General features: G+C 37.4%; 3 protein-coding genes across 3 annotated transcripts; 2 read left to right on the top strand and 1 right to left on the bottom strand.

Moving 5' to 3' along the window:
• The first annotated feature begins 1470 nt into the window (after positions 1-1470).
• On the top strand, positions 1471-1860 carry LOC143567474 (uncharacterized). The gene has a single exon (XM_077053887.1). The coding sequence runs from the start codon at positions 1471-1473 to the stop codon at positions 1858-1860; it is 390 nt and encodes a 129-aa protein (XP_076910002.1).
• Positions 1861-44639: 42779 nt separating this feature from the next.
• LOC143567470 (MACPF domain-containing protein At4g24290-like) lies at positions 44640-50607 on the bottom strand. The gene is made up of 7 exons (XM_077053885.1): positions 49919-50607; positions 48332-48570; positions 48050-48251; positions 47133-47201; positions 46539-46725; positions 46251-46417; positions 44640-45703 (listed from the first exon to the last, which is right to left on the bottom strand). Exons 1-7 carry the CDS (start codon positions 50168-50170, stop codon positions 45008-45010), a joined length of 1812 nt encoding a protein of 603 aa, XP_076910000.1. The 5' UTR covers positions 50171-50607; the 3' UTR covers positions 44640-45007.
• Positions 50608-53703: 3096 nt separating this feature from the next.
• LOC143567473 (uncharacterized) lies at positions 53704-55706 on the top strand. The gene is made up of 4 exons (XM_077053886.1): positions 53704-53883; positions 54382-54834; positions 54931-55175; positions 55595-55706. Exons 1-4 carry the CDS (start codon positions 53704-53706, stop codon positions 55704-55706), a joined length of 990 nt encoding a protein of 329 aa, XP_076910001.1.
• The last annotated feature ends 16383 nt before the right edge of the window (positions 55707-72089 follow it).

The following is a 72089-nucleotide window of genomic DNA, read 5'->3' as shown; positions in this document are numbered from 1 at the left end:
TATATATTCACAATATTAAAAACGACAAATGTGAAGAAATTCCCGTAATACGGGGGATACAAACTAGTAATTATATATATTACAATTGTGAGATTTGTTTTCTCTCTATTCTTCACTATTCACTTGTTTCTTGCATCCTTTTATCTTATATCTATACACCATTGAGTTTCAAAAAAGAGGACTTCCGCACTGTCATTTGCTTCTGTGGGTAACTGAACCATATAGGATAAAAGATGCTTGTGAGGTTGACAATTACATATTTGCTGAGATACTAGATCTTGTTACTGATCCTCATTTGTATAAGATTGTTACCGATCTTATGATGCATGGACCATGTGGCTTATTAAGGCCAACATCACCGTGTATGTCCATAGGCAGTTGTTCAAAGAAATTTCCCAAACATTACCAACAGGAAACACCATTTGACAACAATGGATATGTTCATTATAAACGACGTTCAAATGGTTTCACTGTCGTTAAGAATGATGTCAAACTAGACAATGGTTATGTAGTGCCATACAATCGCTCTATCTGTTTGCGTTACATAGCCCACTTCAACGTTGAGTATTATGGTTGGAGCATGCTTATTAAGTACCTATTCAAGTACATATAAAAAGGTGCTATCGTATCCTCTATACGATCACCAAAACACCTGCTCCTACAAACCCTACCTAACACGATGACATATCACGGCTCAATGAAATCCAAAAATTCGTTGATGGTTGTTTCATTTGCCCACATGAGGCATCATGGAGGATCTTTAATTTTCTTATACATGATAGGCATCCCGTTGTTCAAACTTTGGCCGTTCATTTGGAAAATAGGCAAAATATCACTTTTAGAGATAACGACCTTCTTGATAATGTTGTTGGGAATTCATTCAATAGACGAACGACGTTAACTGAGTGGGTCCACAACAATAAATTTGACGACTGTGGCCGTCATCTTCGTTATATCGACTATCTTACGGGGTATACATAGAAAGCATCATCAAAGAGTCGGGTCAGGAGATCACTAAACACAACTCATGCGATAGGGATACTTATATATGTGCACCCAGGTTGTGGGGAAACCTTTTATCTGCGTGTGCTATTGGGTTACCAAAAAGGTTTTCAATCGTACATCTGCATACGGAAAATTAACGGCCAAGTTTACCCAACATTTCGTGCAGCATGTGAGAAATTGGGATTACTCGGTGATGATAAAGAGTGATCATGCATGATTGAAGAGGCATCAAACTGGGAAACAGCTTCAGAATTACGTACGTTATTTAGTCAAATGCTTTTGTATTGTAAAATCTCAAACCCTCTTCAACTGTGGAATCAACATCAGAGAAAAATGACAGATGACGTTCAACAAACTTATGGTGTTGCAAATGAAGACGACCTCCGAGAGTATGTCCTATATGAGTTGGAATTGTTACTTCATTAGAGTCCATCTGCCAAATCTTTAGCAAAATACGGTTTGCCTATGCCTAATGCCAACATGCTACAACGGCTTCAGAACAAGTTGCTAATGGATGAAAGAAATTACAATCGACAATTACTGGCCTCCGAGCATCTTTCCTCTTTAGGACGTCTAAACCCACAACAACTGTTGATATATGAACATGTCATGTCTGCCACTTCAGTGAATCAGCAAGTGCTAGCCTTTGTATATGGTCATGGTGGAACAGACAAAACATTCTTATGGACAACAATCATTGCTGCGTTACGCTCGGTCGGTAATTTCTTATTAGCTGTGGCGGCTTCTAGAATCGCGTCATTGTTACTGCCATCAGGGAGAACAGCTCACTCACGATTCAAAATTCCCTTGGATATGACTGATGACTCGACTTGCGATATAAAAAAGAACACATAGCTAGCTCATTTACTCAACGAAACATCTATCATTATATGGAATGAAGCCCCAACGAAAGATAGAAAATGTTACGAATCACTTGATAGGTCACTAAAGGACTTATTCAACAACTCTGGTCAACCATTTGGCGGTAAGTCTGTGATACTAGGACGTGACTTTAGGCAGACTTCCTATAATATCTAGGTCTTTAAAGACAACAATTTTGGCGGCCTCATTACCTAGATCCTACTTTTGGAGACATTTCAAGGTATTCAAATTGACAGAAAATATGCGGCTTCAAAGACCAAATCTCATTGCAGAGGCACGACATGTGATCTCTACATTCTCATCATGGTTAGTTGCTGTTGGAGACAGAGTTGTAGGAACAATAGACATTAACGAACCACAAAACACAAAAAAATAAAAATCCCATCACAATACCTGATACCGTACAGGGAAAATGCACTAACAGAACTAAGCAAATTTATATACGACGAACAAACTTTGGAAAACCCGACAGCTGTAACACTGTCAACCAAGGCTATTGTTTGTCCAACAAATGAACATGTTCATGAAATCAATTAAACTGTAACATTACGAAAATTTCGAGTCAATAATGTCAAGTTTTCCAAAGACAAGGGACCATTTCTGCCAATTTCCAAACCCACGGGTTAAAATGAAAATTCTGATTCTTTGGCCTATCGCGATACGCGACGGCCTTAGAATCAAGGTTTTCGTGTATCGCGATGACCCTTCAGACAAAATGTGACACGTGTGCCACGTGGAAACCGGTGGCACTATGTGTTGCCACGTGACGCAACGCCTGCCACGTGTCGCCATGTGGTGACTGGCCATGGCTACGTCGCGATACGCGACGGGCTTAGCCAAAGGGCCATCGCGTATCGTGATGGGCCCCTGAAGTTGCCTATATATAGTGAGCTCCGGGTTTGATCCATCCCCACCTCAGAACACACATACAAACCTCTCTCTAAAACATATTAATCATACCATCGATCCACCTTGATAAACGTGCCCAAAATCTTCAAAGGCGTACCCGAATCCTCGTTTTCTATGCCATTTCTTCGATATCCGTGCCACCACCCGACGACCTTCATATCAAGAAAGTAGTACCATCCCGACGATTCCTTTCAAGAAGTGTTGGTGCCTCGTAAAGCGTGCCAAGGTGTGGAGAAGTATCGTCAAAGAGAAGGTGACAAAGGAAAGAGTGTTAATCAAAGGAAATCAAGTTGCGACGAAGTGCTGCTCAAAGTGTGTAGGGTTTGTGAAGCCGACAAAGGTAGGCATAATGCCCGAATAAAATAATAATAAAATATTATAAAAGGCTTAATACCCTAAGTCGAGGTTATACTCGATACCTCGATAAAATAAAAGAAATATATAACAAAGAAAAAAAAGAAATATAAAGGTATATATATATATATATATATGTTTGTGTGTGTGTGAATATATATAATTCTTTGTTATAGATATTATTGAAGTAATAATGAGTTTTCTTAAATAATAAAGAAAAGATATAAATACGTTTCTTATAGAAAAAGAAATGTAGGGTTTTATATAAATAAACTAAAGGTTTTAAAGTAAAAGAGATTTTGAACTAAAGGTTCATCGAGGTAAAGATTATAAAATAAGACTAAAGGTCTTAAGCCGGATTGTATATCCGACTAACAAATGGTTATACTCGTACTATATGTGCGAGATAGTAACGGGAAAGGCCCTCGGATGGTGTTTGAAGCTGATCCAAATTGAAAAGGTGAATACGCCCCAACTTTTACAAACTTGTTTTCAAACGAGTCAATATGTTATATGAAAAACGTTACGTGAGACTACGTGTCTCTAAAACATTTATAAACAACAGTAAAAACACTAGCCTGCAGGCTATAGTATACGTTTGTCTGGATCCTTACATATGTGGTAAAATGTGGTGGGCACATCGCACCACGCTTGGTTATAGTACGCTCGCCTGCGGGGAGTAATGACCATGTGTATATCTATGGTACCTAAGTAACGTCGAACGTTTTGGTGTTTGCTGAGGTGCTATGAGTAGAGACTTGAGTTTATAAACTGTATTGTTTTATAACTTGATTATTCCTAAGCCACGATGGGCCGGACCTAAGTTATGACTCGAGGGGTAATCAAGTAAAAGAAAATATTTTAGCGTCATATTTCCCAAAGACAATATGAGCAAGGACTAGTATGAAGCATTCTTCAATCCCGACATAGAGCATGATCTAACCAAACCATTTTAGTATCTCGGTACAGAACAAAGTCCAATTAGCCTTCCCGATGACACTACAAATCAAGTATATCAAGCATGAAGACACTCAAGCTACCACCCGTCAAGCTAACCCATGTACCAACCATCCGAAGTTCCAATGCATCATCCTTCCAAGATTCTCACATATCAACCATCTGAGGTCCCACCGTATTACCCATCTGGTGTTCCGACATACCTGCCACCGAATCCTCACCCTTCATACGCTTTCCTTTCCAATCGACCAATCAAGGAAGAATCAAGATCTCCCTCATCAGATTGGATGCAATGCCACTCAGATTAGCTAAGATGGCATACCGGAACCTCTACCATGGATTTTGTCGACTCCCGTCCCAACAAAGGAGGACCATCCAGAAAGCCCAAAATGAGAGTCATGAGTTCGTATGAGAACTTCCGCATGCCCGCAATATCAAAACAGACTGCCCAACTCATGGATGAAGATGACCCAAAAGAAGAAGATCCAGAAGAAGAAATAGAAGAAGATCCGGAAGAGGAATACCCCGACAATCCTAATGAAGTGACAACACTGATGGAAGAACCATTTCCCCATAAGAACCCAAGTTATGGATCCGTTGACCCTTACATGCAATTTCTCCAAGAACTCAAAGGCAAAGCATCATCAAGCTTCCCACCATATCAAGGCAAGATCCCATCAATTGAAGATCAAGCAAATGAAATTCGGGACCAGAACGAGGCTGCCGAAGCTTTCTTCAACTATCAGTCTGATGTGACCGCATCTCCATATCCAGATCCAGAAACCATTATGACATAGTGATGATGGGTTACCGCGACCCACCTCCAAAATACGGATACCCCAATGAGATTCCACAGTCATAGGAAGAACATATGGACCGAGCCTTGCATGAGACGGATAACCTTAGGAAGAAAATTTCGGTGGATGAGAAGAAAAAGAAGAAGATAGGAGACAAGCTTATTTGAAAATGCAACAAGCTGACCAAGGTGGTGAGAAAGTTCATGAGAGATTGAAGAGATGATGGTGAAGAATATGGAGAAGTTGTGTGTGTGTAATGTAATCTTTGTTATGTGTAATAAGGATAAGTATATATATATATATGTATATATCAAGTGAATGATATATATATATGAATAAATATTGTACGAATAAAAAAAAATATATATATATATCATGTTATGATATATATATATATATATTGTGAAATAAATAAATATGTGTATTTTAAGAAAAAAATTTGTTAAATTTTAGATATAAAGAAAAATATCGAAAAGAAAGGATATTGTCGCAATCAAGTAATAATCATGAAGCTTCTAAAAAAGAAGCCGACAAAAGAAAAGATAAGGAAAAAGAACATGAAAAAGAACAAAACGAGAAAATCCCAGATAAATATATGAATCAAATACAGAAAATGATAAAAGATGCGGTTAGGGAAGAATCCGATGCTAGATCTCAATCTAGGAAATCTAGAAAATCACAATCTGTTGAACCCTCTCGAAAATCTGTTTCTAAACCTCATCCTAGACCTTATCATATGGAAGAAAGTGTTCATGAATCGAATGCTGATGGCGGAATTAGGCAAGAACTTAAGAAATTAAAGATAAGTGGGTGTTCGTTCAAAGATTTCAAGTATTATGGACTGAAGGAATTTCATGGTGACAAAGGAGCCATTACAACCGTAAGGTGGCTTGAAGAAATGGAGTCGATTGTAATAATAAGCAAGTGTTCTGACCAAGAAAAAATTCAATATTATGCCCTTATGTTCAAAGGTGAAGCGTTGGAGTGGTGGAACACACTGATTCTAAGTAGAGGAAGAGAAGTGATGTACAATCTATCATGGGATGAGTTTAAGGAAATGTTGATGGCGAAATTTTGTTTGATGCACGAGACTGACCAGATCCAAACCAAATTTTTGAATCACAAAGTCATTGAAACGAATCTTCGTGAGTACAACACCAAATTCCACGAATATTGTCGCCTGGTTCCCCAGCTGGTTAACCCTGAGTCCAGCAAAGTCACAAGATATATTTGGGGATTACCGTGAGAAATTCGTGATATGGTGAGGTCTCACTTACCACAAACCGCCAATTCCGCGATGGAATTGGCTGGTTACTTAATGGGCGGAATGATCCGCAACAAAGAGGAAGATAAAAAAGTCGTAACAACGCACGACCCAAGGAAATAAGGAAACACCCGTTTCAAGGGTAAGGGTATTGACCAACGAAAGTCCATCTTCAACCCCAACATTCCACAATGCAAAATCTGTAGAAAATACCATAGGGGTCGATGCCACTTCACTCCGTCTTCTACAGCAAATGTTTGTGAATCGTGTCATAAACATGGCCACACTACGGCTGATTGCTTGAAGAAGAAAATGACCTGTTACAATTGCAAGGAAATGGGTCATCTAAGCTTTGAATGCCCTAAAAATAAAACTGTGACTGGTGGCATGGGTGGAAGTGGTCAAAAGAATGAGCCCAAGAAGGGCAATGCAAGAGTCTTCGTCCTCGATATCAAGAAAGCGGCTGACATGCCGGAAACCATTACAGGTATGTTTCTAGTTAACGACACTTATGCTAGAGTTTTGTTTGATTCGGGTACCAACTTAAGTTTTATAGATTATAACTTTTGTAGTCTATTAAACGAACCTTTAACAAAACTTAACAAAACTCTAAACATCGAGACCGCTAGTGGCGAAATCATTAAAATCTCCGAAGCTCTAGAAAACGGAAAAATATTATTAGCTGGTTATGTTTTGCCTATTCAATTGTTTCCTATGACTCTTGCTGGTTTTGATATTGTACTGGGTATGGATTGGTTATCCGACAACCATGCTCGTATCCTTTGCAATAGCAAGATCGTTGAACTTCGATCCCCTGATAAACGAACCATTCGAATTGAAGGGGACAAAGACGCTGGCCAAGTTAGCCTAATCTCCATGATAAGGTCTAACAAATGTTTAAATCAAGGATGCTTAGCATTCATGGCCTACGTCACCGAAGAATCTAAACCTAAAGAAATCAAAGACGTTCCTATCATTTCTGAATTTGCTGATGTATTTCCCGATGAACTTCCTGGAATCCCTCCCGATCGTGAAGTAAAGTTTAGGATCGATCTTATCCTGAAACTGCTCCGATCGCAAAGGCACAATATCGTTTAGCGCCAACCGAGATGAAGGAACTAAAGAAACAACTCGACGAACTTCTTGAAAAAGGCTTTATACGACCAAGTTCATCACCATGAGGAGCGCCAATTCTTTTCGTCAAGAAGAAAGATGGATCAATGCGCATGTGTATCGATTACCGAGCTCTTAATAAAGTCACAATCAAGAACCGTTATCCACTCCCTCGAATCGATGATCTTTTAGACCAACTTCAAGGCGCAAGCTTCTTTTCTAAAATCGATCTTCATTCCGATTATCATCAACTCAAAGTTAAATCCGAAGATATTTCGAAAACTGCGTTCCAAACAAGGTATGGGCATTATGAGTTCACGGTTATGCCATTTGGACTTATTAATGCTCCAGCTGCGTTCATGGATATGATGAATCGAATCTGCAAGCCATACTTAGATAAATTTGTTATCGTATTCATCGACGACATACTTATTCATTCTAAGTCTAAGGTTGAACATGAAATTCACCTTCGAACCTTACTTGAAATACTTAGAGCCGAGAAATTGTACACCAAGTTCTCAAAATGCGAGTTCTGTTTGCACGAAGTGCAATTTCTTGGGCATATCATAAATGTGAATGGTATTCAAGTTGATCCCGCTAAAATCGAAGCCATATCGAAGTGGGAAATTCCAAAGTCGCCAACCGAGATCCGAAGTTTCTTGGGTTTGGCCGACTATTAACGAAGGTTCATTGAAAATTTCTCTCGTATTGCCGTTCCCCAAACTTCTCTAACTCGCAAGAATATCAAATATGAATGGGGAACAAAATAACAATAGGCATTCGATATACTCAAACAAAAGCTTACCCAAGCACCTATACTGGCCATGCCAGAAGGTACCGAAGATTTCGTTGTCTTTAGTGACGCATATCATTTCAACATAGGATGTTTACTAATGCAACGAAAGAAAGTAATCTCTTATGCCTCTCGTCAACTCAAGGTACATGAGAAGAACTATGCAACTCACGATCTAGAGTTAGGCGCCATAATCTTTGCACTTAAGATATGGAGGCACTATCTCTATGGAGTAAAATTTATCATGTATACCGATCATAAAATCTTAAAGCACATCTTTGATAAAAAAGAGCTTAACATGCGACAACGGCGATGGATGGAAACTCTCAACGATTACGACTGCGAGATCATCTATCATGAAGGCAAAGCCAACATTGTGGCCGATGCCTTAAGTCGAAAAGAACATGAAAAGCCAAAAAGAGTCCGAGCGTTAAGACTAAAACTCCAAATAGATCTCATCGAACAAATCAAATCCGTTCAACTTCAAGCGATCAACGAAAACAAGATCTCCGACGAAAAACGTAACGGCACCATTAACTTGCTAGTCAAGGGTGACGATGGTATCCTTCGAATGGGAAACCGAATTTGGGTACCAATCGTTGGGGACTTGCGTGAAAAGATAATGAATGAAGCTCACAAGTCCAAATACATGATGCACCCCGATAGTGATAAAATGTATCAAATTCTCAAGCCTAACTACTGGTGGAATGGAATGAAAAGAGATATCGCTTCGCATGTGGCGAAATGTTTAACATGTTTCAAAGTCAAGGCTGAACACCAAAAGCCTTCAGGATTGCTTCAGCAACCCGAACTTCCTGTATGGAAGTGGGAGTTAATAACCATGGATTTTATCACCAAACTCCCGAAAACGACTCGATAACATAATGTCATATGGATTATTGTGGATCGATTAACAAAGTCCGCACACTTTATACGAATCTATGTGAAAAACATCATTGCTTTGCATGGAGTACCGTTATCTATAATCTCCGATCGAGACAGCCGTTTTATGTCTCACTTTTGGAAAATTTTCCAAGAAGCGTTAAGTACAAAGCTAAACCTTGGCACCGCCTATCATCCACAAACTGATGGGCAAAGTGACAGGACAATTCAAACGTTGGAAGATATGCTCCGTGCTTGTGTGATAGACTTAGGTGGAAGTTGGGATGACCACTTACCCCTAATGGAATTCTCGTATAACAATAGCTATCACACGAGTATTCAAGCCGCACCATTCGAGGCATTATATGGTCGAAAGTGTAGAACGCCCGTGTGCTGATCTAAAACCGGAGATAATCAATTATCTGGACCCGAGATAGTCCAAGAAACACCGACAAAGTTCTTCAAATTCGATAACGACTTAAGACGGCACGTAATCTCCAAAAGAGTTACGCCGATATCCGTCGTAAGCAGTTAGTGTTCAATGTTGGTGACAAAGTTCTATAGAAAGTCTCGCCATGGAAAGGCGTAGTTCGTTTCGGCAAGAAAGGAAAGCTAAGTCCTCGATTCGTTGGACCCTTCGAGGTACTTGAACGAATTGGTACTGTTGCATACTGCTTGCAACTACCCGAGGAAATGCAAGGGATACACGATGTATTCCATCTCTCAAATCTGCGAAAATGTTTAGCCAACGAATCTCTATCAATGCCACTAAAAGATGTAGAAATAAATGAGAATCTAAAATTCATCGAGAAACCAATTCAAATAGAAGATTCGAAAACAAAGAGATTAAAAAGACGAACGTTGAAAATAGTGAAAGTAAAATGGGACTCACGAAGAGGCCCCGAATATACATGGGAACTCGAATCTGAGATGAAGAACAAATACCCCCATTTGTTTAAGAAGCAATCTCGAGGACGAGATTTATTTCAAGGTGGGGAGGATGTAACATTACGAAAATTTCGAGTCAATAATGTCAAGTTTTCCAAAGACAAGGGACCATTTCTGCCAATTTCCAAACCCCAAGGGTTAAAATGAAAATTCTGATTCTTTGGCCTATCGGCCTTAGAATCAAGGTCATCGCGTATCGCGATGACCCTTCTGACAAAATGTGACACGTGTGCCATGTGGCAACAGGTGGCACTATGTGTTGCCACGTGTCACCACGTGGCAGACGGATTGACACTTGTCGCCACGTGGCAGTCTACGTGGTGACTGGCCATGGCTACGTCGCGATACGCGAGGGGCTTAGCCAAAGAGCCATAGTGTATTGCGATGGGCCCCTGAAGTTGCCTATTAATAGTGAGCTCCGGGTTTGATCCGTCCACACCTCAAAACACACATACAAACCTCTCTCTAAAATATATTAATCATACCATCGATCCACCTTGATAGACGTGCCCAAAATCCTCGAAAGGCGTACCAGATTCCTCGTTTTCCATGCCATTTCTTCGATATCCGTGCCACCACTCGACGACCTTCATATCAAGAAAGTAGTACCATCCAGACGATTTCTTTCAAGAAGTGTTGGTGCCTCGTAAAGCGTGCCAAGGTGTGGAGAAGTATCGTCAAAGAGAAGGTGACGAAGGAAAGAGTGTTAATCAAAGGAAACCAAGTGGCGACGAAGTGCTGCTCAAAGTGTGTAGGGTTTGTTAAGCCGACAAAGGTAGGCATAATGCCCGAATAAAACAATAATAAAATATTATAAAAGGCTTAATACCCTAAGTCGAGGTTATACTCGATACCTCGATAAAATAAAAGAAATATATAACAAAGAAAAGAAAAGAAAGAAATATAAAGGTATATATATATATGTGTGTGTGTGTGTGTGTGTATATATATAATTCTTTGTTATAGATATTATTTAAGTAATAATGAGTATTCTTAAATAATAAAGAAAAGAAAGAAATACTTTTCTTATAGAACAAGAAACGTTGGGTTTTATATAAATAAACTAAAGGTTTATAATATTACTTTTTAACTAAAGGTTTTTGAGTAAAAGAGATTTTGAACTAAAGGTTAATCGAGGTAAAGATTATAAAATAAGACTAAAGGTCTTAAGCCAGATTGTATATCCGACTAACAAATGGTTATACTCGTACTATAGGTGCGAGATAGCAACGGGAAAGGCCATCGGACGGTGTTTGAAGCCGATCCAAATTGAAAAGGAGAATACGCCCCAACTTTTACGAACTTGTTTTCAAACGAGTCAACGTGTTATATGAAAAACTTTACATGAGACTACGTGTCTCTAAATCATTTATAAACAACAGTAAAAACACTAGCCTTCAGGCTATAGTATACGTTTGTCTGGATCCTTACATATGTGGTAAAATTCGGTGGGCACATCGCACCACGCTTGGTTATAGTACGCTCGCCTGCGGGGAGTAATGACCATGTGTATATCAATGGTACCTAAGTAATGTCGAACGCTGCGGTGTTTGCTGAGGTGCTATGAGTAGAGACTTGAGTTTATAAATTGTAATGTTTTATAACTTGATTATTCCTAAGCCACGATGGGCCGGACCTAAGTTATATCTCGAGGGGTAATCAAGTAAAAGAAAATATTTTAACATCAGCATATTCACCAGCATTCGTTGCTGACGTATTTTCTAACATTTTTGCAGGTAACCAAGATTAGAGATTGTGGAGACGAAGTGCTCAAGAGTCCGATGGATTGAATATTTTGTTAAACTTAAATATTAATGAATGGTGGTTTTGTAAAACTATAAATAAGTAAACTTAAATGAGACATTCGTCTCATCTTTTGTTATGTAAATATTTATAACTTTAATCCAACATGTTTTATAAAAAGTCTTCCGCATTAACCCGCAACTCTGATTTATTTACAATTATGGTACCAACTGTCGGCCACAATCCTAGGCCCAAGATGGGGGTGTGACATCAACAATCCTTAATATGACACCTGGAACGGCAAAAAACATATATCAGCATAGATTCCATCGTTAGTCAACCAGGTGATCAAAATGACAATGAGTCTCTATACCCGGTGGAGTATCTAAATCTGTTGAACATTAATAGTCTACCACCACACGTCCTTGAGCTTAAGGTCATTGCACCCATTATACTATTAGGAAATCTAAATCCAATTGACGGCCTTTGTAATGGCACAAGACTTATCATTGCACAATTGTTACCACCAATAATCTAGGCACGAATAATGACAGGGAAATTTATCGGCCGGCGTGTCTACATACCAAAAATAACTCTCACTCATAAAGACAAAGAATTGTCATTTGAATTCAAGATAAAACAATTCCCTATAAAGCTTTGTTATGCAATGACAATAAATAAAAGTCAGGGGAAATCATTAGACAAAATATGCGTTTACCTGCAACATCTTGTATTTGCACATGGACAATTGTATGTTGCCTTGTCAAAGGCTACTACACCCGAGTCTCTAAAAATTTTAATAGTTCCAGAAAACGATGACGAGCAAGACGTCACCTAAAATATCGTATATTCTGACTTTCTAAATGAGATCAACAATACATGCTCATGACAACAAAAAGATACATTAATCTTTGCATACACATACAAACAATGCTTGTAAAGTCATTTGCAGCACATGAACCCCTTTTATAGGATAATGACACAACAACGATTAATATAAAACACACAGAGATGCTTATCCACATAGTCACCAACAATTATTTTTTTGTATTATTTTCATACAATCACATTCATTTTAATAGTCTTTATTGTAAGTGATGTGTGCTGCGCGTGCTAATAAAATGATAACTAGTTGGGGTTTTAGCTTTCGCACTAAATCGTGTTTTAAATTTATAAAAGTGATTTCTACTAAGACTAAACGCACACAAAATAGGCAAGTGTGCATATCCTATATGTAGAATAGTATTGGTAAGAACCAAGTATCGATTCGTGGACACAAATGTTTCTAATAATAAATCTTCGTCTTACTGTAATCGGAAGGTTTAATCATTTTGAGGTTAATTTTTAAACTTTTTATAAAATAGAAATACTTATATATAATATATAGGTAACATGAAGAGAAATTATAAGTGAGTAATTCAATTATATGAAGTTTACCATCTAAGATCAAGAATCCACTCCATTATTCCTTAATGAATATTAAATAAACATGTGATAAACTTGTCCTAATAATATATGATAGAATAGTCCCTCATTTCTAAGTGAACGTATTCTATGGCATATAAGAAAGTAACATGCGCATTTTAAAGTCCATCCTTTCCTAATGTCATGCTACCACGAGAATGTCAATTTAAGTAGACAAGCAGTTTGATATAGTAGAATGATTAGGATTGACTTCGATTTCTCATATACCATCCTAACAACTTCTAGTGGTTGTAGTTAACTCACACAACCTCCCCTTGGTTGATTTAATTATGTTATAATTACACATTCCATTAACATATGATTTCTTTAACTAGCATGATAACCTAAGAAATCATGTTAACAATGTTATTTTAGAGTTATCAAAGCTAGAGAAATATATCACAACTTATATCTCATCATTTCTAAGTACAACATTAGGATCCATGTTTTATCTTGAATAAGTTATCAAATTATTCTTTTTACCATTTCTTGTTTCCAAGAACATGAGTTAACATGAATGATTATTAATCATCAACCTTGATGTATTGAGTTAAAGTGATAAAAGATTTCTTTATCAAAGGATAATTGCAAAATAACCATGTAACCAAACTAAACCACATGTTTCACATAATCATTAAGTAAAACAAAGCTTCTTCATAGCTTATACATGGTAAATGGAGTTTAGCTCATAATGAGCATTATTATGAACATTAAAAGGGATGATGATAACAAACACATGATTAAACTAGAACAATCAAACCAAATGTGGATAAATCTTCCTTCTTAATGATGATGAGGTATGATAATGATGATGGTAATGATGGAGGATGATGGTAACCTCCAAGCCTTCAAACTCCTCACAAGATCTTCAATATGAATGTAATATGGTTGTTTTTATAAGAGAAACCCATTTAGAGATTTTTTCAAGCACACCTAATGAGTGCAACATGAGCCTCTATTTATAGGCAGTCTGGAATGAGAGGCACGACCCTGTGTCAATGTGTCCAGTCGCATTAAATGCTGTCAGATCGTACATGATAACTCACCACGGGGGGCGTGCTTCCTGAGCACGGCCCCTAGCTTTTTAATGACATGTGCTAAATCTTTTTGTCTTATCTGAAAGGTGACCATGGCCCCGTGGTTGATTGAGCATGGTCATGTGCTTTTGTGTCCAGTTTTTGTCTTTTCTTGTGTTCAGAAGTATGGGGGCGTGGTTCTTGGAGCACGGGGGCATGGTTGATGTTTTTCCTTGGGCTTTCTTTCGTTTTTCTTCGTCTTTTCACTTGTTTCTTCGTTTAAGGGTTGAGTTTACCTGAAATTGCATTTTAATGTGATAAGTAGCCTTCTAAGCTATATTATTTGATATAAGTTGCAGTTTTTAGAGATTATTTGATGCTAAAAAGATGTATAATTTTATGTACATCAATAAGCTAACACAATAAACACTTGTCATATAGATTACAGTACTAATCTTACACTACCAAATCAATACCACCAACTACCGAATCAAAATGTCCAGCAAACCTCTCTCTGAAATAAAAGCACAACAGATCCCACAGTTGATAACAATTCGCGTGTTGAAGAAGTGGATATCAAGAGGCAAGCGAGCAGAACTACGTTACCTATTTGTTGACTGCAAACTAAGTAAAAAAAATTATTGCATTTATATGAACTAATCATCGATCTATTCTAACAAACAACAACCTGAACATCATACAGGCCGATGCAATCTAGGTAATAGCGGACCTAAAAGACGAGCAACACTTTAACTCCATCATCAAGATTCAATCATGCTACAATATCAACAACTACATATCAATTGCATCAAGAAAGTACATGGAAATAACCCCACACGAGGCTTTAATCATAATAGGCAAGAAGACAAGGATTGTGCCGACCTCAAATGATAACATACCAACTACCTACTTCAACTTTGCACGTTATGAAGAGCTTCAAGGCTGTCTCAGGTCTTGGCATTTACTCACAGGTAACAATCATCTGCATCAACCTTCGTTTAAAGATAGCTAGAGTTACTCTAACACATTATTCAACAACCACAGATTACATCAGACGTGTTGTCAGCATCAAACATTTAAACACAAAAACAAACATAACAATCAGAATGATCCACATAACATACATCAGGTTAAAACATAAAAAAAATGATGCATAATACTGCCAAATTCATGTCACTAACCCCTTTGATTTGTAACAATGGCAATCCAATAGGCATAACGTTATGGCCTGAAAAAATCAATTTGATTGACGACACAACAGTAGCTGGTGATATATTGGCAATCACAGCAACTAGAGTAACAGAATATGATGGTAACTATGCTATCAAAATTGATTTTGTAATACCTGTATTATACAATGACATCTACATATTAATACTTGCATAGATAATAACATTTAATTAAGTGGATCTCAACCTCATCTAAACACTTATTTTTTTATATAGCAAATAATTTTCTTTTAAATGTTTTAGTTAGAATCATAACATGCTTACTTGAAAGCTTCGATGAAAGTATGCTAGATGATCATAATTTGTAAATGATAAGATTAAATGTTTTTGACAGGTTTCAAACAGTTGGAATCCACTTACTTAACAACAATAACTGTCAACCCAACAACTCCAAACACTAAGCTATACATTGACAGTGTAACGATTCCGACGAAACCCGGTATACCCTAACCGGTAGATAATAGTTACGTCATATTTAATGTCGGATACATGAATTACCATAGTAATTATACGAGAATACATGGTTCATTGTATTGATTGTACGTGAATATATAATTCATCGTATTAAATATGCGATCAATCGATCGATAGTTATTGAAACCCGAACGAATCGATGGTTCAATTATAGACGATATCTATAATATTTAGTGATTTTACGAAGCATTAATGCTTCGGGATAAGTAAAGTACGGCACATAAAAAGAATTTCGATTTAATGTACGTCGGTACGTTAAACGAAACCTTTAATACCAAACCGAGCAAGAGATGATCGATCAAGCCGAAAAAGATGCGCGATAACTAATGATATGATGTTTTAAGTTAATAAATGTCATGGTTTAAGTTTTTAAAGTTTTTAAATCGGTTTTATATAAATTTCATTTTTAAGCTGAAAAACGACCGTATTAGCCTCGTTTTAAGCCGAATTAAACATTTAACCGAAAAACGAACTGAACCAGATTATCCAAAACATTATCCGGATTGCGGAAATCCAAATATGTGGCTAAAAATGGAGAAGTGGGTCCCACCCCACCCCTCCACTTATCCCGATCGGACCAAACCCTCACCCATTCATTGTTATTTCTTTTTTTTACAAACAATTCCACAAGATCATCCATTCTCTCAAGATCATGAACTAAAAACCGAGAGTTCTAGCAAGAAAAACAAGGTAATGATCGAGTTATTCACGTTTTCACCTTCGTTTCTTGAGTTTGTTTGCAAGAAAACGAGGTTTCAATGATGAAAACCGATTCTTGCATGATCAAGTGATGTATACGGGTTATACAAGGGATCTTGGTCCAAGAAATGAGTTAAACGAATCAAAAACGAATTTTTACGGTTAGGATCTTGGTCTAAGAAATGAGTTAAACGAATCAAAAACGAATTTTTACGGTTAAATCTTTGTTTTTGGAATCATAACCGAAACCATGAAAGAAATGGCTTGATCGTGAGTGTAACTTGCTTGGTATTGTGGTATGTTGTTTGTAGGCTCTGTATTTAGTGGTAGATAAGGCGGAAAGACGAGTTTGTAGCTTGTAGTGGCGGAAAACGAAAGGTATATTCGGTTATGTTCGGTTTTGGGAAATTTGGACAGATTGTTGATGCTTTAGAGTTAGGTCATGAAATTTTACAGAGGTTTTAAACACATGAAAATATGAGTTCTATGAAGTTTTGGTAATCTTTGGATAAAGGATGAATATTTGGTGAATTTAATGCTCGGTTTTGGCCAAAAATGGTGAAAAATAGTTAAATATCATGAAAAATTCTGGAAAATTGCAGATAAGCTTTTTATATCATGTATAAGTCACACACAAAATTTGAGGTCAGTTGGAGAAGTTTAAGTAGGCTTTTCGGTTAAACGAGTTCTAGGGTGTTCTAGCTCGGTTTTAGTAAAAATGGCATGTAAAAGAAGATTTTGGTTCTGGAAAAATTACAGGGGACTATGTGGATGGTAAGGGACATCCAGGAAAAATTTGGGATTTTTCTAAGATCGTTTGGTATTTACGACATATTTAGTGTTTAAATGGTGTTTAAAAAGAGATAAATATATTTTAAATATAAGAATTAATTCTGGAAATATTTTTATAAAATTCCCCACTGTTAAAAAGTGATTTGTACAAAATTTCAAGATCCGAGAGTAAACGGATAATTATTTGTGCTAATTATCAAACTTTTAAAGTTAAAACGCGTAAACCGGTGAAGTTCGCTTAAGCGAGCTGACTGGTGTATAAAAACCCTAAAAATGAACTATTTTCATATAAATGAGTTAAACAAGTAAAAATAAATCATCCGAAAATAATTCGGATGATTTGAGTAATTTTAACCTATTTTAACAGTTTCCGGTACGCCAAAGACGGAAACGGGTCCCGCGGCCAATCGGGACGTCTAAACCGAGCTATAATTTCACATCTTTAATTAAATTATCAGTCAACCACTATTTTCGGGTCGTGTGTGACCAAACTCATTTTTGAAACATAAAAACGGATAACCGTGCTAGGCACGCAAAACGAGAAAAACGACTAATAGTAGTTGTGACCATGGAACTCTAAACGACATCACAATCTGAGTCCGGAGAAGTGTTTCTGGGTTAACCTTGCCCCCAGAACGGGTACAGTGCTGGGTTAACAGTGTCCCCAGATGTACCGGTTAACTTGGTTAAAGTTATATTAATAATGAGTGTATAGTAACGATCGTAGGGATCATATTACAGATTGGACGTGTTAACTGATAATGATTGTTGTTACCTGCTTGCATGTGCTAAGGTGAGTTTCACGAGCCCCTTTTTCTGAACTAATTTCGAATATTTTCTCGGGGCGGAAGCATGTTTTTACTGAAATGTTTAAATACATACTGAACGCATGGACTTGCGTGGATTTATATATATTTTATTGTACGGGAATCGTACGAAAATGTACTAAGATGGTAATTGTCTGAGTTGCTAACATTCTAAGGCCCCGGAACACGAGTGATTAACTGAAAGCCGGTAGAGTGTGGATAGTACTATTGGTTTGACAAACCCAACTGGTCCAGCATGGATTTGCTGATGTTTCCCAGCCAGTTGCACATGTCTATTTTGTTGTTATTTATTTTGCTATGTAATGTTAGACATAGCGGTTTGGGGCAGTTCCGTGGGCGGGGGATATGCCACGGGCCCGTGGGCGGGGGATATGCCACGGGGGTTGTGTGTGATAGTCAGAGGTTTCACTTGTGGGCTCAGCATAATTACATCGTAATTCTGGGTTAACATTGCCCCCGGAATGAGTACAGTACTGGGTTAACAGTGTCCCCATATAATATTATATTTTGATATGGATTTATCATGGTTTACTCAAATTGTGAAACTCACCAACTATTCGTAGTTGACCCGTTTTCTCACATGTTTTTCAGGTACAATTAAGATGAAGTGATTGCTTACGTACTAAGTGCTTGATGTGTGTTAGATTTGCGTGCAGGATATTAGGATACATTATAACAGACAGAATTGTGTATCGTATTGTATGATGTGTGTATCACCTAGACGGTAATGAAATACAAGATAATGTAATTTGAAGTATATTAATGTATTCAGTTTTCTTTATAAACAATGTGGTTGATATCAGACGAGTCTGTCGCACCCCGTTTACGTTTCCGCTGCGGTTGCGGGGTGTTACAGAACTTGGTATCAGAGCCATTGGTTATAAGGAATTAGGATGTCTTTAAAAGATACCTAAAATATAACCAGTAGCTCAAGTATTATAGGATCTGAATATCAACTAATAATTTATAGTGACGAGAGCTGGATGAACTTGGATGGACAAGTGAGTTATTATGGCCCGGAACATAATAACAGACTTGTCCGTACGAGGGAATTCAGGGGAAGTCACGGGGTACATTAATAGGTAAAAATGGCAACATATGTGTAAAGTATATAGTATTATTTATACGTGCTAATGTGTATATATATATATGTACATATCTTGTGGGTACATGTATTGAGAAATGGGACCAGGATAAGGAACCGGGGAAGGAAATAATAAAAAGTACCGAGGATGCTGAAATTTCTAGAGAATCGGTTGATGATAAGTCTGACTTATCGGGTCATAGTTATGATAGTACCAAATTAGATCTCCCGTTTGACATTAACCAGAAATATCTAGTAACCGTCACTCCCAACCAAAATTGATAAATCCCTTACCCTACCAATACCGGTACCGTATATCCTAATAACCCCCAATGTTCACCCGAGCCGCCGACCCTTACGTACGGATGGATCCGTACCTGAACCCATTCTTGTTTCTTTAAAATAATAATAATAATAATAATAATAATAATAATAATAAATAAATAAATAAATAAAATAATAATAATAAAATGGATAATAAATGAGTAGATAAAAATAATATATAGAAATATATATATGTATTGCTCACTCTCAAACATATGAGACATACCACCTCCAGATCGAGAATTACTGATTTTAGCAAACCTAGAACGCCTGAGGACATTGACTGAGCAAGTGATAGAGTTTCCATAATAGTAATTGATAATATTTGAAGGCAACCCATGTTGCGCGATTACCTTGAACCTTGCAATTCCCTATGCTATCCTTACATCCGTTAGATGCCCATACCCATGTATACTCGAATAGAATGATTACCCATACACAAAGAGGTGTTGGAATCATTATAGCCTAGTTGGTTGTTCGTTCGTAGGTGGTATACCGTGTATGCTGGATATACAAATAGACACGGATATTATAACTCCGTGGTACGTAATCGTTTGGTGCTCACGGTGAGCATGTATCGGTTATGCTGACATGCAGAAGGATATTGAAATCATGAATATTAAACATTGATCTTTGTTGAGAAAGATCTATATGTCAGATGGTGACAAGGGTTATGAATCATATTTAGACGTTAACCGACGTCAGGTTAAGTCCATATGTTATTATATTTGTGGGACATATATACTAGATGCCGGTATGTGTAATATATATGATAATATTTGGTGTGTATGTGTACCTGTTGTTATGATTGAGCTGGTAACGAGTTATATGGTGAGATTAGTATTGATTACTGCGTACGGGATGAGTACGGCAGAATGACATAAAAAGAGTAACTCCAATGATGGAGATTGATATGATTCAGTTGATTGCTCAAAGATAGCAGATGATGATACCGAATGTCGTATCACAGATCATTGCTAGTGTTGATGCAAATGTGATCGCATAATTATAGATCGAGCAATCACGTGATTATGAATATTTCAACTCTTAATGTTATTACTAAGAGTGATAATGTTCCACCGAATACTATTATGACTACAAGTATTAGTTATAAACTAAACATGAATGGTAGTCGTAATGAATTAGATCCGGTATGAGGGATATGTCTGTTGGTTGTGTTAAGGAAATTATTAATAGTACTGATGGTAAAGGGAGGAATAGATTAACGAGTGGATAGAAAAGATCGAAATGGTTAAGGATATTGGTAAGAGTCTAGAACATTGTGTAGTGAAATATGCTACAGATATGTTGGTAGATTATGTTGTATCGTGCTGGAACACGATGGTACAAAATTATAGTTAGAAAATTATTGCTCAGATGATATGGTCAGGATTTAAAATTCTTGTACTAGAGCACTTTTATTCGAGTAATTAAGTTCAGAGATTGGGAACTGAGCTATGAAAGATAGAAATGTTGTGTGCTGATCACTTAGAACACGCTAATAGTTTGAAGGAATTGTCATGTCTGGTAACATGGCTAATTACTTCTAAAACTAAGCGAAGTGAGCGCTATATTGGGGACTAACTCCATCGATAAGGAGTATAGTCAACCCTGTAAAATATACAACCTTTGGAAGGGTTGTGTCACAAGCCAGCATTGATATATTTAACTCTATGGGAAGCGGACTGGAAGGACGTTAGGTGAGACGTCGAGTGTTAAAGAAGAGAAATGATAAAGGTATAGTGCAAGATAGACTTTTGAATAAGTAGGTATGTCCTACAACCCAGAATCATACTAAAGATTAGTTCTGGTGTGAAACATGAACCGCATGAAGGGTCCTTCCCTAAATGTGGAAAATATGGTTATCAGCAGGAAGAAGAATGTCGAGTGATAGTAGGCCACAGGTGTGGTAAAGATGGACGTAATGCCCCAATTGTAGAACCAATTGAAGCCATGTGAACCGGCAACCCCAACCCATTCGTGTACAACCACTCCGAACCCAACAACCTCAATAACAATCCATCCAAAGAAATCAAATTATGCCAAACAGTTGTACTTGCTATGAATGTGGCAGTACAGAACGTTTCAAGAGAAATTGCCCAAAGTTGAACCAAGGTGTCGTTGGAAGACGAACCTCAAGACAAGCATCAACCTCGGATCAAGCAAGGAGCCGTGCTTTTGTAAGTAATTCGAATAAAGCACGTCATGATCCAAAGGTGGTATTAAGTACGTTGTAGTTTTAAATCAATAGGCACCAGTGATATTTTTACGGTCGTCGATAGTAGTTAATTCCTGTTAATCTCCTACCATTTGGAAAGATCCATATTAGTGAAACTATAGAACCCTATACTGTAGAATCGCTAACGGTAAATCCCTAATGGTTAACTAAATTGTACGGAATTGTCCTATTATTCTGAACGATTAACCTTTCCTTATTGACCTACGACCAGTAAAGCAAAGAAGTTTTGACGTAATAGTTAGCATGGATTGGCTAACTCAACATGAAGCTGAAATCAAATATGAAAAGAAGATGATTAGAAGATCTCCTTCGGACGATGAAGCGATTTGATACAGAGAAAAGTGTACAGTATTATGTTACCACTCTAATCTCATCTTGAGATGTTATAATATTTACGACAAGAAGACGTGGTGTATTTAACAAACGCGATTGCCAAAGTATTTAAAAGAAAACATATAGAAGATATCCCGATGGTACGCGAATTTCCACAAGTTTTCCCAGAAGAACTTCCTGGATTACCGCCAACCCGACAGGTCGAATTTAGAATCGATTTAATACCTCAAGCTGGCCCTGTTGCTAAGGCACCCTACCGACTTACACCGTCCGAGATTCAAGAATTATCCAATCAGTTGCAAGAATTATTGGATAAGGTTTTATACGACCTAGTTAGTCACCATGGGGTGCCCCAGTGTTATTTGGGAAATGAAGGACTGAAGTGTTAGGATATGTATTGGTTAGAGAGAATTGCATAAAGTGACGATCAAGAATAGGTATTCACTTCTTCGAAGTGAATGATCTGTTTAACCAACTGCAAGGGGCGATTTATTTTAGAAAAATTGTTCTTAGATATAGTTATCACCAAATGAAAAATCCAAGAGGAGGACGTTGCAACAACAGCGTTCGGACTCGTTACGGCCATTATGAATTCTTAGTTATGCCTCTCGGGCTAACAAATGCGCCGGCAGTGGTCATGGACCTCATGAACCGAGTCTATAAACTTTATTTTGACAAATTTGTCATAACATTCATTGATGATATTTTGATATATTTGCAACGTAAGGAAGAGCACGAACGACGTTTAAGGAAAATGGTGGAAGTGTTAAATCAAGAGGGGTTATCCGCGAAGTTTTCGAAATGTGACTTTGAATACAGAAAGCATAACCCCTTGGTCATGTTGTAAAGCAACAAGGATTTCACATAGATCCAAATAAGATAGAAATCATTAAAATTGTGCCAAGCGCCGATTTTAAGTCTCCCCGATGGAGACGATGGTTTTGTCGCATATTGTGACGCATCGCGTAACGGGTTAGGATGCGTGTTGACGCAGTATAATAAGGTTATAGCCTATGCTTCCTGACAGTTAAAAGTACACGAGAAAAATTACACTACTCACGACTTAGAACTGGGAGCGGTTATCTTCGCACTTAAAATGTGGAGACATTATCTCTACGATATGAAGTGCACCATCTTCACCGATCATAAAAGTTGCAGCACATATTCGATCAGAAAGAACTGAATATGAGGCAACGAAGATGGGACGAGTTGTTAAGCGATTATGACTGTGACATCCGTTATCACCCCGGCAAGGCTAACGTCGTAGCCGATGCCTTGAGTAGGAGAGATCGGGTTAAGCCATTGCGAGTACGAGCGCTAGGGATGATAGTCCAGTCGAACTTTTCGGACCTGATTCGAGTCGCTCAACGTGAGGCGTTGAAAGAGGAACAGTGAAAAGGAGGAACTTTAAGGCAATGAGAAGAATTTTGAACAGCGCGTGGACGAAATTCTCTACTTCAAAAATCGGGTTTGGATCCCGACCCTCCATGACCTTCGTGAATTAATCATGGACGAAGCGCATAGATTGAAATATTCCAAACATCCGGGATCGGATTAGACTATTGATGATACGAATATCTGAAAGGATTTTATTAATGGCCGAGTTTGGAGAAAGATATGGTTACGTATGTTGGTGAATATTTAAGTTATGCAAGAGATAAGGCTGCACGCCGAAAACCCTAGGGAACGCTACAATGACAGGAAAATTCGCCAATGATAGTGGGAATAAATTACAATGGATTTCGGGACGCAAATGCCCATGATATATCAAAGGCATGATGTAAATTGGGTAATCGCGGATCGATTAACCAATCCTCACATTTCATTCCAGTCCATGACGATTACCACAATGAATTCTCGTCCAAATTCCTAATGGCGAAATGGTATCTCGTCGTGGAGTACCATTTTCAATGATCTCAGATCGAAATAGTCATCCTACTTCCATTATTGAAAGGCGGGGAAGGAAGCATCGAGAGCTTGAAGCTTTCTATGGGTGAAGTAGTTATCACCAATTTGTTAAATTGAAAATGGGCATCGATCAAGCCATAAGATTTGAATTGATTCGAGAAACAACCAATCGGATTTATAATGTTTATGAGAAGTTGAAAGCAGCGCGAGATTGGCAAAGGATTTATGCCAACATTCAAAGGAAACCATTGTCACCGGAAAGAGGTGACATGGCACTTTTAAGGCATCACCTTAGAGAAGTGATATGAGGTTTGGCAAAACCGAAAATAGCTCCTTAATATATTGGACCTCATGAGACTATCTCCATGATTGGTCATTTAGTTTATCGACTAAAGTACTCCAGGGGCTAAGTACTATACATGATGTTTTGCCATGTATACGGATTGAAAAGTACCTAAGCGATGAGGCAACGAAAGTACTAGTAATGGAGGTACGCGTAGAAGTCATACTTGGTATCATAAATAATTCCGTAGAGATAGTAGACGGGAAAACTAAACAGTTTGGACACACCAAGCTTTATTGATTAAGATTAAGTGGAATTCACAGCGAGGACCAGATTATACCTGGTAACGCGAGGGTGTATTCTGAAGGAAAAACCCCCACATTTCCCTCGGAAAGGGATAGTGAGCGTGTAAAATTTCGAGGACGAAATTTCTTAACGGGGGGAGAATGTAACGATTCCGACGAAACCCGGTATACCCTAACCGGTAGATAATAGTTACGTCATATTTAATGTCGGATACATGAATTACCATAGTAATTATACGAGAATACATGGTTCATTGTATTAATTGTACGTGAATATATAACTCACCGTATTGAATATGCGATCAATCGATCGATAGTTATTGAAACCCGAACGAATCGATGGTTCAATTATAGACGATATCTATAATATTTAGTGATTTTACGAAGCATTAATGCTTCGGGATAAGTAAAGTACGGCACAGAAAAAGAATTTCAATTTAATGTACGTCGGTACGTTAAACGAAACCTTTAATACCAAACCGAGCAAGAGATGATCGATCAAGCCGAAAAAGATGCGCGATAACTAATGATATGATGTTTTAAGTTAATAAATGTCATGGTTTAAGTTTTTAAAGTTTTTAAATCGGTTTTATATAAATTTCATTTTTAAGCCGAAAAACGACCGTATTAGCCTCGTTTTAAGCCGAATTAAACATTTAACCGAAAAACGAACTGAACCAGATTATCCAAAACAATATCCGGATTGCGGAAATCCAAATATGTGGCTAAAAATGGAGAAGTGGGTCCCACCCCACCCCTCCACTTATCCCGATCGGACCAAACCCACACCCATTCATTGTTATTTCTTTTTTTTACAAACAATTCCACAAGATCATCCATTCTCTCAAGATCATGAACTAAAAACCGAGAGTTCTAGCAAGAAAAACAAGGTAATGATCGAGTTATTCACGTTTTCACCTTCGTTTCTTGAGTTTGTTTGCAAGAAAACGAGGTTTCAATGATGAAAACCGATTCTTGCATGATCAAGTGATGTATACGGGTTATACAAGGGATCTTGGTCCAAGAAATGAGTTAAACGAATCAAAAACGAATTTTTACGGTTAAATCTTTGTTTTTGGAATCATAACCGAAACCATGAAAGAAATGGCTTGATCGTGAGTGTAACTTGCTTGGTATTGTGGTATGTTGTTTGTAGGCTCTGTATTTAGTGGTAGATAGGCGGAAAGACGAGTTTGTAGCTTGTAGTGGCGGAAAACGAAAGGTATATTCGGTTATGTTCGGTTTTGGGAAATTTGGACAGATTGTTGATGCTTTAGAGTTAAGTCATGAAATTTTACAGAGGTGTTAAACACATGAAAATATGAGTTCTGTGAAGTTTTGGTAATCTTTGGATAAAGGATGAATATTTGGTGAATTTAATGCTCGGTTTTGGCCAAAAATGGTGAAAAATAGTTAAATATCATGAAAAATTCTGGAAAATTGCAGATAAGCTTTTTATAAAATGTATAAATCACACACAAAATTTGAGGTCAGTTGGAGAAGTCTAAGTAGGCTTTTCGGTTAAACGAGTTCTAGGGTGTTCTAGCTCGGTTTTAGTAAAAATGGCATGTAAAAGAATATTTTGGTTCTGGAAAAATTACAGGAGACTATGTGGATGGCAGGGGACATCCAGGAAAAATTTGGGATTTTTCTAAGATCGTTTGGTATTTACGACATATTTAGTGTTTAAATGGTGTTTAAAAATAGATAAATAAATTTTAAATATAAGAATTAATTCTGGAAATATTTTTATTAAATTCCCCACTGTTAAAAAGTGATTTGTGCAAAATTTCAAGATCCGAGAGTAAACGGATAATTATTTGTGCTAATTATCAAACTTTTAAAGTTAAAACGCGTAAACCGGTGAAGTTCGCTTAAGCGAGCTGACTGGTGTATAAAAACCCTAAAAATGAACTATTTTCATATAAATGAGTTAAACAAGTAAAAATAAATCATCCAAAAATAATTCGGATGATTTGAGTAATTTTAACCTATTTTAACAGTTTCCGGTACGCCAAAGACGGAAACGGGTCCCGCGGCCAATCGGGACGTCTAAACCGAGCTATAATTTCACATCTTTAATTAAATTATCAGTCAACCACTATTTTCGGGTCGTGTGTGACCAAACTCATTTTTGAAACATAAAAACGGATAACCGTGCTAGGCACGCAAAACGAGAAAAACGACTAATAGTAGTTGTGACCATGGAACTCTAAACGACATCACAATCTGAGTCCGGAGAAGTGTTTCTGGGTTAACCTTGCCCCCAGAACGGGTACAGTGCTGGGTTAACAGTGTCCCCAGATGTACCGGTTAACTTGGTTAAAGTTATATTAATAATGAGTGTATAGTAACGATCGTAGGGATCATATTACAGATTGGACGTGTTAACTGATAATGATTGTTGTTACCTGCTTGCATGTGCTAAGGTGAGTTTCACGAGCCCCTTTTTCTGAACTAATTTCGAATATTTTCTCGGGGCGGAAGCATGTTTTTACTGAAATGTTTAAATACATACTGAACGCATGGACTTGCGTGGATTTATATATATTTTATTGTACGGGAATCGTACGAAAATGTACTAAGATGGTAATTGTCTGAGTTGCTAACATTCTAAGGCCCCGGAACACGAGTGATTAACTGAAAGCCGGTAGAGTGTGGATAGTACTATTGGTTTGACAAACCCAACTGGTCCGGCATGGATTTGCTGATGTTTCCCAGCCAGTTGCACATGTCTATTTTGTTGTTATTTATTTTGCTATGTAATGTTAGACATAGCGGTTTGGGGCAGTTCCGTGGGCGGGGGATATGCCACGGGCCCGTGGGCGGGGGATATGCCACGGGGGTTGTGTGTGATAGTCAGAGGTTTCACTTGTGGGCTCAGCATAATTACATCGTAATTCTGGGTTAACATTGCCCCCGGAATGAGTACAGTACTGGGTTAACAGTGTCCCCAGATAATATTATATTTTGATATGGATTTATCATGGTTTACTCAAATTGTGAAACTCACCAACTATTCGTAGTTGACCCGTTTTCTCACATGTTTTTCAGGTACAATTAAGATGAAGTGATTGCTTACGTGCTAAGTGCTTGATGTGTGTTAGATTTGCGTGCAGGATATTAGGATACATTATAACAAATAGAATTGTGTATCGTATTGTATGATGTGTGTATCACCTAGACGGTAATGAAATACAAGATAATGTAATTTGAAGTATATTAATGTATTCAGTTTTCTTTATAAACAATGTGGTTGATATCAAACGAGTCTGTCGCACCCCGTTTACGTTTCCGCTGCGGTTTCGGGGTGTTACAGACAGGCACACCCTGAAACAAAAATAAATAGAAAAATAAATAAATTCTACATACATGATATAATAAAATGCTGCCTAGTTACTCCATATTCATAAAATTGGTTTAAGGATCTACCAACAACAGCACCACAAGAAGAAGATGGAATTCCAATAACAATCCACAAGCTCCTTAACAACACATTAGTCGATAACATGGTAAGAAACATCTTAACAAGACAATATCATACCAACGCTTATTCAACTAATCATAAAGTAATGTTTATACAGAACGAACGTAAAACCAATTCATGCATGGCTACAATCAAAGAGATATTCAGCTACCGCAATTGGTACTATGCACAATGCTCAATGTGTCGAAAGCCGTTACACCCAGAGGATAATGAGACATCAAAATTCACATGTTGAAACCATGACAACATCACACCAAATTTCTAGTAAGAAACCCTCCAAAAGGCATATACACCCATCAAAATTTACGTACTCATACATTTTTTGACTAATTACAGTTTTCAAAACATCAAAGGTACTGCCTCAATGCGTCTATCATGGACAACACATGCATCACTAATGTCGTTACCTTCAATGAAACAGTGGCAGAAACGTTAAACATTGAGTGTCATCAAATGGTTGTGGATAATGGATATTTTGATCAAAAAAATTCTGCCGCCTGAGATCTCTGCAATGGCAGGTGTTCATAATAAGTTCAAGTTGACTATTAGACGTAACAGATTGATAGCCATTGACAAGATAGACGACACATCTGACATACACCATCAACACCCTAACACCGCTACCAATGCAACAACCCCCCTTCAACCAACAAACCCTAACCCAAAAGCAAAAAGGCTAATGCAAGAAGAACCAGGTATAATTTCACTTCATCATCACTTACATAATATACATAGACAAACTACACACGGTAAAAATAAATTAGAATGGAAAATCATTAAAGAAAATCGATTGTCTATTAACTCCAATAAATAACCAAAATTACCCTAATATGTAAATTAGATGACATGCATGTGTGATCCTTAAACATTAACGGTGTATATGTGTGTAGCTCAACAACATTTTAAAACATGTGTATTTCATAATTCATACGACATGTACCGCTGAAAAGAAACAAAGAATGTAAAATCTAGGCACATCCAAGGAATTAAGCATGCTTTTTGGGAACATCTAATACCTACTAGAATGCGTTGTGGCAAGAGATGGCATAAACTAACTTTTGGAAGGCCTGAGATATGTCTTCAGGAAGACAACTAATGATATTTTGTACTAATGCCTTGGAAATATTAGGTATGTGTAGTTGGAAATTCCCTCTAATGTAAATGGATATGTAAATACGATGTACAACTAATCTTATGCCAATGCAAGCCGCAAACGCTACTAATTAGCTATATCAAGATACTCAATTGTCAACACATTGGGACATATTTAGGAATTTCAAATCCATGAATGTTGTGAGTTGGATTTGGTTCTTGAATTAAAAAGGATTATTTTCATTAATAGCATATGAGACGTAATCACGACGCCCCAGTCGTGATGCGAACGGCTTATATATCAACTAAACACCGCCGCATCGCGGCGGGTCAATTTACTAGTAAACATACAATTTCGTCTAACTTGTCGCTTTGGTTGTTGTAACATGTGTAATGGTGGTTGTATGTTGCAATATGTGGTTCTGTGATTTATTTATTCACTCTGCCATTTTTACTGTGGGTTTGCCCACCTTTTTCATACCACACTTTAGTTCTTTTTGTTATCTTCCAGTTGATCATTTGTAAAAGTCCTCATACCGCTATTTCAACACCGTCCGCTCCACTTTCTCCCTTTCCGGTCAACAACCTTAATCCGCCAAAACTGTCGGTCCACCTCGCCGCCACCACATGATTATGGAAGTCATCACTGTTGTTGCCGGGTTCAGTTTCATAACCCTAGGCGGCGCTCATGTGTTGGTGGCATTGATTCGTGGGTCGACCGTCTGTCGTTGTCGGGTTCCTCCGGCTGGAAACCCTTGGTGTCGGTAGAATGGAAGTAAACGTTGTCGGATTCCGATCGGGAAACCTTGGTGGTGGTTTGTGTGTTGGTGGTGAACCGTTAGTGGTGGTTTAGTGGTCTGGTAGGCGAATTTGCCGTTGTCGGGTTCCTTTTTGGGAACCTAGGCGGCATTAACGTGGTGGTGGCGGAGTGCCGGTAACCCGACATCGTAGTGGAGTGGTGATGGTTGTTGTGGTTAGTGATTGTCCCAACTCAAATGTTTTATGAGTTACTGTTGTCGGAGGCTACACGACTGTCTATGACGGGAGTGGACTACATATGCGAGTCGGTTTGGTTGACAAAGGTTATGATGATTAGGTATCTGAGCCTATTTGTTATTCGATTTGTTAACAACCTTCGATTGTTGGTTGGGTTTTCTTCATTTTAATATTTGTTTTATCACATGGGATTGTAGGTTGGTTGTTGTTTAAAATCTAAATTTGATGAGAAGCTTTTGTAGTGTTGTTGTCACACGTTTTCCTGCCTACTATTTTCGGTGGCTATATTGTCGTCAATGGCAGCATTTATCAGTGACTGTGGGTCGGTTTGGTTGATAAAAGCTATGATAATGATCACGTATTTAAGCCTATTTGTTTTTGTTTCTTAACAACTTTTGAATATTGTTGGTTGGATTTTCTTTGTGTTGATTTGTTAAATGGTTTGGTTAATAAAGGTGTTTAGGTGGTTTATTGGTTAAAGTCTACATACGATCAGAGTTTTTGTTGCGTTGCTATTGGAGTTGTTTGGATGATAAAGGCTAGGGTGATGGCGTAATGGTAAAGACTATGATGATGAAGTATTCACGAGCTTTCATTATTTGTTGGTTCTCATCTTGGTTTTAAAAAGCGAGAGGCGAAGTAAAGCGACGGGGTTTAAAACAGAAGCATGAAGTGCTAGGCGCAAAGCGACAGCTTTTTGTACATGACACGAACATACTTATATAATTTTCATATATGTATATATCATGAGTTTGTAGCATCCCGGCCCATAACGTATAAAGTACCTATATATACAACCTAAAAGGCATATTGTACAACATTTAGAAGCTTAAAAACCACTTGTGACAAAAGGCGAGCGCTTCAACTTCGACTTAGGTTGCTTTTTTCCTAAAAATCTTTCCTTGGGCTCTCCTTTTAAACATTGCTCGTCTTGACTAGCCTAAATTAAAGAGACCCTTGTCGGGTGCATCGGAGTATGGCCCGTAAGTGAGCATAAATGATATAATAATCTATGCATTAAGTGTTAATTTCATGGGAACTAGATAACTACTGTTGTGTGGTTATTTGCAGGTATGAGGAGATAGATGATGAAATCACGAGAACGTGGGCGAAAACGACGAAGAAAACGTAGTTGAAACGAGAAAGATATGAAGAAAACAAGAAAATGAGTCCAATTGATAAAAAAATGACCATAACTCACCGTACTGTGAGTTCTGGGGACCTCGGAGACCACCATGGCCCACGGTGCGGAGCTGTAAATGCCGAAAATACTTGTTTTTTTGTGTCTTTTCAACTATCTTTCATTCAAAACACCCCTAGGACGAATTGGGAAGGGCAAGAATAATATTTTGGTTTTTGTAATCATTAGTTGATGTTGGTGATTCATTAATATAACTTAATTTATGTGGTGATGAATCAAACGATGTGTGGCTAGTACTCTTTATGTTCTCTCCCGAATTGTAAGGTTTCAATTGACTCTTTGTGAATTGTTTATGTTATTTGTGGGATAGTAATTTGATCATTTGATTGTATTGCTATGGTAATTGTGAGTTTGTTTGTAATTGTTAGTATAGTATAAATTCGTGTTCTTGACCATCCATTCTTGGTGCCATAGGCAATCGAGATTTATTAGAAGAGAATTAGGGTTAACTATATTGAACTGATTATCGAGTGACAACCTTGCATTGTTTTAATCCAAGTACTTAGTCCTCTTTTATCACTTTCAAACATACTTTCATGAACTATGTCTATGTAGTTCATCCCAAAAGTAAACATTAACAATATCAACATTGGAAACCTGAAATCGGGAGAAAGCATTATTTCTCATATTGTTTTAAACTCGTTAAATTGCTTTAAGTTCTTTTTGTTAATCAATCCAAACAACTAAATCTTTGAATTTATTTTCTGCACTTAGAGTAATATAGATAAATTACTTTGCTACTTAATAACACATTTTCCACAAACTCTCTGTTTTCGATACCCGCTTACCGCTATCTAATTAGTTGTAATCGGTTTATTTTTGAGTGAGTCTTCGACCTCACGTCACCTTTATACAATTTTTATATATGTATATATCATGAGTTTTTAGCATCCCGGCCCATAACGTATAAACTACCTATATATACAACCTAAAAGGCATATTGTACAACATTTAGAAGCTTTAAAACCACTTGTGACAAAAGGCGAGCGCTTCAACTTCACCTTTGGTTGCTTTTTGCCTAAAAATCTTGCCTCGGGCTCACCTTTTAGACATTGCTCGTCTTGACTAGCCTAAATCAAAGAGACCCTCGCCTTAGGTCACCTCTCGCCTCGGCTCGCCTCAGACACACTTTTTTAAACCAAGGTTCTCATCCGTTTTTGGTTTTCACTAGGTTTGTCAAATTTTGAGATGAAGACGTGTCGGTCACAATGCGGGCTTTAATCGTCATCTAAACACAACGCATTGCGGCTGGGCAACCTACTAGTTTTATTAAAATTTACAAAACAACTAAGTAATGGTAAGGTTGTTATTGTGTGATATGAGTTTGAGTCGTGAAAAAACATCATTTTCAAAAACACAACTTAAGAATGCGAATATAGGTCCGTCTGATATCTTGGATTAGGGATTTTGGTCGGTCCAATATCTCGGATTAGGGATTTTTTTGTTATAGGGAAAAAATTTGGATTATCTATACTTTATATAAATTGTTTATTGGATTTTAATAATCTCTATGGAACAATATTGACCGATAATAATCTGTATTCATTTTATCACCACCGGCAGTCTCAAAATTAAAAAAGTTGTCTCCCCCCGTTGATCCCCCGTTAAAAAGGACTTAAAGATGTTATACTTTTTTTCCAAATTTAAAACTAATGTTTTAGGGCTTTGATCGGAAAATGATACAAACCGATTGATGTAAAACTTAGTTCGAAACGATGCTCCAAAACGACAAAATAATGCTTCAATTCGAATGTTCGAACTTACAATTAACAAAATCAAGCCGTTTGGATCACCGTTTCGAGGTAATTTTGACATCAGTCGATTCATATCCTCCCTCCAATTAAAAGCCATAAAACATTAGTTTGAAATTCGGAAAAAAGTATAACGACGTTAAGTCCTTTTTAACGAAGGACCACTAGGAGCCAACTTTTTTAAATTTGGGACCGCCAGTGGCAATAAAATAAATATGGATTATTATTGGCCAATATTGTTTAATAGGGATTATTAAAATCCAATAAATCTATATAAATAATACACTAGGAAAAAACCTCTTTAATTTAAGTATTGCAATAATTTCTTAAGGTACAACACTTAATGCATGTGGTAATCTATTTCAAGGGGCAAAATATTGATAATCGAGATTGAATTCATATTGTGTAGTTGGGGATAAAAGGCGAAGGGTATTGAGCAGGTGATAGTGACAGAAAGGAGGCGGTGATGGACTAGGCAAGAACCTCAGAATACGCTCGTAAATTTAAATCTATTTGTGATCAATTGGCTGCTATCGGTCATCCAGTTGATGAATGGAAAAATGCCACAGGTTCTTGTGTGGTTTAGAGCCCTCTTTTAACAGTTTTTCAATTACTCAACGGGCCATCCAACCTACACTATTTCGTGATCTCATTTCCAAAGCCGAAAGTACGAACTTTTTATGAAGTCGATTCATGGATCTCCTGCACCACAGGCAGCCTTCACTGCTCATGTTAAAACGCGACTATCGCAGTCCCCATGGTGGCTCCAGATCTTCGGGTCGTGGTCATGGTCGTGCCGTCGGCCTCTTTGTTATCAACTGTGTCGTATCAAGGGTCATTATGCGGACACATGTCCTCGTTTTTCAACTGTTGAAAAACATTCACCTTCTCTTGATGCAAACCTCGCTGAGGCTTTTCATGCGAAGTGCCATGTTACCAATAACACTCCAGATTGGTGTGCTGATTCAGGAGCAACCGCGCATATGACACCGTCTACGGATGGTCTTGACTCGTTATCTGCTCATTCTGGTAATGATTATATTACTTTTGGTAATGGTAACATATTATCGGTCTCACATATTGGTACCTCACTAATTAATAATCGTATTACCTTGAAGGATGTTCTTGTAGCTCCCAATTTAAATAAGAATCTCCTTTCAATCAGTAAACTCACCTCCGATTTTCCGGTTGACATTTTGTTCTCTTAACACTTTTTTTTCACGTTCAGGATCAACACACTAAAGAAGTTCTTGCACGGGGAACATGTCGTAAAGGTGTTTACATTCTTCAAAATGGTCCACAAGTCTTCTTTGATGCCGCCTCATCTCATCGCCTTCGAGTCTCGTTTGAAAGATGGCACAGTCGGCTTGGTCATGTTTCGTTTGATGTCGTTTCTTTATTAAATACACTTGGTTATTTACATGTAACTTCATTATTACCCAAACCGAGTGTCTGTTCCCCGTGTCAGTTATCTAAGAGTCATCGTTTACCTTATGTTAAAAATCATAAACGTGCCCATAATGTTTTGGATTTAATTCATTGTGATTTGTGGGGACCGACTCCCATCCAATCAACCGATGGCTTCTTAAATTATGTCGTGTTTATTGATGATTTTTCCCGCTTCACGTGGTTTTACCCCCTTAAAGCTAAATCGGACTTTTATATTGTTTTAGCTATTTTCTTACCGTTTGTGCACACCCAATTTTCAAGAAAAGTTAAAACTTTCCAAAGCGATGGGGGAACCGAATTTATAAATAACGGGGTCCAACAATTGTTTCAACAAAATGGCATCCATCACCGTATCTCGTGTCCTTACACGTCTCCACAAAACGGACGTGTCGAACGTAAGCATAGGCATATCACATAAACAGGTCTAGTGATGTTGTTTAATTCACATGCTCCAGCGTCATTATGGATAAATTCTTATGTTTCAGCCACATACATCATCAACCGTCTCCCAACACCCGTTCTCAACAATAAAGCTCCTTTTGAGCTTCTATATGATCAAATTCCATCCTATGAAAATCTTCAAGTATTTGGATATCGGGTTTTCCCTTATCTTAGAGACTATGCCCAACACAAACTCATGCCAAGAAGTACCTCTTGCATCTTCATCGGGTATAGTCCTAAATACAAAGGCTATCGGTGCCTTGACCCGTTAACTAAACGTGTCTATACTACACGTCATGCCACCTTCGATGAGGATACTTTTCCTTTTAGTGGCATCGTTCTACCGTTAGATGAAGCCAAGATCATCTTCTCTGACTTTAATGCACCCTTAGTGCATCTAAAACCCCACACAAGCCCATTCTATCAAACCCACCACCCATATCCACTAATAAGTGCACAAACCAATCTTCATCTGTTTGTATATTATGTTCCATACCCACTGTGTCTCAAGTGCCAACCCCATCAGAAACCAATCCTACTTCACTACCGTCGTCTACTATATCCCAACCACCCCAACCGGCTTCCCCTTCATCGTCAACCGATTCCACCTCTGAACAACCGGCCATCGTGGCACCCATTCCATATCACTCCATGACTACTCGTTCGAAAGCCGGAATTTTTAAACCAAGACACTTAGTTGATCTTGCAGTTTTCTCTTCCATTCCTTTACATCAAGCCTTACTTGCCACCACAGACCCTCGAGGTTACAAAACTGCCTCAAAACACTCTCATTGAATCAAAGAAATGCATGAGAAGATGCACGCATTTCATTCTAACGATACTTGGGAACTTGTACTACGTCCGAAAAACTTAAATGTTGTTGGATCAAAATGGGTATATCGCACTAAATATAAATCGGATGGCTCCATGTAACATCCTACTTTTGGTTATATTAATAAAATAAAGTTCATTTATTTTATAGCGGGTCGTTATCGGTTTAGTTGAATAGAATAAGAGATGGACTTGTGATGGGTAAATGGATATGGGTTATGGACTTGGGTTATAGAGGAATGAAGGAAAGACCATGGGCTTAAGCCCATGATCAAAAATATATATACCCTTAATCCTCCATTTAATTCATTTACACATATCCCTTACACCATCCAAAACACACACTTAAGATTCTCTCTCTAGTTCCCTCTCTCTCTAAGCCGATTTCAAGAAGGAAACCGAGAACCGACCCGAGGTAATGATAGTATTTTATTGTTTAAGCTTAAAACCGTTAGTTATGAACACGAAACGACGAGCCGACACCGTTAAACCGTTTAAGTCACGAGATCCGGGTGGATTCGGGTATAAACCGAACCTATGATGAGCTTAGGGGTCACCCTAGCTCAGATCTGGATCGAACGGGACGAAAAACGATGAAAAACGAGTTAAAACACGTTTTTTCCGGCGAATCCGCGGTTTTCCGGCGGTGGCGCCGGAAAAGGTTGGTACGAGGTTAGCAATGTCAGGGAATGTTCTGACATTCCCTGACCTAACCCTAATTCGCTAAAGGTAACTAGCGAAGTAGGTGTGATTCGCCAGTCGATTCGCTAAGGAAAGATTAGCGAACTAGCATGTCATTCGTTAAGGAAATAAGGGCGAACTAGGCCATTCGCTTAGAGAGGGACGAATGAACCCCCTTCGTTATAGGGTTCATTCGTTGACCATATCAGTTCGTTAAGGTCCAATTCACTATAAGGACCAGTTCGTTAAGATGTCTGATTCGTTACAAAGGCAGATTCGCTATAATGGCTAATTCGTTATGAATTCCCATTCGTTAAGAACTGAGTGACGAATTAGAACTTTGAAAGAATGACAGAACAGTCCCTGGACTTTGAAAAGAATGATATAATTACAAAGTGACCCTTGGACTTTGATGATTTATGAAAGATGCCTTCAAGGGTTAAAGTGTAGCGATTAACTAACCGGTAATAATCCAATGAAGTAAAACCGGCTTAGATACGTAAGATTAATTAAGTATACGATAGGAAGAGTTAGAGCCGTATTTAATATATGTATGATTATACAGTTATTCGTGCTCAGCTCAGGAAAGGATTAACTATAAACGGTGAACGCAACCGCCTTGAGGTGAGTTTCTAGCCCCACTTCCTTGTTATGTTTTCGGGGCTGTGTGCATACTCGATGTGATAGTTAATACACTTATATTAAGTGGTAAATGTATGCCTTGTATGATTTATGTATGATGATTGTTTGACGGTGCGTGAACGATCTTCGGATATTGCATGTACCGTCAGGTGGTAGTTAAGATATGATTGATAAGTATGATGAAAGATATGATATATGTATGAATATATGATGTATGCATAATGTATGTATGTTATGATGATGGTACGTGAACGCTCTTCGGAGATTGCCCGTATTGTCAAGGAAAGTATGTATGAACAAGTACGGTACAGTTACACGAAACAAAGGGACCAGACCCTAATAATATCTGTGATGGTAGGGACCAGACCCTAATAATATATGTGATGGTAGGGACCAGACCCTAATAATATCTGTGATGGTAGGGACCAGACCCTAATAATATCTGTGATGTTAGGGACCAGACCCTTTATAATATCTATGATGTTAGGGACCAGACCCTTATAATATCTGTGAGGTTATAGAGCGGAAGGCTCTTTAAATAGAACGGATAGTTATGTATGAAAAGTAAGTATGAATAATGTACACCCCTTCGGGTACGTGTGCAAGTATGAGAACAGATTGTATGTTGTATGATTAACTAGAACTCACTCAGCGTAGTTGACTCTTAGTATGCACGCATGTGAGTAGATTGAGGCAGCTTGCATAAGAGGAAGCACATGGCATGGACTTGAAGAAGCTGACATCTCAAGAAATGTTATGTTATTCTAAAGACAATGTTTTATGTTTTAAATGATTCGAATGCCCGTTAAGACAACAAAGTATGGTTTTGTAATATGATGGTTTGAATGTTTTAAGATTCCGCGAATGTTTTTATTGACTCTGATATTATGAACTGTGTTTATGAGTAAATCCAACGTCCAAATGTGAGGCACCGGTAACGGGCCTTACACTCCATTGATCGCTACAAGGGCCGTATTGTGGCACAAGGCTTTACCCAAGTTCCCGGGCTCGATTACTCGCTTACCTTCAGCCCAGCCATTAAAGCATCTACCGTTCGAGTCGTTCTTGCTCTTGCTACAATACACAATTGGGTTCTGCACCAACTCGATGTAAAAAATGCGTTTTTAAATGGCATTCGCACCGAAACGGTTTACATGGAACAACCACCAGGTTTTATAAATCCTACAGCTCCAAATCATGTGTGTCGGTTAAAAAAGGCTCTCTATGGTCTCAAACAAGCATCGTGTGCTTGGTTTAAACGTCTCAGCACATTTCTTGACCAACTCGGATTTCACTGCAGCAGGTCAGATCCATCTCTATTCGTATTTAAGAAAGATTATGTCATCATCTATCTTCTCGTTTACGTAGATGATATTATCTTAAACGGTAATGACGAGTCTATGGTTCAACAGTTTTTCAATCGCCTTGACAGCAAATTTGCTATTAAAGACTTAGGGCGTTTAAATTATTTTTTGGGTCTGGAAGTCACATATATGGACACTGGACTATTTCTTAGCCAAGCTTAATATGCCTATAATATCCTTGCACAAGTTGGTCTACTTAACACTAAACCAGCTGCCACACCTTTGGCCACTACTGATACTTTCACCTCCAATGGTACACCGTTTCATGACGCTACCTTCTATCGGTCACTCATGGGTGCTCTTCAATACCTTACAATTACAAGGCCAGGCATCTCATATGCGGTAAATCAAACAAGTCAGTTCCTTCACATGCCCACCACATCTCATTTTCAAAGTGTTAAACGCATTCTCCGTTACGTTAAAGGTACCATTGCGTTTGGTCTCACGTTTGACAAACCATCCAAAACTCGGGTTAATTGGTTACTCCGATGTGGATTGGGCAAGATGTATCGAGACTCGTCGATCTACGTATGGTTATTCCATTTACTTAGGTGGAAATCTAGTGTCTTGGAGTGCAAAAAAGCAACCGGCGGTTTCTCGTTCAAGTTGTGAATCTGAATATAGAGCCATGGCAAATACGGCAGCTGAAATCATATGGCTCACACATCTTTTACGAGAACTTCATGCTCTCCCGATGGATCGCCCGACCTTATTTTGTGATAACTGGGGTGCTTTGTTTCTCCCTCAGAACCCTGTTTCTCACAAACGAGCATAACATATAGACATTGACTATCATTTTGTTAGTGAACTAGTTACTTCAGGTCGTCTACATACAAAATTTATTCCTACCAAGCTACAAGTGGCGGATATATTCACCAAAAAGCCTTCTGAGACCTTTGTTTGAATGCTTTCGTGTACTACTTCGTGTTAGTCCACCACCTATCTGCTTGAAGGGGGGTATTAGCAAGTAATATTAGCTATTAATATTGTCAATCATGTAATTTAGGAATCGGTTACATTCTCCATGATTAGTGGAGATCACCTTATATTTATATACTTGTATTTTGTTAATGTGAATCATCGAATACCAATTCTCACAGTTATGACAAGAGAACGGATATGTATTGGATATGGTCGTTTAACTCGTTATAGTATTGAAACATTTATAAGAGCTAGAGTATATGTTTTAATTTTGACTTGATATATTGGATAGTGTGATTTACATTAATAGCAAGTGTGTTCTATATAGCGAGTTTACTTCATGAATAATCTTGTTATTTAAAACATTTGCAGCTAATTAAAGTTACAGGTAAGATTTAAGCCGTCACGGTTGTAAACGAGTTGGTTAATTTTCACATACAACAAAGTTAGGAAAAATGATGTAAAGTTTATTGTAAAATCAAACACCGAACGAGACCATTTTCAAAACTAATTCTTGGATCAATGCCATAACGGTCATCTAATCCAGAGACCAAAGGTGCTACGAATTATAGGCGAATTCACACGCATCCCAGAGGTGGCCCAAAGCCCCACTCAACCTTCTATTGTATTATATAAATCTAAGTTTAAAATATGAAGGCCCCTTGATATGGTTATACCCACGTTCATAATTCATAGAGGAACTCAACCCATGCTCTCATGCATGCACCATTAGTGTTAATTTCAATTTGTTTTGTTTGTTTAAATTATTTTCCAATTCTAGGTAACGTGTCTTAATATAAGGACAGTTGGGTAGTTCTTTGTTTAGTCTATAGAAAGGTTTGTTCAATTAGAATTGAAGTTAATGAAGAATATGAAGTAAAGTTGTTTTCATATCTAGCTTCTTTATCTTGTTTTTTAGAGTGTTTGTTTACTACAAAAGGCTATCCTATCACCCCTTTTATTTTTGTTACAGGCCCTTATTCTCAAACAATCATTACCTTTTCATTTTGCTAAGTTGAGCGCTTCATGCTAGTCATATTTCTTACGCCCTATCCTTGCATCTACATACATGTTACACAATACACATGGATATACATACACATATTGTTACGTGTCATTTTTAGTTTAAATTACTTTTAAGTGCTTTGCTTTCTATAAGGATATAATATGATTTGTTTTTATTTGTTTGGGGTCGAGTTTGTAATTATAGTTTTATATAATGAATGAATATGAGGTATCTAGAATTTGAGTAAATCTTTCTTTCTCTTAGTTTTCTTTCTCCTTGTTGTTTCTAACCCTATCAAGGGTATCAGAGCTTTCCGATGGCAACATACAATCAAGAAGTAGAAAATGCTTTAGATCATGATCGGAAAACACATTAAAAGAACATGACCGAGCAATTGTTGATCTGAGATCTGCAATTAAGACACTGATACAAAGGCAAGAGCAAATCACAGCAGCGGTAGCAAAATTGAAGGCCTATCAGCCGAATAGCTTGAGTCGAGTGGAAAATTCTGTTGAGATTGAGCAGAGATCAAGTGATCTGTCGTTATGTTTATTGTCGACGCACCACAAGGGAAGCAAACACAGTGGCTGATCACGAAGGATTAAACACAAGTACAAATCAAACCATGATGAGGTGAGTAAGTAGATCTATCGTCCATCAGAATTCTAATCCTGTTATTGCTGATAGAGGGTTTGGATTACATTACTCTTCTGTTTCACAGAACCAGAGTATGCACCCAAGGTGTACGATAAAATGCCTAGTTTCATGAAACAAAAGTATGCACTCAATATGTTTGATAAGATGTCTAAGATGTTAAAAACTGTTGATATTGATGTTGTGGAGATTATTGGTAACACATGTAAGCAGGTAAGGCAATTTGATATTGATTTGTTAGGTGCTAAAACTATTGAATAGAAGCCGGGTTGGCAAGGTTGTTTTGTTGAAAGGTCAAGTGAAGTTCAACACAATTCAATGGAGTTTGAGGTTATTGTAGGGTTAACAATAGCTGGTAAGAAGCTTGGGAACAACTGTGAAATCATTAGTGACCAGCAAGTCATTAAATCAGAATTACCGAGGTCTACTTGTTTTAGTAAGACTGAATGTCCTAAATTCAGGGGTGAAGGTCTAAATAAGTGGTTAGACAAATATAAGCAGTTCTTTGAGGCTAATAAAACTTCACAAAATTGTAAGCTACATTTTGTGGCTGAATACCTAGAAGGTGAGGCAATACATTTGCATCAAGAGTACATGAAAAAACGCAGTGCTATTATATCAAAATTGTCTTGGACTGGGTATATAAAGTCTATTACTAGCCAATTTGCAAATACACAAAAGGTGCTTAGGGAATTAATAATGGGAATTCATTTAGTATTCAATACTATTAAGATGGCAGAGGTTTTTTTTAATAGTGCTACAATTTTTAAAGGACAATATGCAAGCAATGTAAATTTTGAGTTACCTTGTTCTGTTGAGATTTCTAATGTTCTAAAGGATACTTTAGAACTGTTTAAGCAAATGACTCCACACCAATTCCCTCAAAATGAGAAACCAATCATAAAAGATGAATTATCATATTATATCTCTACTTTGGCTAAATACATTGCCATATGGTTTTGTCAACTAAAGAAAGAAGGTTGCATTAATATTCACAAGTTGAAGCAGTCAACTCACATGTTTTCAATCATTGAGAACGATAATATCTTCAAGAAGGAAGCAAAGATGCATACATGGGACAAATGGAAATCCAAAGTATTGGAGTTGCCATTTCCAATTGATGAACTTTGTGTAAAGATGAACATGATTTGGGTAATGGAACTGTACTCGCAAGAGGATCAAAGAAGGCTGCGAATTACCAATATGTCAATCTCAGTTCAGTCAATAGATTTGATGTTCATAACAGAAGCAAAGCAATGGGAAGAATTTACTATGATGTCTTAGAGCCTTATTTACAATTGGTTCTCATTATGCATGGGCGTTGTTCCACAAGGAAGGTATACATGTGGCTCAAATGGAAATACAAAGTGTTAGTTGGGAAATGTTTGTGGCATAAATGGAAGACCAGGGGGTCATGGCAACTGTATAACAAATCATGTTTGAAGAGGTTATTCGATAAAGAGATTAGTAGAGGCGATGAGCTAATATGGGATATGAAATTTTATGTCAAACAATGTTGGAATAAGTCGTTTATGAAGTGCATGACCGAGATGCAACAAAATTTAGATTTTCAGTCAGATGATTTAGTTTTTTGGTTGGAGCCGTGGCCTAGTCCTGTTTTGGATATTGTCAAAAATCAACTAATTGTGGCGTGGGAAAAGAGAATTGTAGTTTAGCATGTTGCTTGTCAATTTAGGGTGCAAGTAGTTGAATATAGTTGTCATGATCTAGTTGTATTTGATGACAACAAAATTACATGTCAAGTGGGTCTTGCAGCAGGAATCTTGGGGTTGGGAAAAATAAAGCAACGAGTGAATCGCCATTGTTAGTGAAGAAAAGTTTATTTGAAATACAAACTAGTGGAGACAAAGTACTGATCTGGGAGTACCTGAACCGGATTCAACAGAAATCAGTTTTCCTATTCAGTGGTTATGATATATGGTGGGTTCCATGGGTTAATGTTGTTGCTAATATAGGGGCTGCTATGTCTGCATCATGTAGTCAAGGCATTGCTGTGATATATAACTGTGATTATGTTATTTCAGATGATGAATTTTACCATATTTTCTATGTGTATGGAGAGGTTATTGCTACTCACTACCATCTAATTCATAGTATTTTTCTTAAGATGACATTAAGAACTGGTTATAAACAACTTAATGCTAATGTTGGAGTTGTATTCTTGGTTGGAGTGGTGCTCACACATGTGGTAGGATGCTCACAGCTTGCAATATGGATTGTTATATTACTACTAATGGTATTCTTCCAGCCAGGGGATGAGGTGTGTGATGGTGATAGGATGAATGTACAGGTTGTTGGTCTAGAAATAGAACATGGATGTCGCCCAATGTGGTGTGCCACTAAAACAGCTCTGAATGCCCACGGAAGATTCGAGTGGCGTCCACCATGGAACCGGTCGAACCAAAGAGTACAAAGATTTTGCAGTTTGTTTTATTTTAATCTACTTTGTGATTCTTGGGGTCAAAATTTTTTTTTTAAGGGTGGAGTATTGTTACGTGTCGTTTTTAGTTTAAATTACTTTTGAGTACTTTGCTTTCTATAAGGGTGTAATATGGTTTGTTTTTATTTGTTTGGGGTCGGGTTTGTAATTATAGTTTTATATAATGAATGAATCGAACCTACGGGAGGGTATCCAGAATTTAAGTAAATCTTTCTTTCTCGTAGTTTTCTTTCTCCTTATTGTTTCTAACCCTATCACATATATATCCACATAGACACATATGTTTAACTATGGTTTTTTTCAGTTTAAATGCAATCTTTTTTTCATTCCACAAGTAACTTTAACTTACAATATGACGCCATATAATTCGTAACATTACATTTTCATTGTCAGGAGTACGATTGTCTTGTTATAACCAACCCGTTTTGAAAAATTATAACTAACCATCTTAATGAATATGTTTTTCCCCACTGCCGGAAAATCACGGATCCATCACTGCTAACAATTTCCAAACATTAAGAACATAAAAAGCAATTTATCACGTTCAGGAATAAAGGTGAAATTTGATCAAACAATTGAGACATTTGTCATTTACTCAATATAAAATGAGACAATCAAAATTCAGATGAAAGAAATATAACTTTGTGGATAGAGAGCTGTGATTAAAAAACAGTGTTAAGGGGCGTTTGTGAAACAAAAAAAACAAGGGATATAAACAGAGATTTGAACACGACATGAATCGAACACGCAACCTTCTGATCTGGAGTCAGACGCGCTACCATTGTGCCACGGATACCTTTGAGTACTCAGACTTAATTAATTTATATAATGGCTATTTAATTTCGTTTACCGAAATTATGTTTTAAATTACTTCATAACTGATCAATTTTGACTAGTTTTCCGGTTATATGATAAATGGTTAAGGTTATACAGTGTACCTACCATTTCAGATTTGTTTTACTTTATATTTGGTTTTTATGTATATTATTTAATAGAAAATTCGATTTGGTAATCGATTATTTGCTTACTTATTTGATTATTGTCTTATCAAGATGATCATATGGTAGAAGATTATATAGTAGATTTGCAAATTACTATAGTTTATATTAATGTGTACTTTTAGTTTAAAGTTAGGTATTTAGGTATAAGTTGAAACATAAAACTTGTGTTTATATGTGACACCACTCGATAACAAAAACTTCCGACCCTCAAAATTTTTAGACCCATTGAAAAAGTTTTCCGGTGACACGTTAAAAAAGATTTTTGAATCCGCCACAGCACCGGGTCATCAAACCAACCAAGATAGACAAATAACCAACATTAAACAAACAACAACATTATATTACCATGACATCTCAAAACATCAAACTCAAACAACCTACCAAATACAATCAAACTTCAACATTCTAACAAAAGGGCCCCACCCCTGTTTCTTCATCATCATCTGATACTATTACAGTCAGCAGAGAATACTTAACTCTAACCGAGATTTTCCCTTTATCCACCACAAGCCGAGCCCCCGAGACCACCCAATACCCGGGTGTATCTTGTGGGCCCCGCGTCATTTCCGTAGTGTCCACAAACTTCAACAGCTTCGGTGCTTGAACGGGCGTGGGCGGGCCTCCTGGGTACACAGCCGAGTTTATATTAACCTCAGCAGGCTGAGGTGGCGGTTTCAGGACCGCTGTGAAATGGTGACTTATTAGAGTTGATATCAGCCCCGATTTCCGGGCCAACCCGGGAGACCCGTCCCACTCTGGATTCTTGATTGCTGCTGCACCAACTACTGTTGAGAACTGGAGGCGTAAAAAGAGGACTTTTTTAAACCCATGGTAGCCGACTTGTAAGTGGGCCCCGGTGACGATTGATAGCTCGTCATCGGATTCGACTGGGGCCGTGCAGACATGCGAGAAGTGTTTCCATTGGACTTTCTCGTAATATCTGTGGTCGTATGGTTCCTCGTTAAAGTGTCGGGTTTCGTCTTGTAGCTGGAAGACAGCCGGGAGAGAGGAGAGATGTTGTAAATGGATTGCTAAGTGGTTGCTTCGTTTACCTTCGAGGTAAAGTCGGAGACCCGTCACCGGTCTCTTACCCACATCCACCTGTTTTGCACAATTTGAAAAAAGTCAACCGGGTAAATCAAGTAGAGTATGTTAATTAAAGGGTGTAAACGAATCAAACCGCTCATGAGCTACTCGAGATCGGCTCACTAAAAGATCAAACTGAGCTAAGCTTAAATGTGCGTATAAAAATTTGTTTAATAAACGAGGTCGAGCCGGAACTTCACTTATCGAGCTTGAGCCGACTCACGAGCCTAAACAAGCCGTTCTTATATAATGTTTATTTATTATATTAAACACATATATACACACACACATAATAATTATTATTACATATAAAATACATAATAAAAATAACTAAATTCTATTAAAAAATAAATATATATGTATGTTAATAACTGAAGTAAAATAAACGAGACGAGCTCGACCGTGAGAAACTACTCGTGAGCTGAGCTTGAGCTTCAGAAATATAGCTCGAAACAAGCCAAGCTCGAGCCCTCATAAGTCAAATGAGCTGAGCTTGAGCTTAAACGAGTTCGGGGTTGGCTTGTTTACACCCGTAATGTTAATCCAAAAGCTTTAGTATTACCGGATTGGTGTTCACATAGAGCTTGGGCCCGAAAAAACGGAACTGCAAAGAAGCCGTAGTTCTCTGCTTACGTTGTGGGCCAAGGGGCAAATCACTGAACACCGGTGCCCACTGTCTCGGTAACTGAAATTCCAAAAACTGATGTAGCTCTTCGATTGGCGGTTTATCTGTATCAAACCGTTGACTTATGAATGACCCATTTTGGGTTATGTTTTCTCTCTAAATGAGTATAATAGAAGTGTTTTAGTCAACCCACCCCAACCCAACCCAGCCCGTTCAAATGCTTACAGCGTAAATAGAGATTTATGGCATGACTTAAGTATCCACTTCCTGAAACGCCGTTGAGCAATGAGGTTATTGGAATGAAGGACATTGTGATGACATCAGGCTCTAATTGTACACTATGCAACCACTCGTTATGGTTTAGGGTCGGGTCGTCAGTCCCGCCTCTCCTTTTGCAAATGCTTACAAGATCCTGCAATCAATTGAGATCACCAATTAATTGCTTCCCTACACACACACTAACAATTTGAAGTAGAGAGATGCAAGAAGCACATAACCACTAAATAATTCTGAGTTTAGTCTAAACGGGTTCGGGTTCGGGTCAACCCATAAACAAACGGGTCATGGTTTTTTAGGTTCATGTGTGTGACGCGACTTTCAGGTCCATGTCGTGTTCATGTTGGGTACGACCCACCAACCAGCGAACACGACCCGTTTAGAAGCCCTAATTCCGTCATCTCACAGATCCAAAGATTATAAAGTGGTTCTCAAATTTTTAGTGGTTCTCATTTGAACCACCATTATATATATATATATATACACTATATATGTATACATAATATAAACAACATAAATTTAATCATAGCATAAACCAAATACCTCCTTATAAGAATAAGAGCTCGAGGGGTCAGCATCTGCAAACCTTAGCCGTTGCTCTCTTATCTCATACTGAAACAAAATTAAACAGATAGTGGTTATACTTATAAACCATTTACTTAAGGAAGTGAAGAAACTTACTTGAATTATATTTATATATACAACAACAATTATACCCAGTATATTTATAGATTACATTGACATTACACGCAGAACAGATTTTAACTTGTAAAAGATTTAATAGTACACAAAGAGTGAAAATTACATCCATATTCAAAAGGCTTTAACGAGAAAGGGTGGTCAAACGTGTATAGAAAGTGGATTAGAATAACCTGCTAAATTGTTTGTTCATAAAAAGGGTTAGTTATTATTGTAATGATATAGTTATTGCTGTTATATTTGACACGTTAATTGTTTATAAAGCTCTGGGTTGAGCCAACCCGGTCCACAAAATTAGTTTAATTAAGCTTCATGAAAGGTAAAATAAAGAATAAAGTTAGTTTATCTGGACACTAGCAGGCCATACTAGTTTAATATTACTACTAATCTGCACCTTAATTTGGAAGTATTAAGAAAACAATATGAAAAAAGAACAAAATTGAAAATGTCATCCCGACCTCTGAAAAAACATGCAAAAAATCTAAGGGTCTACCATATATGACATATATATCATATAATACACGTGCATGCTGAATAAGCAGTGACGTGAGTTTACGTGAGTGTAAGTCAAAACTGGGTCGAGTCAATATCATATATAGTATTTATATTGAACTGACTATTTATGAAGAGAAATCGAGTGATATTCCATAGAGTAGTTAAACCAAGTATCGGGCAGTTATACAATTCACCAAAAGATGTTAATACACACATACATAAATAAATATATACACACACACATACATATATACACACAAACATACCTTGTCATTGTGAGAAGCATGTTCAGAATCAATTACATACTGTTCATCAGAGTCCAAAAATCTCTTATCCACCATCGCCTTCAACTTCTTCTGCACATCAGCAGGTTGTAAAGATGATGCGTGCTGCTGTTTCATATATATCACATCTTTACCACCCATCTTCACACCCACAATGACATGAGTCCCAAAATTCTCAATAAATCTACGAAAACAACACAACAGAATAAAAACGGGTCAACTACAGTAACGGGTCAAATGGGTCAAAATAGTTTTGAACCGCACCTTGCTAACGATGCAGGCTCCCATGTGGACGGGACCGCTTTCTTGACATGATCACAAAGTACCATTTGGGATTTTTCTAAGGCCACGGTGTACAATGAAATGAAAACGCCATCAAAAGCTAGGGTTTTAGTATTACTTGCATCTTTTTGCCAACTTCCCGAAAATTCAAACATTGAATTAAAGAGGCCTGAAGGAATTTTTCCCGTTAATGATATTTCTTGGTTGAACTGCTCTGACATCTGCAGATTAACAAGTTCAAATATTTATATGCATTGGTTATACGGAACCAATGTGGCAATGTAACCAGAACTATTATAAACTTTTTTTTTAAAATGACGTGATCTAAAATAAACATATATGAATTCTTGTTAAAATTAGTGATTGTTTCTTTCAAACTAACTTGAAGTGAGCAATAATAGTGAAGAAAAAGGATTCACTAAATAATAGCCTAGTTTCATAATTGTTCAACTTAAGTAAAATCGGAAAACAATAAATATTAAATGGTAACCATGATTCATATATGTTTATTTGCCTCACTTATTTTTAGAAACTATTTAAACATATATAAAAAATCACAAAATGAAATTTGAGTGACTTTAGAGGAACACAACAACTTTGAGTCGCTTTAGCGGGACATTTGGAAAACTTGGTTATTTCTATGATAATCAAAATGAATGATATAAAAAACAGTGATGGATTAACTATATGATCATCAAGATGTATAAAATATAGGGTATATATAATATGAACACATCGGTTTCACATCTTTAAACCGAATCATGAACACCCCTATTAACATAATCTAAACACAAAAACTAAAAAACAAAAATTTTCAACATAAACCAAATGAAACAAATTAAAAATAAAAAAATAAAAAATAAACCTACAAACAGTAAACAAGATCATATCTCCACATGCACAACAGTTACAACAATAATAATGTCAAAGCAATTATATGAAGGCCCCATTCACAAACAAAAACAACAAAATTATCCATTTCAAGTAACAAACAAATAATCATCACATAAACAAAATTCAAACATCATAAAATAATTAGATATCCAGAATTAGGGGTAAACATAAACCAGGTAAGACCGCGAGACTCTAACCGATCATACCCGGTTATATTATAATAGGGCGGTTCTCAGGTCTTGAGAATACAATTAAACGGGTCCGGGTGGTTGAGCATAAATTGGGCAAGACCCATGAGACCCGAATTGATCATTCCCAGTTATGTTATAATAAGATCCGTTCTCGGGCGTTGAGAATACCATTAAGCGGGTCCAGGTCAGATCATGATCCATTTGCTCCTATATAAACCCGGTAAGGCCCGAACCAACCCGACCCGGTTATTTACAACAGGGTCGGTTCCATTAAAAGGGTTCGGGTAGGGTCTAATTCAGTTGCTCCCACATGGGTGAGCATAAACCATGGAGGACCCGACCCATTTATTTACAACAGGGTCGGTTCCTGGTCTTAAGAATACCACTAAACGGTCCGGGTCGGGTTGGGTCATGCGGGTCTGGCCAGTTTGCTCACCCCTATCCAAAGTCAGTAAAATCATCATAAAATTCATGATCATACTACCTGCTGAAAGGGAATAACATCAGACCGAAAGCGAGTCCGTTCGCCTTTATCGCACTTAATCGATTTCGAAACATTCGGGATTACAATCCCACCAGGAAGCACAATGTCTCTACCTTCACTCTCATCAATCTCAAGCAACCTGTACTCTGATTTCCGATACTTAAGCCTCAGATCTAAGGAGATATCATACCCACATCCAATTGATTGAATCGCAGCGTTTGCAGCTTCTAAAGCTGGAAGCTTTAACGCCATTTTCAGCTTCAAATTGTCAGAAATTGTAAAATTAAATGTTTAATTCACAAATGCATGATGAACCCTAGGAGGGTTTTGAGCAGGTTTAATAATAGTATTATTTAAGGAATTTGGTGGTGGATTCGACACGAGTGGGTGGTGATTTGAATATTGATTGTGGGTATTGAAGAAGGTGTTGGGAGGACAAAAGGGTATACATACATCATTAGATTTATCATTTATGGAGACAACAAGTACTTTTTAAGATATATGTGTATATGTTTGTGTAAAACTAAGGTATTGGAGTAGTTATGTTAGGAAATGTGAAGTCTTTGGTTTCGTAATTAGTATCATGAAGTTGTTGAGGGTAATGTGCGTCGGAGATTCAGCTTTGACGGAAGTAAGTTAAATTAAATTCTTAGGTGAAACAGAGTAGTAACGGAAACTACGTTTCTAGAGTTTATTTAGCGTAAAGAGCTGTCGAATGACTGATTTTTCATTGATTCTTCAAGATTTAAGCGCGTAATGGAGATTTGGTAAGATTAAAGGTGTGACATGTCGGAGGCTGGTTTTAAACTGAAGAATCTATCTGCACTCAACAATATTACTCATATATATATATTCACTTGCTAAAGCTTGTTCATGCTTAAGATCTGTATACTTATTTTATAGGTCTTTAGACGTTATTACAGCGTCGAGAGCACATGGTTCATGTGTCCTCGTAATCTTCTACGATACAATGATGTTAAAAGGATTATCCGAATCACGTTAGTTTTCAATTATAAATTTCAATCGTTTTAAATAGTCATGTGGAGCAGTTAACTTAGAAAATGAGAAGTCTTCGGTTTAGTATCATGAAGATGAGTGTAAAGTTTATCAGGGTTCCAGTCTTATGATTCAACTTTGATGGTAGTAAGTTGAAGTCTCAGGTTATACAGAGTAGTAACGGAAGCCAACTTTTAGGGAGTTTATCTAGCGTAGAGAGCTATAGCGGAATGATTGTTTTTTCAATGATTCTTTAAGTGGTAAATGCATATGCAAATCTACTAAGATCAAAGACATGTGTTTGAGCGTGTTTTAAAATTGAAAATCACTCTGCAATCTTACTTGAAGTATGTATTGCAATTGTTGAAGTTTGTCCATGCTTAATATCTGAAGACGTACTTTACAAGTCTTTTATTCTAGCCGCGAGAACACATGTTTAGAGCATTCTCAGCCCACCCCCATCTATATCTATATAATTACACTATTAAATACTATATTTCTCTCTTATGTTCAATTAAATAATATTTTTTATATCTTTATTATTACAGTTTTCTCTCTCATCTACTCACAACTAATTCAACAAACATTATAAAATAAATATGGACACACAAAGTTTTCTCAGATTTACAAAAAATCACTACATTTTCTCTCTGCACCCTATAATTTACACTCATAACCACTAAAACCTTACCTTATAATTTACAAATTCTCCTCACATAAATTTAGGGGATATGTTGGGAATGCTCTTAGTGTGTTCCTGTAATCTTCTACGATGCAGCCATTTCAAAAAGTTTTTATTTGAATCACATTAGTTCATATTCCATACTCGCATTGCACGATTACACTCTCCATGACTATTTAAACAATAAAGGCACGACCCTCGTATAGCTTGCATAACCACTCGCTGTGTGAGATTGTTGAAGATAATTTTATATTGTAATTGTAGGTAATCTCTGATACCAAATAAGTTTTCTCTACGAAAGATGTCATAATGTGTTATCTGCTGTACATGTGTTTCATTTTTTTTTACTTCAAGTTCTTAGTATTATGGCGAATTTGTGAATTATAAAATACGTTTGTTATAATGGATTTGAGTATCAACCACCATAAGTGTATAATGATCTTTGCTAATTTAATTATAAATGTATGTTTATTACAATTAATTTTAGTAACTGCCACCATTAAGTATACAGCTAGTATTTGCACCCGCGCGTTGCCACGAAGCACGTTTTCTACGTGAACAAAAAGCAAAGTGTTGGAGACAATCATTTCTAAAAGTAGTTGCAATGCGACGAGAGCCATGAAATCCTTTGTGTATCATCTTTGTGCATGAAATCCTTGTGTGGAACAACTTGTTTCGTGTATGTTGAGAAAGAAAGTACAAACATAGAATGTATTAGCATGGCATCCATCTTCGTCACCAATTTTTTCATACCACAAACGTTCTTCGTCACTGGCGTCGAATCTAATTACTTGCAATCGTGTGTCAGAAAACTGCGAAAGATGTCATTGTTTATGTGTTTGTACCATGGCACACCCTGCAATATTAAAAAGTTGTAGTCACAAAGTATGTAAAAAACAATTGCTACTGCTAAACTAAATTATACTCTTACATGTATAACCGTTTCACCATTTTTCACCCCTGTCACGAACAACCCGTTCCATTTTTGTAATGATAAACATATCATCAATGCTTTGGCCTTATGTCACCATACAAAATGAATCGAACTGACTCGTTTTAGTCAGGTAGTCAAACATATTTCTACAAATTAATAAAATTAAATGAAAACTCATAGTCAAATTATATATATTTCTTAATGGCTCAACCCAAAAGAATACCAAAATTTCTATCCTTACCCATAGGTGTTTGACATGTAACCCAAACTGAAGTACTGAACCCTAAAACCTATGTACCAAATAAATTTTTTATCACTTTTCATGTTCAATAAGTAATCTAAAACACACCCCATGAAAATTTTTAGAACAAACTTATATATATGTGTTTAAATCGTTGAACCAACACTCATGAGTAAATAAAATGTTGTGGCCCTTATAATGATTAATCCCAAATTATTTACTGTTTTTTTCAGCCCCAAACCTACTCATAAAGCTCGTTAGTCTTTAATACTTAAACAAACACCACCGATTAACCCTTCTGTGAATCGTGGTTCAGTTTTCTTTTAAAGTGGCATTTGTCAAAATTTGTAGCTTTTTTTTAATTTCCCTAGGAAACTTGCTTACACAACACCCTTCCAAGATACCATAAAATATATAACATCCAAAATTGCAACACTTTTGACTGTTTTAGAACCTAAAAAACTAATTAATTGTTGCATGCAGAAGTTAAACCAAAAAAAAAAAAATAATAAGAAAGAGGTCAGTTGGGTGAAACACTCAAATTTTGAAAATCAATACCTGGCGCCCTGCGTTGTGTCATGTAAAACCACCTGCTTGAAAGGATGCCAGTTTATCTTGCCACAATGAACTTAACTCAAGTGATCTCAATTCCCAATGTTGAGGTGAAAATTTCTGCATGCATACATCTTGAAATGGTTTTTGTGCCACATCGATAATCCTTTTCAGCATAATTATGTTATTATTTATGGAAGGTTCAATAGAAAATATAAACTAATTAAAATCATGCTTTTATTTAGGTTCTTACTAACCACACCCCACAGACCGTCGCATAGAGTATTATACGTGGCGGTTTTGTACGTTGTACGACGCTGACGATGATTTGGTTGTCGTTGACTACCAATGCCACACATATTTCACATATAGTCCTAACCATGACTGATTGGGTACACTACAAAATGTCCAAAACCTTAAGGCAAGATAATGTCGTGGTTGTTCGACGATCTATTTCCGGGGACGGACGAGGGTTCAAATATTCCAGATTTGAATCAGGCGCCGCCGGGTTTGTAGATTATGACAAGGAGGCTGAGGCGGTGTTACCAAATTTGAACCATGTATCGTCGTATGTTTATTTCTTTTAGTAGTCGTTAGTCATTTTTGAAATTAGATATGTTAACAATATTTTTTGTTAGGAATATTTTGTACACGACCATCCGCCTTCGGATGTGGGGGAAGCAGCAATTTGTACTGGTCACAACCTGAACATGATTACGGTCATCCATCATACCATTTATCAGAAAACTTGTATTACGTTACCCAACCTTCATACCAGTTTAATACTGAAGAGCCGTATTTCGGTAGTCATCGTTCGTACCCTTTACCGATAGAGGAGTTGTATGGGTCACAACCAGAACCAGACCACATTCGTGATACCGCTTAAGAGACTGGTCACAACATGTACACCAGACATCTTTCTGGTAACAAAGATGATGACGACGATAATTAAATTCGCGAGGTGATGGTGTCGTATACCATACGTTTTGTTAAAATAAGATATATTTTATAATTTGTATTTTGAACGCGTTTTAAATTTGACGTTATAACTGTTTCAGTTATTTTCTTCTCGTGAGGAGCTGGAGGAATGGGCAAAGAGAAGAGGTCGGGATCATGGGTGTGTTGTTGTTGTCCAACGGTCTAGGACAAACTCCGTGGATCTTGCATGCAATCGCGGTGGGAAGCCAAAACTCACGGCGACAGTTAGACGCACCGACAATATAAAGAAGGGTAGTCTGTTTAAGCTAAAAGGAAGGTACGACCGGGGAGGTGATTTTTGGAAGCTTCAGGTCGTAATCCAGACGCACATCCACGAGCCATTCGTCTTTAAGGAGAGTCACGCGTATCTAAGGAGAATGTCCGACGAGGAGGCTGATATGATTGCTAGGTTACACATGGATGGCTTGAAGACGCAAAAATATTTTACACTCTTACGTAATAGGTTTCACAGAACTTGCATTATTGAGAAGGACACAAAGAATCTTATAGAGAAGTTGAAAAAAGAAAATAAAGTTGGCAATACCCCCATGCGGGTTCACGTTTTTAGATTCGGCTTCTTACAACGAATGTTTAAAAAAATTTATTAACGTCGTATTAAACCAGTGTAGGTATTTGAAAACTTCCTGAATGATAACGGGTCCGTGTATTACACACGGGAGAACCCTTCCACAAACCGCACGGATGATGTATTTTTCTGTCATGATACGACGTTTAAAATGTGGCGTGCGCTCCCCAATTTGTTGTTGATTGACACGACGTACAACACCAAAATGTACAAGTGGCCGTTTGTTCAGTATATTGGTGTGATTTCGACGTCAAAGTCGTTATGTATCACGCACGAGACTATTTTTAGGTAACACCAAACGGATTTCACATGGGCCCTTGAGCACCTTAAAGGTATGCTCGAGGATTTCATTGAGCGCGCGTCATAGTCACAGACAGAGACATAGCCCTGATGAATGCGTGTGAAAAAGTATTCCCGAGTGCTACCAAAAACCTATGTAGGTGGCACATACATGAGAATAAAAAGAAAAAGTGGAAGGGTATGTATGATAGTGAAGTAAGAGATGATTTTGCTCTCATGTGGACGGTACTGTGTGAGTCTCCCACATTCGATGATTATGAATATAACTGCATAAAGTTGCAAGGAGTGTTAGCCCAGTATGGGAAACAACGTAGTCTTTCGTATTATAATTATACAGTTAGTGATAATCTACTAGTACATTTCATAAGTTTATTTTTGTTTCCTGATGTTCTTCACTATTGGATCAGGTCTAGTCACCACATCAAGTATGACATGTCTGTTGGTTTGGTTGAGGTAGATGTTTCTCATGACAACGGTAATGTTGCAAATGCCGGGGTTCTTATTTGCATGATGATGTAAGACCTTGTTAGAAACAAATTTCTTATGATTGAAGGTGACATCGAAAAGGCTTGTGTTAGATATTGTCGACACATGACAGACCAACTATATAGATGGTGTTGTATGTGAAGGTAGTATTATGTGTGCATCTTATTAATTAGCTTTTAAGTTCGTTGTACTGTCTTTAACATAATATAAAATAATAATGTAATATTAAAATATAATAATAGTGTTATAATAAGCGGTTACATGAGAATGAACGAGTACTTTACTATCTAAAAACAGTAAAGTCCAAAATAGCACCTACACGGGAGATTCTAATCCAATACAATAATAATGTTATATATTCAGCAGTCGTTACTCCTTTTTGACCGATGGTGTTATCCGCATTATTAATAATAAATAAGTCATAAATGGACTCCAAAATAGTATCTATACAACCACCGAACTTGATTATAACAATCCACATTTTAACACCTAACCCCTACCCAACACTACATTCTGGGCACGACCGCGACTCCACACTCCATGATTTTACTGTGTTTTGAGTGGTAGCATTATCGGCATTGTGGGATATATGAAGATGTACGTCATCCACGTTCATCCCTCCGTGCTTTATTTTTCGATAATAACAGACTCCAAATAGCATCTACACAACCACCAATATCCATTCGACCAACCGCCTTAGATTGATCGACGGAACCAGTATACTTTATATATAGATAATTGAAATGTAATCTTTGAAATTTAATAATAGTATTATAATAAACAATTACATTAAAATAAACGAGTACATTAGTATTTAAAAAATATTGAAGTCCAAAATAGCATCTACACAGGATCCTAATTCAACATAATGATACATCCACCCAGTCCCGCTGTCCCCAAGAGAACCCATATTTAATCCTAATCTCAATCTAGTAATGTCGCCGACGACGATTCCGATGGAGAACGTCCATTGCTTCCATTTCAACATCTTAAATCTCAATATCTTCAGCCCGACATGTTTTTTCCTGTAATAATAATGTGGTACATTCAGCAGCCGTGACTCCTTGCTGACCGAGGGTGTTATCCAAATTTTGGGAATGGAGGCTACTTTCTCACTCCATGTTTTAATAAAGTTTACAGTTTTTATTATCAGCACTATTGAGATTTATGAAGGTGGTCGCCCCATGTGTAAGGCCCCGGTCCCGATGCCCTACTTTAGCGTTAGATTTACTCATAAAAACAGTTCTAAATATTAGAGTGAATTAAAACTTTTCGCGGAATAAATAAAACGTTAACCATTCATTACAAAACATTCCAAATCTTGTATTTAAACTTTCAAATTGTCTTAACATCATAACTTTTCTTCACTAGATGCCAGTCAGTTCAGTCCATGCCATGTGTTCCCCTCAAACTAGCTCCTTCATCCTATTTTCCTGCGTGCATTCTAAAAGTCAGCTACGCTGAGTGAGTTATAGTTAATCAGACAACATACATTACATTCATATATATATATATATACACACACACACATATATACGTAGATACATATCATAATTAACTCGCTTCTTTCATTCATACAAACACTCATTCATATATTCATACTTTTATATTTTCATACTTGCATTGTTCCATACTTTCATACTTACATTCTTTCATATTTTCATACTTTCTTTCTTTCATACTTTCATTCATAAATAACTATCTATATGTTTTAAAGAGCATTTCACCTTATAACCTTCGCTGATATTATTAGGGCCTATTCCCTACATTCGCAGATATTATTAGGGTATGTTCCCTACATTCGCAGATATTATTAGGGCATGTCCCCTAATTCGCAGATATTATTAAGGTATGTTCCCTACATTCGCAGATATTAGTAGGGCCTGTCCCCTACATTCACAGATATTATTAGGTTCTGTTCCCTACATTCGCAGTTATTATTAGGGTATGTTACCTACATTCGCAATATTATTAGGGTATGTTCCCTTTTTAGCCATACAACCATACAACCATACATACATTTCTTTATGATATATACTTATATATATACTTTCATACATACTCTTAACATTTTCTATATCATTCATATATAATTCGTATATCATTCACAAAGCATTCACATATCATACATTTACCACTCAAGGTAAGTGTATTAACTAATCACATCGAGTATGCACACAGTCCCGGAAACGTAACAAGAAAACGAGGCTAGAAACTCACCACTCTGATGACAGTTGTGTCCTTTCTTTGCAATGTACAACTGACTGTGTATTAAGGCGCATTAATTAATTACCACTTCTAGAGTTCGTTTACTTCATTAGCCTTTCTTTCTAAGTTCTACTCACTCTAAACGTTACCTTTCATTTATTAATTAGTTCCTCGCTCTAAGCATATATATCGTACATGTTCTATATACATATACGGAATACCTACGTATACGGCATACATACATATACAGTGTGGATACATATACTGTATACATACATATGCGGCATACACATACACGACATACATTCATACATATACGGCATACACATACACGACATACACATATACGTTATCTACATACATATACGCGGCTATATACATATACAGCCTGCATACATGCATATATGCTATATACATACACAGCTATATACACATATACGCTACATACATATACAACGACATATACATATACGTCATATACATATACGACTACGTATACATAAACGCTATATACATATACGCAACACATACATACATATACGTTGTGTACATACCCGGCTACATATACATATACGACTACGTATACATATACGCCATATACATATACGACTACATATACATATAAGCTATATACATATACGGTATGCATACATACTTATATGGCCATGTACTTATACGCATACATACTTATACGGATACACACCCTCATACGCTAGCATCATATGCGTCCAAACATATGCGTCCGTATAACCCGTTTCATTCCAAACAACTTGTTTATATTCAAGTTTATATTTTTTTCACATAATAAGATCCGATTTACTATCCTACCAGGTTTCATGTAACACCGACTTCGTTTACCCGTCTTTTTCATAAACCGAACACTACTCTTTTTACTCGAAACAAACCAACTAACTCGTTTACTATCAAATTTATTACTTTATCAATAATCATGACCCGATCTATCATCCTACCAAGTTTCATGCAAATGCGCGTACGAAAAGAGAGTTTTTTTTAAACGTACCTTGGAGGTTTATGTCTGAAATCACTCGAGAGTCTCAAAACCATATAAAACGAACTCCGATTTGAGCGTTTCAAGTGGCCACGCAACCGGGAATCCGCCGCTACAGTCGCCGGAAAACTGAAACAGTTTCCTGAAAACTCCATTTTTAGCTGTTACGGTTTTGTTGATAAAAACCGGACTTCTCGACCTCCGATCGAAGATCTGATTGGTGGAAATCTTCATTTATATGCCATGAACACTCAGTTAAAATTTGAGATCGATCCGGCGTTAGATCTCTGGGAATCGTCGTGTCTTTGTGGGCTATTTTCTCAAAAATAGGAATTGGAGAAGTGTGTGTTTTTGATGGTGTAGGCTATGGTGTAGAGATTGATGAAAATGGAAAGGATTAGGGTTTAAGGGGTATTGATACTCTCTTAAGCCCATGGACCTTTGGTCCATCTTTCCTTTTTAGTCCATAATTGATTCCATCTAATTAGCCTGCTTATCCTTCCATCTTTATTATTTTATCATTTCTCTACTAACTCAAGTAAACTTTTCCACCATAAATTCATAATATATTAAATATTATTCTTAAAAATCTCGGGATGTTACAAGTCTACCTACCTTATTAGAGGCTTCGTTCTCGAAACATGCTTAGTCCTTGTAAAAGGAATACTTCATGTATTCACATCCTTTCTTTAGCATCCTGACTTACAGGTTTATCCTTTGTCAATTAGTTTTAGCTTTCTTAGGTAGCTTGTCCATGAAGTCCTCGATGATACGCTTCCTTATCTAGACTTTGCAAGTGCATATCACTTCCACAAGTATGCTCTTCTTTCTTGTCCTTTAAATAGAGACATTGCACTTACTATCATTACACTTAGCACTGAATGACCATTCCATCCAATTACAAGCTTTAGCAAATATACTGCATGCAATGCGTTCAAAACATATTAATTCCAAAAAGGAAACCTTTCCAGTTTCTCCGTAAGGATTACTTCTTGAAATCCCTTTGTCTATTCCTTAAGATAGAACACTTCTTGTAATTCTTGAGCACATCCATTGCATAACTTGTCGGAGAACTTTTTAAGTCACCATTTAAACCTTCTTTCATTCTCAGCTCTGCATCAGCACATAGGGTTCATGAGTTATAGCTGTCTAGGTTAGCTTGATCATGAAGTCCATGAGGATACATCTTTTTTTTCTCGACTAATAAAGTCTCATTTTGTCCTATGAATCCATTGTTGTCTGCTGCTGTATATCAGGCTGTCTGATATATCATAACTATTTATTTTAACCGACTTCCTTTTTGAGCATATCTTGACCTTCATATGGATATTTATAATACCATTCTATATTTACCGACCTAGAGGACTTTCCGTTAGTGATCACATGATTATCAATTACACATTTAAAATAAGTCTAAGCCATCTCTACGGCTTCCCTATATGTCTTTCCAGCTTTTGTCCTTGGTTTCTTGTACCCTCTTTCTGTGTTACTGTCGGTTTCACCTTCATAATACTTGCGGTTGTTCTTGTCTGTGTAGGCAAAGTATCCTATCCTTCCACAATTGTCACGCACCATGAACTCATCCTTATTTGACTTCTACTTAAAGGTTTCACTTTCATTAGTATCTGCCTTCATTGTAATCAAATTCATTCCTTTCAAAACCTTGATGTAAACTGACTATTTATGTCTGACACAATTAACAATGGCACCCCATGCCTTGTCGCAATCTTGATAATAAACTCCTTAACCAACATTTTCGATGAGATAGCTTCTCGTATTGGTATAAAGTGAGTACCTTTCTTAAAACGGTCCACAATCACCCAGATAGTATCATGGTTTCTAGCTGTACACGGTAGCTAGGTTATGAAATCCATGGTGATGCGTTCCCATCTCCATTCTGGTGTTTCTAATGGTTGTTCCATTCCATGCAGCTTCTGATGCTCTGCCTTGACTTGCAAGCAATTCAAATACTTACTGACATATCATATCACAACGTTTTCCGTACTCGGCCACTAGTAGGCTATCTACAAGCCCTGATACATCTTGGTGGATCTCGCATGTCTAACGAATCCACATGCGACCAAATCTGATGCTCACATCATAAGTATTATCTTTCAAATCTTTATATAACCAGATAATTCACTCCTTTTTTTCATCTTGCTCTCATTCTTTATAACTTCTATTGCGTCTCGCAAATCTCGCTCATGAAATCAAAGTGCTAACTAATTTATGCAACTTAATCGCCGTGATAGACTTTCCACCTTTATGACTTAGTGCGTCAGTGACCTCGTTAGCCTCACCAGGATAATACTTGTTTTCACAATCATAATCCTTTATCAGCCTTACCCATCTTCTTGTCTCGTATACCGTTCTTTCAGCTTGAGGAGATATCCAAACTCTTATGACATGTATTAATGGTACACCTTGAAAACCTAGCATACGGTTACTCTTTCTTCAGCGTTTCCAATACTTCTCTCAAGTGTTCAGCATGGTCGGACTCATCAAAACTATCTTCTGTGAAGGCAATGACATATTTATCCTAATATCGGATGACATGTCCTATTCATCATATTCATAAATGCTGCTTGAGCATTCGTCTATCCAAATGATATCAAGAGAAATTCGTAGTATTCATATCGCATCTGAAATGTTGTCTTAGGGATATCTGCCTCTTTCACTTTCAACTGATGATAGCCTGCTCTAAGGTCTATTTGCGAGGACCAACTTGAACCTTTCATTTGATCAAACAAATCATCCATGTGTGCAAGGAATATCTATTCTTCACGGTAAGCTTGTTTAGCTCGCAGTAATGTATACACATTCTCATACTTCCGTCTTTCTCCTTCACAAACATCACTGGTACACCCTGCAGGGAAATACTCGTAATTAAAACACCTTCGTCAAGGAGTTCTTGCAGTTGGGACATTAACCCTTTCATCTCGTATGGTGCCAGACGGTAAGGTGCCTTCGCAACGGGTTGTGCTTCTGGTATTACTTCTATCGAGAATTCTACTCTTCATTCCGGTGGTAACCCTGAAAGGTCTTATGAGAACACTTCTGGATAGTCAAACACTATAGGAAAATCTTTCACTTTTTTCATCTCGGCTATAGCTTTGACGATCCTGGAGAACCATAATTGTGTGTGTATGGAAAGGGGTACAAATCCCAGAAATAAGAGACGTTTTTGCTGAGGATGTTTCAGAAAACTATCTTGTCAGTCAAAGAAATATTTACAAAATGTTTTTAGAGTCAACGATTCACCAACATATCGCTGACATATTTTCCCCCCTATTACAGGAATTAAAGTTAGTACAGGTAGTAAGGAATTAGAGCCATTCAAGGAGATAGACGCTCGCAAGGTAGAGATGGCTCGGTTTTAAATTATTAAAATATTGCAAACAATATTCACACAAGTTTTATAAATCAAACAAGAGTTTATAAATCAAACCCTCGAATATTTATTATTCGAGAAGCTTTCTATTAAATCAATTATAAACTAATGTTTCAAAATATAAATTGATATTTTATTATAAACTAAAGACTTTCGCTAAAACTCTGATATATTTTCAAAATAGGTAGCAACTATTGGTCACACGCCTAGGCCCTAAGTGAGGGTGTGACAGTACCACCATCCAAAGACTTCAACCATATCAACTTACTCATACATGTTATATGAGCCTTAAACTCAAACAAAAAAATCCATTCCCAAACGACATAGAACTCTCTTATGGTCAAACAAAAAGAGTGATGCGTGCGTGCATGTGGTATAAATATAAAAGGATGGAATGATTTAGCTTTTGCACAAGATCGTGTTTTAAATTTATAAAAGTGATTTCTACAAAGACTAAACACACACAAAATATGCAAGTGTACCTATCGTATATGTAGAATAGTATTGGTAAGAACCAAGTATCGATCCGTGGACACAAAGGTTTCTAATAATAAATCGTTGCTTTACTTTAATAAGAGGTTTTAATCATTTTGAGATTAATCTTTGAACTTTTTATAAAATATAAATACTTATATATATTATATAGGTGACCAAGACAAGAAATTCTAAACGAGTTGTTCAATTATGCGAAGGTTACCATCTAAGATCAAGAATCCACTCCATTTTAACATTGATAATTAATATTTGGACATGTGATAAACTTGCCATAGCAATGTATGATAGATAGTTCCTTAAACCTTAAGTGAGTATCTTTGGCACTAAGGAGATAGCATGCGCATTTTAAGGTCCACCCTTTCCTAATGTCATACCATCTCAATGATGTCAATTTAAGTTGGCAAGTAGTTTCGTAAAGTAGAAAGATTAGGATTGACTTCGATTTCTCAAATACCAATTCTAACAACTTCGGGTCCCCTTGGTTGATTTATGTAGGTTATAATTACACATTCCGTTAACATATGATTTCTTTAACTAATTTGATATCCTAAGCAAAGCCATTTTCGGATTACCAAGGTTTAGAAAAATACATCATAACTTATATCTCATCATTTCTAAGTACAATATAAGGATCCATGTTTCGATAATGTGTCAAAGTATTTCTATCTTTCAAGAACATGAATCGATCATGAACGATTGCCAATGAAAATTGACAACCACCAACTTTGAATTAGTGATTTAAGATGGTGAAACATTTCTCATCAAAAGATAATTGTAATATAACCATGTACTTTACTAGAATACATCACATGTCTTGATAAATTTTCAAGTAAAACAAAGCTTCTTCATAGATTTTAGATGGTAAAAGGAGTTTAGCTCATAATGAGCATGATAATAAACATTAAGATGATTGATAATAACAAATACATGATTAAACTTGGAACAATCTAACCAAATGTAGACGAGTCTTTCTTCTTAATGATGGTGGTGATGGTTGATGATGATGGTTAATGGTGATGACCTCCAAGCCTTCAAACTCTTCACTAGATCTTCAAAGTGAGTGTTAGTGTGTGATTTTATAAGTGAAAACCGGAAAGAATTCTTTTCAAGGCACACCAAATGAGTGAAACATGAGCCACTATTTATAGGCAATCTGGATAGTGAGGCACGACCCCGTGCTTGATGAGCACGCCCCCGTACATTTTTATGACATGTGCCAGATTTGTTTTGTCTTTTCTGTGAGGTGGCAACGGCCCCGTGGTTGGTAGGCACGGCCCCGTGTTTTTTAGTGACATGTGCTCAATTCTTCTTTGTCTTTTCTATATTCCAGTCGACGGCCCCGTGCATGATGAGCACGGCCCCGTGCTTTTGCTTCCAGATTTTGTCTTTTCTTGTGTTAGAAGCATGGGGGGCGTGTTTCTTGAGACATGGGGGCGTGTTTTTTTGTTTTCTTGTGTTTTCTTGTGTTTTTCTTCGTCTTTTTGCTTGTTTCTTCGTTTGGGGCTTGGTTTCACCTAAAATCATGTTTTATTATGATAAGTAGCCTTTTATGCTATGTTATTAGATAGAAATTGCAGTTTTTAGAGATTATTTGATGCTGAAAAGATGTATATTTCTATGTACATCAAACATCCCCACACTTGAACATTGCTTACCCTCAAGCAATCTTCTTATAAATATCCTCTAAAAACAGCAAATTTAGATTATAGCTATCCCTTAAGTGAGCTCCAAGAAGACGAAACAAAATAGTCAATCTTTATGTTAGCGATAAGAGGAAACTTTTGTTTTTATGAGCTTCCGTTTATGCAAAACGTCACGTTCTCACAATGTTCACTCACACTCGGTTTTTATATCTGATCATAACTGTGATGTATGTATGTGAACACTCTTAGCCAAAATGCAACTTGTGATAAATAAGCTTGTAACAAGTTCAAATCTCCACCTTTTGAAGGTTTGCATAGATAAGAAGGTAAAAAGGGTTTCGGTTTAGTGTGAGTAGGGATTGATATTTTGTGGTGGTTCAAGGGTTAATGAGAATGGTAAATATAACTTCCACTAATTGCCGGGATTCTTAAGATGTCTTCAATGGTTAGCTTTTTTTTTTTTTTTACTATATACCTAATGAGTCTTTTAAGGTCAGATCGTCAAGACCAGTTTTATTGAGGATGTGGATCAAATCTTCCTCAATCCTGTTCTGAATATAACTTCCAACTCTAATGGATCGTTCGGCTTTGAGCCTAATAGCCCCCACCCTCATTAGTTCGGTATATTCATGCTAAGACTGAGTTTGACTTTTTCTACATCTTCCTTCGTGGGACCAGTTTCCGCAACCTAAGCATCGTTCATACCTTTTTGCTCTTCTCTTCATTGCTTTTTTGGAAATTCCACAGAATGGTGGCCTTTGTTCGTCTTGGCGCCACTTTTTCCTCACCTCGTTGCTAAAGAGAAAGATTCTCTCCCTAAGTTCTGGAGGCAACCTAGGTTTTGTGAAGTGTATGCAGCAAAGGAAATTGAAATCGAAAGAATGCATTTTCAGTTCTTTAGGGTCTGCCGGTAAAAGACCAGTGTTGTATTTTACCGGTGAAAATGGATAAAGTGATCGGGTTTTTGGGTTTTGTAATTTGATAATGGGTTTGGTAGAATTGTGTAAATATTACCTTCTTTCTTATACAACTCTTCGTGCCGTCTTGAAATGAATAATTGAGACAAGTTCTAAATCACATAAAATATATGACTTACTCAAAGCTTCCGAAAAAAATTTATATGGCTTGAGGTTTATCTCACGGTAACGGAGGAATTGGGTATTAACGCCATATTTTACATAAATTTATTCCCAATATTACAAAACATTATCTTACTTTTTCACTTTTATGTAATGGTTGGTTATTTGCAAAAAAATTTCTTGGTTTTCTTTTTAGGTTTAGAATAATCTTTGTTTGCTGCAAAAATATTTGTTTTAGAGAATTTTTATAATTAGTTGGACAAACAATTGGTCAAGTAATTCCCCTCCTCACACTTGAATCTCACATTGTCCTCAATGTGATAAGATTCATGAAAGTATAAAAATTCTAATTGAGTATTATGGGTAAAAATGGATAGTCACTTCCTTATGGCTTAAAGAAATTTCGACAGAGCGTCCCCTGTTTTTCGTCCGTTTTCCTGTTTTTGTACCTGTATAATATAAAACTTCAAACATCCACAAACAACCAAGCATAAACTGCTGAAAATTGGGTATGGATTCATCCATCCCTTGCCCTATCGGCTAAATTAGTACCTAACATAATGTCTTTGGCACCCACGGCCATAAAAATATCCAAACCAACATAAAAACAACCAAACAAGTACGACGGAAAGTAAATTGTTTAAAACACACATAATAAGTTCATAAAATACTACCAACCCATGCCCGTGCCCGACCTACCAGTGCCGCCAGTCATCAGTTACCCGTGTCCAGGTCAAATGGTCCCCACTGCCTATCCATGCGATAGCCCAAACGATCAATCTCTTGCCTCGTCTCTGCATATTCGGCTGCTCGTTGTGCATCTGAGGCAGCCATCTGCTCCGTAATCCTGTTAAATGAGGCGGTAGTGTTAGCTGAGAACTGATCAATAAGTCCATATATACCCTCAAAAGAGTATCGGCTATCGTGTGATGAACTGGGGCCGGCCCCTGATGAAGATGGGCCTCCTCTCTGATGGTAAGTTCGGCGGCGGTGTTGTGTGGGCGGTGATTGTCGTCTCTCATGCACATCCTGTATCATCATCTCTGCCGGGTCTTCTGGGTCCCAAACTTGGTTGTTCTTATCACAAAACCTCCACACATTCAGGCTGATTTCCTGGATCATCTGTATGCTTTCATAGTAATCAAGGTTGAGGGCTATCGGGTCTGGGCTTGGAGTTCCTTCTGTGTCTGCACCATAAGCCCTGTAGAGGTTGTTGATCCAGGGACCACCGAAGATCGGGGTATTTCCTCGGGCAGTAGCATTTGACATAAAAAGTTTGCAAAATAGCATAGTGATGTTGCATGGTAGTTCGTTTTTTATGCAGTATAATGCCCAAAGATCCTTCAGGTTGACAACCCCTTCACTCTGGCCTCGAGCTGTGACGGTGTGACTCAGCAAATGGTGGATGTATCTCATGAGCGGGTCACGCAGTGCTGTGCTTTTTGAAACGCTCGGTCTATACACTGTTGTTCCATAACTCAACTGTTCCCAAGCTTCTTCCCTTATGGCACCTGCTTCTGCTTCATCATCATCACCTTCATATGTAAATGTTGTTTTAGCCTCATACCAGATGTCTGAGTCGGTTTCCTCGATCGTGTAAATTCCCAAATCAACTCCTAGTTGTGTGACATAAGTTTTATGCCATACACCCCCACATCGGAACTCAATTGCCTCGTTATCCCACATGTCAAACTTTTTCATCTTCATGTTGAACGAGGCCATGAATTCCTTTGTAAGTTTCGTCACTGAATCCCCCGTTTGGCCCAAAACCCGTCTCCAATGTCCCTTCACAATGTTCTGATAACGGTCCCATTGGTTGACGTGTCTCAGAGTTTCTTCACACGCATGGAAGTGGGCTTCTAGATACCTGTTATTGAGATAGGTCAATCATGTGTTTGTTTGTCGTTCTTTTGCTTTGCGGTTTCCGAAAACTAAGAATGCATGAAACTCTTCTCCATACTCGGCCATCTGCAATTTACACTCAAATTAGACAAAATTCATGAAAAAATTTTAATTTGCTGAAACAGAGAGCAAAGCACGGCGGCGTGCTTTCAGAAGCACGGATGAGACTGGGTGTCAAATTCTTGGAGTAGTAGGATCCATCGGATGAGACTGGGTTTGGCATCTTGTTTGTTGAATAGGTAACGTATTGCGGCATGATCGGTGTAAACTATGGTTTTGGAAAGAACTAAGTATGATCTAAATTTTTCAAAGGCAAATACTACTGCTAGTAACTCTTTTTCTGTTGTGGTGTAATTCTCTTGTGCATTGTTAAGAGTTTTACTAGCATAGTAAATTGGGTGAAAGTGCTTTTCTTTGCGTTGTCCGAGTACGGCTCCCACTGCAAAGTCACTTGCATCGCACATGATTTCGAATGGAAGGGTCCAATCGGGTTCGGTCATGATTGGTGCGTTGACAAGTTTGTCTTTTAGTGTATTGAATGACTCAACACACTCTTTAGAGAAGATGAAGGGTGCGTCTTTTTCCAGAAGTTGGTCATAGGTCTTGAGATATTTGAGAAGTCTTTTATGAAGCGGCGGTAGAAACCTGCGTGACCTAGAAAACTGCTAATGGCTTTGACTGAAGTTGGCGGCGGAAGTTTGGATATGGTTTCTATTTTGGCCCTATCAACTTCTAGTCCATTTTGAGAAATATTGTGACCGAGCACAATGCTTTCCTTTACCATAAAGTGGCATTTTTCCTAGTTGAGCACTAGATTTACTTCTTCACACCTAGCTAACATTTTGTCTAGGTTTTTCAGACAGTGATCGAAGGAGTCTCCAAAGACTGAGAAGTCATCCATGAAAACTTCCATAGAGTTTTCGATCAGTTCATGAAAGATGGCCACCATGCAACGTTGGAAGGTGGCTGGAGCATTACATAATCCAAATGGCATTCTTCAGTAGGCGAAGGTTCCATATGGACATGTAAAAGTAGTTTTCTCCGGAAAATCCATCATGAAAGCAGTAGAACATTTTTCCAGATAATCGTTTGAGCATTTGATCTATGAAAGGAAGTGGAAAATGATCTTTTCTTGTGGCATCATTAAGCTTCCGGTAGTCAATGCAAACTCGCCAGCCTGTGATGGTTCTCATTGGTATTAATTCGTCCTTCTCGTTCATTATGACCGTCATTCCTCCCTTCTTGGGTACTACTTGAACGGGACTAACCCATGGTGAATCCGAGATCGGGTAGATTAATCCGGAATCAAGCAGTTTGATTACTTCCTTCTTCACCACATCTTGCATGTTGGGGTTGAGACGTCTTTGATGTTGGACCACGGGTTTGTATTCTTCCTCCATGAGGATTTTGTGAGTACAGAAAGAAGGACTGATGCCCTTGATATCCATGATCTTCCATGCGATAGCCTTCTTATGGTTTTTAAGAACCTAAAGAAGTTGGTCTTTCTCTTCTTTAGAAAGGTGAGATGAAATAATTACTGGGAGTTGAGAATCTTTTTCTAGAAAGGCGTATTCGAGATGTTTCGGTAGTTCTTTTAACTCTAAGGCTGGTGGTTCTTCGATTGATGGTTTTGATTTTTCATTATTTTCAATGATTCCGTATATCATTTCTGACTCTTCGTGGTAGTTATTGTTGGGATTTTCGTTTTCTAAAATGGGTTTATTGAGTGTTTTGTCTAAGACTTGTGTTTCTAAGGGAGTGTTGATGGATGAATCTCGCATATAGCAACTTACGATGGAGTCTATGATGTCGACACAATATAAGGTGTCATCGTGCTGTTGCGGATATTGCATAGACATTCCTATGTCAAAAGTGATTGCCTCGTCATTGACCCTGGGAGTGAGTTTACCGGTGCAAACATCAATGATAGCCTTTGCAGTGGCTAAAAAGGGTCTTCCTAAAATTAGAGGTACACTTTTATCTTCCTACATGTCTAGAATCACAAAATCTACTGGGAAAACAAACTTGTCAATTTTGACAAGCATGTTTTCAACAATGCCCCGAGGATATTTAATGGATCGGTCAGCTAACTGAATGATCATGCGGGTGGGATTTGGTTCTCCTATCCCTAGTTTTGCAAAAACCGCATAAGGCATTAAATTAATACTAGCTCCTAGGTCAGCCAGGGCATTGCTAACAGATACATTTCCTATGAGACAAGGGATAGTAAAACTCCTGAATTGGTCATTTTTTTCGGTAGCTTGCTTTGGAGGACAGCTAAACATTCTTCACTTAGGGTGACATGCGAGAGCTCCTCCAGTTTCCTTTTGTTTGTCAGCACTTTTTTGAGAAACTTGGCATATTTTTGCATCTGAGCAATAGCCTCGATAAAAGGGATGTTGATATGGAGTTGCTTAAAGTGTTCTAGAAACTTCCCATACTGGGCTTCCAATCGCTCCTGCTTCAGTCTTTCAGGGTATGGAATAGGCGGAACATAGGTTCGGACTAGCTCCTTAGGCTGTACTGTACTTGTTGGGGTCAGCCTTTCCTGCATTTCATCAGGAGACTTTTTCTCCATAACTGATTCTGAAGCTGGTGAGACAACAGTGGTTGTACCGCTCCTGAGTGTAACGACGTTAGCTGTTGCATTCGGGTTGGTGATTGTGTTGCTTGGAAGAGTGCCAGGTGGTCTTTTGGATAATTGTCGGGCAATTTTTCCGATTTGGGGTTCTAGGTTATGAAGTGATGCTTGTTGACTTTTGAGATCGGCTTCATGTTTTAATAATACTCCGCTGATATCAACAGCTCTTGAGTCGGCTTTCTTTTCTGCTTAATTTGTTTTGTTCATCAGTTGGATTAACATTTCTTCTATCTTAGAGTAGCTTGGGTTTTGATGGCTACTAGAACTTTGATCTTGAAATTGAGGTTTAGGCTAGAAGGGTTGATTCATCGGTCTCTTTTCGATCCTGGTAGGGGTTGAGTGTTACCTCCGTCTTTCCAGCTGAAATTCGGGTGGTTTCTCCATCCTGGATTGTAGTTATTGCTTAAAGCGTTGTTATCGACTTCTTCCATGGCCATGATGACTTGTTTACAGTCACTTGTCTTATGATTTCCTCCACAAGTGTCACAGGTGAATCTGGTTTTTGATAGCTCGGCTTGAAGTTGTTCGAATTTTTTAGAAAGGGCTTCAAGCTGTACTGTGACAAGAGTGTTTGAATCGACGTGGTATATTCCTTTATGGGTAGGTGTAGATCTTGGTGGGTTGTAAGCAAAGCAGGACTTCAAATGCTTCGTTAGGTGATTTGGATCCCAGGTCTCCACTGGCGATCTGGTCGATGGCCTGTTTGTTTTGACTGGATTGTGCGTCAAAGAAAGTTTGTACTTGTAACCATACTCTCAGTCCATGATGTGGGCATCTTCTTAGAAGACTTTTGTATCTTTCCCATGCTGCGTGTAACGATTCATCATCATCGGTCCGGAATCCGGTAATGCTGGCTCGGTATTTGGCAGTTTTATCGGGTGGAAAATATTTGAGGAGAAACTGTTCAACCATCTGGTCCCAAGTGGTAATGGAACTAGAAGAAAGAGATTCTATCCATTCTAGGGCTTGGCCCCTTAGAGAGAAAGGAAAGAGTTTGAGTTTGATTTGATTTTCTGAACAATTTTGGATTTTAAAGGTTCCGCAGATTCGTAAAAATCGAGATATGTGAGAAAGAGGGTCTTCGTCGAGGAGACCATGAAATTGATATGAATTTTCCACCATATGAATGGTGCTAGATTTGATTTCGAAGTTCTCGGTGATTTCGGGTGGAGCCACTCCATTGCCGTAGCCTTCGAGAGATGGCTTGGCATACTGGCTCATGTTCGGCTCATTGTTCTGGGCCGCCATCATTTCTTTGGTTTGATTTTCTCCTGATGTGGTGGCGTCTACTGATTTGTCCTTGATTGCTTCGGCGGTTTCTATAGTCCGTTTACGTGCTCGTCGACGAAAGAGTCGTTCCGGTTCAGAAAGTGGAGAAACAAACTCCGGCTCAAAAGTAGAGGACATACATGGGACTAAATCAAAATTAAACACTAAAGTAAAAGTTAGCTAAAGTTAGTCTAAAAGTTTAGTCTAATATTAAGATACAAGTTATGCTACGCTATTTTAAAACTAAACTAAGGTCTAAATTAACTAAGCTAAATAAAGGTAAAAGGTAGATAAAGGTAACAAGTAGGCTAGCCGTAAAATTATATATTTTAGTATTTAGTAAAAATAAAATAAAATAAGATACAATATAATAGAAGTTAAAAATTTGTATAATTATAAACAATGATAAATTAAAACTAGGATCGTTCTTAGAAACGTACCGTGTCCCCGGCAACGACGCCAAAACTTTGATGCGTGCGTGCGTGTGGTATAAAATATAAAAGGATGGAATGATTTAGCTTTTGCACAAGATCGTGTTTTAAATTTATAAAAGTGATTTATACAAAGACTAAACACACACAAAATAGGCAAGTGTACCTATCGTATATGTAGAATAGTATTGGTAAGAACCAAGTATCGATCCGTGGACACAAAGGTTTCTAATAATAAATCGTTGCTTTACTTTAATAAGAGGTTTTAATCATTTTGAGATTAATTTTTGAACTTTTTATAAAATATATATACTTATATATATGATATATAAGTGACCAAGACAAGAA

Source organism: Bidens hawaiensis, unplaced genomic scaffold (assembly GCF_021521415.1).
Source record: "Bidens hawaiensis isolate Kalapana, Puna unplaced genomic scaffold, B.hawaiensis_p1.1 tig00023407_1, whole genome shotgun sequence".
Taxonomy (NCBI): domain Eukaryota; kingdom Viridiplantae; phylum Streptophyta; class Magnoliopsida; order Asterales; family Asteraceae; genus Bidens; species Bidens hawaiensis.
The sequence above is the reverse complement of the archived record's forward strand: the minus strand, read 5'-3'. Positions and strand labels throughout refer to the sequence as shown.

What these genes read in the sequence shown, in the direction of transcription:
- LOC143567474 (XM_077053887.1), top strand. Translation starts at nt 1,471, where the DNA reads ATGCCTAATGCCAACATGCTACAACGGCTTCAGAACAAGTTGCTAATG.
- LOC143567470 (XM_077053885.1), bottom strand. Translation starts at nt 50,170, where the DNA reads ATGGCGTTAAAGCTTCCAGCTTTAGAAGCTGCAAACGCTGCGATTCAA. An exon ending in GCTCTTATTCTTATAAGGAG is followed by an intron (nt 46,726 to 47,132) that starts GTATTTGGTTTA and finishes AATTGATTGCAG; the next exon opens with GATCTTGTAAGCATTTGCAA. An exon ending in CATAAATCTCTATTTACGCT is followed by an intron (nt 46,418 to 46,538) that starts GTAAGCATTTGA and finishes GGTTTGATACAG; the next exon opens with ATAAACCGCCAATCGAAGAG.
- LOC143567473 (XM_077053886.1), top strand. Translation starts at nt 53,704, where the DNA reads ATGACTGATTGGGTACACTACAAAATGTCCAAAACCTTAAGGCAAGAT. An exon ending in TGTTACCAAATTTGAACCAT is followed by an intron (nt 53,884 to 54,381) that starts GTATCGTCGTAT and finishes TAACTGTTTCAG; the next exon opens with TTATTTTCTTCTCGTGAGGA. An exon ending in ACGCACGAGACTATTTTTAG is followed by an intron (nt 55,176 to 55,594) that starts GTAACACCAAAC and finishes CTATTGGATCAG; the next exon opens with GTCTAGTCACCACATCAAGT.